Genomic DNA, 72,089 nt, shown 5'->3' with positions numbered 1-72,089 from the left:
ATTTTGTTTTTGCCTTTTGGATCAACAGCAAAAAACAGGTGTGAGGAAGGCTGAACTTGATGGACGCAAGTCTCTTTTCATCTATCTAACTATGTAACTATGTATGTTTTGTTTATTTATTTTGACTGGATTATCTATATAAACCATTCTACGTGCAAATAGGGGCCAATTTTCTTCCTACGGTTTCCCTTTAACCGAGGTTAATCCTACCCTTCATCTCGTTCAGAAAAAGTTCCATAAATACCATAAAAAAAAACTCTTAAAACTGAATTGTTACTTCTAGAGAAGTGACAGTTCTTTGTTATCCCTCCACGGTGAGTGTTTTATTCATTACCTGGATAAAGAATGCAGCAGAATTAATAAAAACAAGCCTACTTTACATCAGCTGTACTCTAACTATGTGTGCGACACTGTTATGTCATAATGTCTTAGGTGCACTCAGAACGCTTCGGCATCTATGGACAAATTCTGTGTGACCACATACCAGGTTGTCATATTCTTCAGCAGCCACATGCGTGAGCATATGTCGTTTTGGGTGTAGATGATTAAAATAGTACAAAAACTTTTCAATTACCGGTACTAACTCTTAGTTGGCTATTTGCTTGTGCAAAAATGTCACCATTGCCAGTGAATCTTCATGGCCTATGAGGGACACTCCACTGCCCAAGTACCAAAAAAACTAAAAAATATATATACACAAAAATATACAAATCACTGTTTAGTAGATATACCCCCATTGAAAACATGCATGCGTTTATTTATGCATTTTTTTAATTGGGGGCATAGTTTGCAGAAGCTGCAGATCCCTTGTCTGCAGCCTTTGCAAGCCAGGACTGCTTGTCGGACTGACAGCTCTGGGCGTAGCAAGGTTAAATTATAAAAGTGCCAATTTCTTTTGAAACCTGCACATTTTTAGTAAAATAAAAAAAAAAGAAGAGGACACATTCTTTACATATAAAGCACTTCAGCAAGCTAAAATGCTTTAGGGGTCTGGAGTGTTCCTTTAAGTGATTTTCAAGATTTTAAAGGGACACTATAGTCACCTGAACAACTTTAGCTTAATGAAGCAGTTTTGGTGTATAGAACATGCCCCTGAAGCCTCACTGCTCAATCCTCTGCCATTTAGGAGTTAAATCCCTTTGTTTGTTTGATTTAAATGTGGGATTATATGGTGTTTTAGTTCAATAAGAAAACGTAGTCCAACTGGCGACACTCGAGAACCTCCCAATCGTGATAAGAGTTGAAGTTGTCTCCAATAGGACAGATATTTTTGGTTTCTATCTATAACAAGTCTTCTTGAGATAGGTGTCTTGCCCAAGGACCCTTACTGGTGAGGTAGTCTAACCAAGATTAAAATATTAATATTTGTCTGGACATTGACTTGTAATTCTTTTTTTTTCCTTCACAGAAAATGAAAAATTTAAGTTATTTTCCAAGGAGTGTGGTTACCTTAAAGACTGTGATAAGACGTCCCGTATGACTTTCAATCAGACCTTTTATTTTAAGTCCAGCAAGTGCTGCAATACAAATGAATGCAAACAAGACCCCATAACTTGTGAGTATTGTTCCATGAAAACCATACATCGCTATATTGCACATACAGTATATTGCTTCCCATGTTAAAGGGATTCTATAGTGCCAGGAAAACAAAGCCGTTTTCCTGGCACTATAGGTTTCTAAGGTGCCCCCCTCCCTCACACACACCCCTGCCTCCCGCTGAGCTAAAAGAGTTAAAACTCATCCAGTCACTTACCTGAATCCATGTCCCTCGGTGCTGGGTCAGGCTCTGCCCAATGCGCTCGCATTAAGATTTCCCCATAGGAAAGCTTCCATCAATCAATGCTTTCCGATGAGGAAAAATCTGACGCTGGAGGTCCTCATGCAGAGCGTGAGAATGTCCAGTGTCAGATACCGGACCAAAGATCCGTTTTGATACAGGAAGCGCCCCCTAGTGGCTGTCTGATGGACAGCCATTGTGGGCAGACTTAGAGCTGCAATGTAAACATTGCTGTTTCTCTGGAACTGCAATGTTTTACATTGCAGCACTAAGTACGAAAAGGGCACTGCACCCAGACTACTTCAATGAGCTGAAGTGGTTACGGTGCCTATAGTGTCCCTTTAATACCATTTGGTAAACTTGAGAACTTTGTACTTTGGGCAGACTAGATAGGCCGATCGGTTCTTATCTGTCGTCACATTCTATGTTTCTATGCTTCTATGTAAGCTATGTGGCTTGAGTCCCCAGCTCCCTCCCTACTACTTTTTGACTAGAAACCTTTACAGGTGTATTCACTAATGTCCGAAATTCACTGTGAATTGTCACTTTAGTGAATAACCTGGAAATGTTAAACAATTTTCAATTTTAAATCTTTCTAATTTACTTTCTATAATTTTTTTTTTTTATTTACAAGCTTTGCTGTATCTAAATGAGTATACACATTAATGGCGCTCCTGGGGATAATGCCGAGTTCACTTGCAATTTCCACACGTGCAGCAATTCTCCATTAGTTGCCCGAGACATAATGGTCTGATCAAGTTGCTGAAGTGCAACTATGGAGGTAAGTTTTGAACTTACCTCCGCTGCAATATTCACCCCTTCCTCCCCTCCTCTCCAAAACCTCTGCAAGAGTGTGAATTCCTCTTGAAGACGAACAAAGCATGATGGTGGTAGAGCTACAAAAGCTGGGGGTCTTCCTTTTGGGCAACCCCTGACCAGACAGACCAGCTGGATCTCTGTGCCTCCAGCGGCGATGTTTCTGTGTATAGTTCAGGACACTTGCCCTGCTATGTGCCTAATTTCTAAGAATCTTGCTGTTCTCATTCTCTTACTAGTTCCAGACAAGAGAGAAAAACTATCACTGACCTGTTCCTACTGTAATGAAAAAGCTGACAAATGCAAGAGCAGTGAGCAGCTGCAGTGTATGGGAGACGAGACCAAATGTCTAACCTACGTCTACACCAAGATGGAAAGTGAGTGTTGCAACATGGGATAATTTTTTTTTATTAAAAAAAAAAATATATATATATATATATATATATATATTATTACAACAACATCAAGACCCCAGAAAGGTACCTGAAACCCGGAGAAAGCTAAATATACATTTCCTGATTAACTACTTAAATGTTATTATGAGTATCTGTAAAAAAGGTGGATAACAAAGGTCCCCTTCAGGTAATTATTAAAGAGACGCTTTAGGCACTGTAACCGCTTCATCTCATTGAAATGTTTGTAGAGTTTGGAGTCCCTTCGTGCATTCGAACGTTAAACGAGAGTCCTCGCAACCCACCGTGAGGAATCATTAGCCTGATCAGCAATGGGTGGCAAGGATTGGCTGAGTGTCAGCTGGCGTTTTTTAGCCACTCACAGTTGCCCATTGCTGGTATAAATTGGTATGGCCAACTAAGAGTCTAATCTGTGCCATTGTCAAACTCCCAGTGGGCAACCGACAAGTTTAATTTAGTAAATAACCTTTTCAACGATGCTTTAGCCCATGCTCCGTGATGGAGCACCCGTACCTTGCCTTGATTCTCTTTTTTTATTCTATTCAGCAGTTTATTTTAATAAACAAAAAATATAAATAATTTACAGCTAATTGGGCACATGCTGGACACAAAGTATCATAAGAGAATGAAACCATATTTTCCTACACAGTGTCAAGCTTGAGGTTTCTCTGCAGATCACAGTTTCTGATTGGCTGATGACATCACATGATCTCCGCAGCCTTGCTTTTTTTTTTTTTTTTTTATCAGTCACTGTCATCCACAGTTTGACAAATGTGATGTTATTCCAAAATGGCCACCGCCATACTTAACACAGACAGGTGTTAAAGTGATCATTTTGGCTAAACTGGCTAAATCTTGGTTAGATGACAATAATATGAATCTATTAGCATTCTTGTTTCACACTAATTTGGGAAAATACGTGTTAAGATGACAATGTCCCTTTAAAATGTAATTTATAAATTATTGTGACAAAATCACCAGCAGATTTAAAACATATATTTTTGACCCAAATGTTTGCGTCTTCCTCTAGAAAATGTTAGTTTTGCATCTATGCTAAATTTCAGACCATGTCATCTTCAGATCTCCATGAACTGCAACTACTAAACAAAATTCCTGTATATTTGATATTTATGACTTATCTATGCATTAGGGATTTTTAACTTTGATTTGTTTGATTTGCTTGATCGTTTCATTTCCCGTAAAGTGACAGGAAGGCAGTCTATTTACTCCCCTGCAACCCAACTAATTTCTCTCACATCAATTTTCAGATAACAAGAATGTCACCCACTCGATGGCTGGTTGTGCAAATGAGAATATGTGTGCGTCAAAGAAGGCAGTCTCTCACCACGGAGATCAAGGAGCTATAACCATGAAGTTTGAATGCAACCGTGCCTCCTCGATTCTTTCCAATCTTCTCCTCCCAGCAGTGTCTGGCCTCCTGTTCCTCAAACTCTTGTCTTAAGAGCTTACCGTGGAGGCTGTGTGGATTGAGGCAATCCTTCCAAGGCTTGGGGATGGGGGGATTTTGGAGAGCATTGCAAAGCAAGGTGTACCCATATACAGTATACGAGCAAGGCAATGCATGTTTATACTCTGAATATTTGCAGACCCACTTAGATCTATATAACTGTGCAAACCCATTTACATTCTCGTTATGTATGTGCCGAACAATGTATACCTATCTACACAAGACAAGCAGAAAAAAAATATATGTATATCTCATTTACAACACAGGAAAATCATATCAAATATACAGTATATGTTCCAAGCAATGCATGGCTAATAGTGGTACAATGTTAACGTTATGCTTACAACATGTCAAGAACTGTCAAGGCTTTCAGCAAAAAAGCAGCATTGCTATAAGCTATGGTAGGAAAAGGTCAAAGGTTATACAAAAACAACCTTACCTAGAATTATCCTGATCGGCAACTTGTACGTCAGCACATTTGCCCCTTTTCTCTTAACGATATAAAGACCCCCCCGAGTGCGGACATTAACCGGGTCTAAAAAAAAAAAAAATCTGCAGCATTAGCGCCAAAGTCTGTATTTACTTCATTCTCTATCATGGAATCAGGCATGGATGAGATTTATTAAAATGAGATGAAATCTACGTTGTGTTGGATTTGGCAGAAAGCTTTACCTTAGTGCTTAGTTCAATTTTGGAAAATGATCCTATACTCTATATACATGTAATCTTTCCATTGTTCCTATGAACGTGCGTGTGAGTGAGTGTGTGCGTGGTGGGTGCGGTTTCACCCGCTGTTGGGAAGCAAAACTTTAAATTAATAAATTAAAGAAAAATTTTTAAAGAAAAAAAAAAAAGACGTGTTTGGCATTTTTTGGGGTTGTGTCTGCAAGCAGCAAGGAGGTGCCTGAGCCTGTGTGTGTTTGGGTTGTTTAGCTGGCTTTTCCACTGTAACTGTAATGTGTGTGAATAATATTTACAAAGGTAAGAGAAGGAATCGATATGGTTCTATAAAATATTCACTTTTTAAAGCGCAGGACAGACAAAGCAATATAAAGAGGGGTGCTCAATGAAGTGATATGGAGCACGGGAAAGAGGCAGAGAGAACTGTGGGGAAAAGAGGGTTAGAATGGGAAAGATACAGAGAGAGACACTGGGAGAGAAAGGGAGAGTGCAATGGGAGATATGGAGAGAGACACTGGGAGAGAAAGGGAGAGTGCAATAGGAGATATGGAGAGAGACACTGGGAGAGAAAGGGAGAGTACAATGGGAGATACAGAGAGACACTGGGAGAGAAAGGGGGAGTGCAATGGGAGATACAGAGACACTGGGAGAGAAAGGGAGAGTGCAATGGGAGATACAGCGATAGACACTGGGAGAGAAAGGGAGAGTGCAATGGAAGATACAGAGAGACACTGGGAGAGAAAGGGAGAGTGCAATGGAAGATACAGAGAGACACTGGGAGAGAAAGGGGGAGTGCAATGGGAGATACAGAGACACTGGGAGAGAAAGGGAGAGTGCAATGGGAGATACAGAGAAAGACACTGGGATAGAAAGGGGGAGTGCAATGGGAGATACAGAGAAAGACACTGGGATAGAAAGGGGGAGTACAATGGAAGATACAGAGAGACACTGGGATAGATAGGGAGAGTGCAATGGAAGATACAGAGAAAGACACTGGGATAGAAAGGGGGAGTGCAATGGAAGATACAGAGAGACACTGGGAGAGAAAGGTAGAGTCCAATGGGAGATACAGAGAGAGACACTGGGATAGATAGGGAGAGTGCAATGGGAGATATATAGAGAGACACTGGGAGAGATAGGGAGAGTGCAATGGGAGATAGAGAGAGACACTGGGAGAGAAAGGGAGAGTGCAATGGAAGATATGGAGAGAGAGACACTGGGATAGATAGTAAGAGTGCAATGGGAGATATGGGGAGACACTGGGATAGATATGGAGAGTACAATGGAAGATACAGAGAGACACTGGGATAGATAGGGAGAGTGCAATGGGAGATACAGCGCTAGACACTGGGAGAGAAAGGGAGAGTGCAATGGAAGATAGAGAGAGACACTGGAAGAGAAAGGGAGAGTGCAATGGGAGATACAGAGAGAGACACTGGGAGAGAAAGGGGGAGTGCAATGGAAGATATGGAGAGACACTGGGATAGATAGGGGGAGTGCAATGGAAGATATGGAGAGAGAGACACTGGGATAGATAGGGAGAGTGCAATTGGAGATACAGAGATATACACTGGGAGAGATAGTAAGAGTGCAATGGGAGATATGGAGAGACACTGGGATAGATAGGGAGCGTACAATGGAAGATAGAGAGAGAGAGACACTGGAAGAGAGGGAGAGTGCAATGTGAGATATGGAGAGACACTGGGATAGATAGGGAGAGTACAATGGAAGATATGGAGAGACACTGGGATAGGTAGGGAGAGTGCAATGCGAGACAGAGAGACACAGGGAAAGAGCAATGGGAGATACAGAGAGAGACACTGGGATAGATAGGGAGAGTGCAATGGAAGATATGGAGAGACACTGGGATAGATAGGGAGAGTGCAATGGAAGATACAGAGAGACACTGGGAAAGATAGGGAAAGTGCAATTGGAGATACAGATATATACACTGGGAGAGATAGTAAGAGTGCAATGGGAGATATGGAGAGACACTGGGATAGATAGGGAGAGTACAATGGAAGATATGGAGAGACACTGGGATAGGTAGGGAGAGTGCAATGCGAGACAGAGAGACACAGGGAAAGAGCAATGGGAGATACAGAGAGAGACACTGGGATAGATAGGGAGAGTGCAATGGAAGATATGGAGAGACACTGGGATAGATAGGGAGAGTGCAATGGAAGATACAGAGAGACACTGGGAAACATAGGGAAAGTGCAATGGGAGATACAGAGAGAGACACTGGGATAGATAGGGAGAGTGCAATGGAAGATATGGAGAGACACTGGGATAGATAGGGAGAGTGCAATGGAAGATACAGAGAGACACTGGGAAAGATAGGGAAAGTGCAATGCGAGATACAGAGAGAGACACTGGGATAGATAGGGAGAGTGCAATGGAAGATATGGAGAGACACTGGGATAGATAGGGAGAGTGCAATGGAAGATACAGAGAGACACTGGGAAAGATAGGGAAAGTGCAATGCGAGATACAGAGAGAGACATTGGGAGAGATAGGGAGAGTGCAATGGAAGATATTGAGAGACACTGGGATAGATAGGGAGAGTGCAATGGAAGATACAGAGAGACACTGGGAGAGATAGGGAGAGTGCAATGCGAGATACAGAGAGAGACATTGGGAGAGCTAGGGAGAGTGCAATGGAAGATACAGAGATACACTGGGAGAGATAGGGAAAGTTTGATTGGAGATATAAAGAGAGAGACACTGCGAGAGATAGGAAGAGTGCAATGGGAGACTACATTGAGACAGTACAAAGGAAACAGTAGAGCATAATGAGAATGGGGACACAAAAGAAAGATAGTGAACATGGGAGAAACGCACAGACAGAATGGAGGAGAAGGTCTTCAAGATGGCGGTCTCAGCGGACTCAGATACACGCGGCATGCGAATGCTGCAGCCTGAAGTGACTAGCCCCGAACTCAATACTAGAGACTCACTCAACGCTATTTTCGATAGCTTCTGGGCTCGGCTCATGGCCCGCACGCAACCAGGGGTGTCTGAGCAAACACCACTTACAGATCAAGCCTACAGCACAGGGAGGCCTGGGAAACCTCGGAAAGGCATGACGCTGCACCTCACACCTGCACCTCGCATGAGACGCCCGCCTGGGCTGAGGGCACTACGGGTCCAGACCCACAGGTACAGGCCACACAAGCGGAGGGCCGCAAAGAAAACGCGACGACACACACCTGACCCACAGAAGGCCCGACGCACCACCCCAACAGGGGAGACCCTGGACCCTACAGGACTCCAGGCTCGTGGTCAGACAGTACCAGCCCTCATACAGCACCAGGACCGAAGGGGCATTCCATCTTCCAGACGCTGCATAGACTCCAAACGAGCAGCCAGACGAAACCCACAGCTTGACCTGCCACAGAGACACACCCAGAAGAGATCGGGATCCTCCAGGGACGGTATGGCTCTGCCGAGCCGAGGCATTGGCTGACCGTGCCAGGTGTCCTCGAGCGAGGTACCCATGCCCCCCTCAGGACTTACAGCCATACCCAGCTGGCCGGAATATTAGCTGAGGTGAATGTTTAGACGACTCTCCCCACTACCAAGCTACCTACAACCCAAGGCTCGGACATGCAAGTACCTTTAACCCCAAGCAAAAGCACTGCAGAAATAAGCACTGCTATGAGACCTAGGGGTCACTTCACCTTCACTTTACCATATATGTATTTGATCGATAAATGTACCACAGGCGATAACAGCACAACCATACTTAGATATAGAAAAATATGCGACCATGCAAACCACTGTCATACTCCTTATCTATGTTGATATATGTTAATATACGCTGCTGTGGGGTGTGTGAAAACGTTGCTGTTTTATTTTATGTTATTTTATTCGAGTTAAACATATTTCGACGACATAACCAATTAGTCATACATGATATACAACAAAAAATGTGCGAATTTCTATGCCGCTACGTAACTACTGCTAATCTTGAGATACGCTAATGCGGCGTCTGTTAATACTAAGGCTAAACGATAAATGTACCACAGGCGATAACAGCATAACCATACTTCTATATAGAAAAATGTGCGAACATGCAAACCACTGTCATACTCCTTATCTATGTTGATATATGTTAATATACGCTGTTGTGGTGTTTGTGAAAACATTGCTGTTTTATTTTATTTTATTCTATTCGAGTTAAACATATTTCGACGACATACCTGTTTAGTCATACATGATATATAACAAAAAAATGTGCGAATTTCTATGCCACTACGTAACTACTGTTAATCTTGAAATACGCTGTTGTGGCGTCTGTTAATAACCTGTAACCACATGCACAACCAAAATAAAGAATAACAAAAAAAAAAACATGGGAGAAACGTTTGGAAAACAAGGACTGATGAAAACAGGGGGTAGGTGAATTTAAGAAGCCTTTGTAAAGACAATACTGGGTGTAAAAAAACTGTGGACTGTAAAACATGAAAAGGCTTTCAAGGGGGGCAGGGCCTGAGCTCTATGGCAGCTGGACCTTCTTTATGTAAGCTCCTGGCTTGATCTCCCAAATTGCTGCCACAAACGACTTCCAGCCAGCTCAAACGATACACCTTGCAACTTACCTGGAGCCAACCAAGGTACCCTGCTACACAGCTGGCAAGCTCATATCTACAACCCTTATATAACTCCTAAAGGCACCACCCACTAGGAACATCTGGGTAGGCCTCTGCTTATTTGCAAACAATAGCTAATTAATCAACAATAGCAAGCACCTAGCTAATCAAATGAAATGCCTTGTAATTACCAACAGGAAATCAAACCTTGTGCAATCAGTAACCTTTGATATTAATGCTTTGATAATTGATAATTGCTTTGATATATTTTTGGGGGTTCATTGAGAACATGGTTGTTGTTCAATAATAAAATGAATCCTCAAAAATACAACTTGCCTAATAATTCTGCACTCCCTGTATAAGTGTCAGTCCACCCATCTATCACTAGTGACGGCTCTGTCTATGGAGGATTCGCAGTCTTGCAGGACCCTCCATAGACCTCAATGCTGTACTCTCGCTCATGTTGAAGGGCTGAAGAGGACTCACCGGGAGAAGATGGCAGCACTCACAAGGGACAGGTTCAGGTAAGTAGAACTCACCTTTCCTTGCCCCCCCCCCGGTGGCAATGTCACATTCTGCAAAGCCCCAGACAATGAAAGTGCCACTTTACTATATTTTTTGCCATATAATGCATTAAAAATGCAGGTCAAGTTCAACCAGAAGTGTCATTTTAATTCCACCAAGAATGCATGAATGTTGATGTGCTACCAACAGAGGCGGCTCTCTAATTAGGCGGTTTAGGCGGCCGCCTAAGGCCTCGCACTGGCTGGGGCCTCGCGGCCGCCTAAGCCGTCTGTGGGCAGAGTGTGTCAGGTACTCGGTCAGTGACCGAGGACCTGACACAGGAGGGGGCCCGGCGGCTTGCCCGGTATGTCGCCGGGTGCGAGGCCCCTCCTGGTTGCCCGGCCGGCCACCGCAGACACCGGTCTGCAGCTCCGCAGTGAGCAGAGCTGCAGACCATGTGTCTCGTGAAAACCGACCAATCAGAGCGTTGCCCCGGGTTACCACAGTAACGCTCTGATGGTCTGGTGAGATTACATGGTCTGCAGCTCTGCGGAGCTGCAGACCGGGAGCAGTGGCCACCGGACCACCAGGGAGCCCACTGGACCACCAGGGAAATTAAGGTAGGCTCACCATCACCCCCACATCACTCAGCCTCACCCCCCCTTCACCCTCAGCATCCCCCACCACCCTCAGCCTCACCATCCCCCATCACCCCCCACAACCCTCACCCCCACCAACATCACCCCAACACCCTCAGCCTCACCCCCACCACCCTCACCCCCCACCACCCTCACCATCACCCCCATTACCCTCAGACTCACCCCCTTCACCCTCAGCATCACCCCCCACCACCCTCAGCCTCACCATCCCCCATCACCCCACCACCCTCAGCCTCACCATCCACCTTCACCCCCCACCACCCTCAGCCTCACCCCCCACCACCCTCACCATCACCCCACCACCCTCAGCCTCTCCCCCCACCACCCCCACCACCCTCAGCCTCACCCCCACCACCCTCACCATCACCCCCACCACCCTCAGCCTCACCCCCCACCCCCCTCACCATCACCCCCCACCACCCTCAGCATCAGCCCCTCAGCCTCACCCCCACCCCCCTCAGCCTCACCCCCCACCACCTTCAGCATCACCACCCTCAGCATCACCCCCCCCCTCATCACCCCCATCACCACCCTCAGCATCACCCCCCCACCACCCTCAGCCTCACCCCCCCACCACCCTCAGCCTCACCCCCACCACCTTCAGCATCACCCCCCTCACCACCCTCAGCATCACCCCTCACCACCCTCCGCATCACCCCCCACCACCCTCAGCACCACCACCCTCAGCATAACCCCCCACCACCCTCAGCATAACCCTTCGTCACCACCCTCAGCCTCACCCCACTCACCATCACCCCCTCCTTCTCACATCACCCCCTCCTTCTCACATTACCCCCCCCTCACTCTCACATTACCCCCCCTCACTCTCACATTACCCCCCTCACTCTCACATTACCCCAATCTCACATTACCCTCACTCTCACATTACCCCCTCTCACTCTCACATTACCCCCCTCTCACTCTCACATTACCCCCCCTCTACTCCTCACATTACCATCACCCCCCTCTCCCTCTCACCATCACACCCCCTCTCCCTCTCACCATCACCCCCCCTCTCACTCTCACCATCACCCCCCCTCTCACTCTCACCATCTCCCCCCTCTCCCTCTCACCATCACCCTCCCCTCTCCCTCTCACCATCACCCCCACACCATCACTCCCTCTCACCATCACCCCCACACCATCACACCCCCTCTCCCTCTCACCATCACCCCCCTCTCACCATCACCCCCTCTCACTCTCACCATCTCCCCCCTCTCACTCTCACCATCACCCCCCCTCTCCCTCTCACCATCACCCCCCTCTCACCATCACCCTCCCCTCTCCCTCTCACCATCACCCCCACACCATCACTCCCTCTCACCATCACCCCCCTCTCCCTCTCACCCTCTCACCATCACTCCCCCTCTCCCTCTCACCCTCACACTCCCTCTCACCATCACCCCCCTCTCACCATCACCCCCACACCATCACCCCCTTCTCACCATCACCCGCCTCTCCCTCTCACCATCACCCCCCTCTCCCTCTCACCATCACCCCCACACCATCACTCCCTCTCACCATCACCCCAACACCATCACCCCCCTCTCCCTCTCACCATCACACCCCCTCTCACCATCACCCCCCCTCTCACCATCACCCCCACACCATCACCCCCTTCTCACCATCACCCGCCTCTCCCTCTCACCATCACCCCCCTCTCCCTCTCACCATCACCCCCCTCTCCCTCTCACCATCACCCCCACACCATCACTCCCCACACCATCACCCCCCTCTCACCATCACCCGCCTCTCCCTCTCACCATCACCGCCCCCCCATACACACAACACACTTCAAGCAGCTACCCCATACACATAGGGTCTCAGACAAAAACGCAAACATGCTCACAGAGACATACATTCACACACACAAGGATACTCTCTGTCAGACACACTCTCAGGCACATACACAGGTAGACAGTGCATCAATGTGTATATGTGACACTTTTTTGTTAGTGGGGCCTCATGTTTGCGTTTCGCCTCATAAAGTCTAGAGCCGCCTCTGGCTACCAAAATATAATAATATAACAATAGAATTTGACTGAAACAGGTTAAAAAAAAAAAGCTTCACCACCTTCAACAACATTCAAATATGTCTAACTAAATTCTTCTCTAAGCTACCAAAAGCAATGGATTATTCGTTTTAATAACCCGACATTTTTTGTGACAACAACACAAGATCGACGATTACTTATAGAGATACTGAACGAGGTCAATGCATCATTGAGCCTGTCATAAGTAATTAAAGACAAACATTTAGAAGGTCTTATAGCAATGGTCAGCAATGGTCAGTTAGCATCCCCTTCAGCTGAATTGATTACTATGCTTTTTGTTTTGTTTCTTGAATTCTTGATTTTTGCATGCAGAATAAAACAAACATTTAGGCTATGACATTTTACCAAGCGTTCATGTGATAATAAAGATGGAAGGTTAGCCACTACCCACAGATGGCGAGACATTGTCATGAGGGAGCTGTATTCCAGTAGAGATGGCCCTGCCGGGCCCACATCACTAGGCACTGCATTATGAGGCTCTCCAGCTTTAAACCACATCTGATGGCCATGGGCTGTGTTAGCCAACCTCCAGTCCCTTACGACCAGCCTCGCTTGTCAGGGAACCTTTGCCTCAGTGGGCCAGGTTGGTTGCGCTGTCCACGGGAGCAGGTATGTGACATGTACCTTTGGCGTTTAAGTGCCAGCCGCTTGTGTCTTCGCCTCCACGATGTAGTGTGGGGGATGCTTGGGGGAAGCCCAGCTCTGTGTCCTTTGTCATCTGAGCGGATCAGGAGAGCCTTTGCTCGGCATGTAGGAGTAGTAGGTAAGGCAGGTGCCCGTGCGGATAGCTTCTCCCAGAATCGGACAAATAGGCAGTCTTGGGCCTGAAGTAGTGGGTCCACGTGTGTCGGATGAGGCTGAGGGAATACATCAGACCTCAGCGTGGCAGCCATCTTAAGAGGTAGGCCACAACCCTCCAGCTCCTCAGTAGTGTTGGTTATTTGTAGAGTGAGCCACAAGAGTGACCCAGTGGGGACTGGGATGTCCCCCACCGGTCCAAAGGGGGGAATACGAAGCTCCGATGTTCCGTGGTGAAAAGAGCCTGGGCAACCTCGGACGGAAAAATCGGCCGTTTCTCCCACCGAGAGCCCACAGGCCGCAATCATGATCTGCTTAGGTGGCGAGACACGGAATTCGCTCCAAAGTCACCCAGTGAGTACCAAATGTGGTCCCAGTACAGGTATGTCTGGAAAAAGGGTTTTATCACCCTTAACCCCTTAAGGACCAAGCTTCTGGAATAAAAGGGAATCATGACGTGTCAGGCACGTCATGTGTCCTTAAGGGGTTAAAGTTGCGTTAACAGCCATTTCTGGCTAGAGCTCCACTGATCTGCGACCATCCAGTATGGCTTCCAAGCCCCGCTCCCCGCTTTTTGTTTTTTAAGTCCAAGTTTTAATTTTAATGTGCATAATAACTTCAGTTTTTTAGACTAAAGACTTGTGTGTATAACTGTGTCATTGTGTGTGTCTAACGTGTCTGTGTGTGTCAGTATGTGTATCTGTGTCAGTGTGTGTAACTGTGTGTGTATCTGTGTTTCTGTTTATTTGCATGCTTGTCAGTGTGTGTGTCTGTGCATCTGTATCAGTGTCTGTGGAAGTGTATAGACTAAATACAAATGCACGCCTGCATTCAGACACCAACATTCACATACATACTCAATACAAATACATGCTTACATTCAAGCTGTGGGGATATTTATGGGATAATAATAGTAAACAGAGATAATTACCCACTAATTTAATTCTCAGATCCCAAAGAACGTATCGTTATAAGTGAAATGTATATCATATAATAAATCACAATTGTTATAAATATAGATAGTTTATTTTTATATTCAAATAATAATAATAATAAGTAACATGCGTGATAATAATCAATGAATATTCTGTATAAAACAATATGCAATACAATGTGGCAATTTACGCTTCCCCTGGTTAACATAGCATTTGTCAAGAAGATTTATGATGGGCTTCACAGAGAAGGAATGTGAGACTCACACACAGAGCTGCAGTGTAGAGCAATAAAGCAATAAAAACTTTCAGCTGGCAGTTAGAAATAACCCTTGCAATGCTGGCTAGACCTCTTCTAGGGATTTAAGATCTACTCCTATGTAATTTTAAATAAAATAATATTTAAACAGTCAGTAACCACTTCCTTCAATCCATCCAATGAGAAGAAATCTATATGTTTTATAAGCTGATATTTAATTAATTTGTCTAACAGATATTTTATCTTATTTTAGAGCAAATCAATACAGCTGGATAAATGTCACGATATGCTAACATGTGATATTAATCACACAAATACATTAATGGCTATATTAATCCCAGCTGCAGATGGGATGCTATAACCATATATATATTCTTTAGTAATTAAGATTTCTAAATATTGAAATCTAATCGTGATTTATTCAGTCATATATCATGCTATTAATTTTTTATTTTATTTTATTTATATTAATTAATGAATTCAGTATAATTACCAGTAAATAGATATTCTCAGGTAGCTAAGTGTCAAGGAATGTTTCTCTCTTGCTCTGCATGGAGTGTCTTGCCCCCGACTGCTTCAATCTTTGAATCCTCCTCTTAGCCTTGATCGAACTCCCTATGCCTGGATCTCTTAACTTTTTAAGGGGAAATTTCTCTAGGTGATAACCAATCACAATACTGTGGGTGTGGTTCCCTTCTAGGTAACCATTTTAGTATTTGGACTCTAGATGGCAGTCTCATCCCACTAAACATACCTATCCAGGAAAGAGTTAACTTTTCCTGGTGGCTATTTTGACGTCATTTTGGCTTATCTCTATGTTTGCCCTAACTCAAATCTTCTGTCAGATCACACAGTTTTCTTGAATTTTCTTCAGACTATGTGTCTGCATATTCTGCTATAATTTCTAATATGACAGTTTGTGATACTACAAATGACCCCTAATACAATGGGACTTTGTACATATAGAAAGTAAAATGTAATTATTTAAAGGACCACTCTAGGCACCCAGACCACTTCAGCTTAATGAGGTGGTCTGGGTGCCAGGTCCTTCTAGGGTTAACCCATTTTTTCATAAACATAGCAGTTTCAGAGAAACTGCTATGTTTATGAATGGGTTAAGCCTTCCCCCTATGTCCTCTAGTGGCTGTCTCATTGACAGCCGCTAGAGGCGCTTGCGTGCTTCTCACTGTGATTTTCACAGTGAGAGCACGCCAGCGTCCATAGGAAAGCATTATGAATGCTTTCCTATGTGACCGGCTGAATGCGCGCGCAGCTCTTGCCGCGCGTGCGCATTCAGCCGACGGGGAGGAGAAGAGGAGGATCGGAGGAGGAGAGCAGAAGGAGATCTCTCCGCCCAGCGCTGGAAAAAGGTAAGTTTTTACCCCTTTCCCCTTTCCAGAGCCGGGCGGGAGGGGGTCCCTGAGGGTGGGGGCACCCTCAGGGCACTCTAGTGCCAGGAAAACGAGTATGCTTTCCTGGCACTAGAGTGGTCCTTTAACCCCTTAAGGACACATGACATGTGTGACATGTCATGATTCCCTTTTATTCCAGAAGTTTGGTCCTTAAGGGGTTAAACTTCTCTGTCACCTATGTCTGGGTTTAGAATTTATTCTATTCCATTAGCACCTAGACAGTCTATCCATCCCCAGTTCTCATTTCTTTATCTGTTTGGTTTGTTTATACTACACATTCCATTCAGCTCGGGCAAAGCGGTCAGTTTTAGAGAAAGGATAGACATTCTGTGTCTCTTTGTTAACTTGAAACTTGAAAATAACAAAATGGAGTCTGGTCTGTTCAATAATGACTTCAGAATATATACTTTGTATTTCTATCATAGCACAAAATGTCTGCCGATATAAATACCCTGACAAAGCACACATTGTGCATCCACTACACAAACACACACTGCATCCTCAACACACACACACACACACACTGGATCCACTACACATACACTAACACACAGTGTCCAAGGTACACACACAATACATCCATATTGCATACACTGCATCCAATACACACACACACTACATCAGCAACACACATACTCTGTATACACTTGTGGATGGACTTGGATGTGTGCCTTGTGGGTGCACTTGGAAGCGGGCCCTGAACGTGGGCTTGGAGGCGAGCCCCTGGGGGCCCAGACCTTGAGCTGTGTGAGGGACCACAACATTTCTGATGGCAGCCTTGCTCTCTTGGCTTGACAAAGACCTAGGAAGGCTGCAACTTTCGCCAGGTCATCTCTTGGTGACTGAATAAAGGGCAAAAAATACTCAATTCTGGCTTTGGAATCAGTTTTATTACTGATTATTACATACCTCCCAAATGTCCCTCTTCTCTAGAAACTCCATGTTGTTGTGCCTGATTGTATAACAGAACTCCACAGCAATAACACTCAGAGTAATGTGTCTTTAAACTACAATAAATGTGTTTAGAAACCAGTCTGTGTAAATAAGACACTTTCTTCTAAATTACATTTTAGCTGCATAAACTATTAGTAAGTCACCTAAAATTTCTCAGAACAGCCCAACCCCTGGTCACATCTCCAGTCACACCCCTAAAATTAAAGTGTCCCTTTTTGTCCATTTGAAATGTTGGGAGGTATGATTACAGCAAGCATGTAAAACACACAGCCAGCAGGCCGCATGCGGCCCACAATGGACATCTTTGCTGCCCCGCAAGCCGCGAGTTTGCCATGATCACTAAGGCAGAGTAGGCACCTGCTCGCCCCACATTGCAGGTGCCTACTCTGCTCAAATGTACTCGGTACTGGCCGAAGGAGAGGTCCTTGGCGGCAGCGAGGGAGCTCAGTCTTCCTGCTCCTCACTGCTACCTCGCGCGCGCCGTCTGTAGTAATACCGGGTGCCAGAACATGACATTATTCCGGCACCCGGCATCACTAAACTGCGCGCGTAAGGGAGCAATGAGGAGCAGGTAGACTGAGCTCCCGAGAGAGAAGGCCCCACACCAGCTCCCAAAGGTAGGGAGCAATAAATCAAATGATGTTGGTGTGTGCAAGAATGTGGAAATGTGTGTGTGTCTGTCAGTTTGTGTGTGTCTGTCAGTATGTGCCTATCTGTCAGAGAGTGTGTGTGTCTAACAGAGAGTGTGTGTGTGTGTGTGTGTGTGTGTGTGTGTGTGTGAGAGAGAGTCTGTCAGAGTGTGTGTGTGTGAGTCTGTCAGAGAGTGAGTGTGTGTCTCTGTCAGAGAGTGTGTGTGTTTGTCTGTCATAGAGTGTCTGTCAGAGAGTGAGTGTGTGTCTGTCAGCGTGTCTGTATGTGTTGATCAGTGTTGCGATAGCTGCGGCTGGACAGTGGAGGACCTGAAGGGGCACGGAGGCACGCCATGCCACGTCACATTCCGACGTGACATCAACGTTCTCCACCTTCACAGGTTTTCAAGGAGTAGCGGAAGGATCCACTTTGGCACAGGGTGCTGACAGCGCCTTTTGGGGTATACCAGAGGCTGGACTCCAGAGTTGCATACTGGCAGCAGCAATGCGAGTGGAGTCTGCTTGTTCGCTGATATTGTTTTTTTGTTTTTTTAAAACAAGGGCCAGGGTTTAGTAGAGGCGGTGATGGGATTTAGTAGAGGGGTGGGGGCTGAGATTTAGTATAGAGATGGGTAATGGGATTTAGTATAGAGGGGGGACTGGGAATTAGTACAGAGGGGGGGACTGGAATTTAGTATAGAGGGGGGGGACTGGGATTTAGTATAGAGGGGAGAACTGGGAATTAGTACAGAGGGAGAACGGGGATTTAGTACAACCTTGTTTATGTGGCCCGTGCTAGCCTTTGAGTTTAACATGCTTGATTTACAGTATGGCCGCTGATGGAATTTTTTTTTTTTACCTTTTGATAAAACCATGTATAGGCGATAGTCCCAATCTTTGTTTTATGCATTACTAATTGGCTGTAATATTTCGTGGACATTCGTATTTTCTGTTTTTTTCCCCAACAAATTAATTTTTGGCTCCGCAGCAAATTACTGAGAAATCATGAGCTTTGAACAGACATAAAATAATGACAGTTAGGGGATGATTGGCTGAATTCATGGCCCGCAAGATGTAGTGCTTTGAAAATGTGTTAACTCTTGATTGGCACAAAGTTACATCACGCCTCTAGACATGAATACAGTTTACTATGTTGTTACGCATTTAAATATTAAGGTAGTGGGGTGGAGACGAGCAGCCGGCGGCTAGCCCAGACGGCACATACCACACGGTACCTGCTGTGATACCTGCTATGATTGCTCAAAAGCCAGAGACTCACCAAATGTGACTTTAACTTTAACTCATACTGAATGCCTCCCAAGCGATTAATCTAGTTACACAGCTGACCTAGATGTGCATCTGCAATACGGCGAACTAGACATCAGTGGCCTACAACATTACCTAACTTAGCCCATAGCCACACCAAGTCTAAAGAGATATAAGTACTGGACAGTCATGCATTATCGACATTGGCTATTGCAATAATGTTTTCTTTAACACGTAAAGCAGAATTTATTCATCCGAGTCATGTTTAATGCTTAATATTCCTGTCTTACCTAACCTACTTACATTATTACCTATACTAAGTCTACGCAGGTTAAACTGTTATGTACACACGTGATTGACAGCCTCATATATAACAAAAAACTCTGTGCATGTACCTTTGAACACCCCACTGTGATAAGTGATGAAACTCTGCGAGAAGAATGCCGTTGGGGTACCTCATGCGTGATGTTATGTTTCTATGCACTACAAAAATAAAAAATGTAAATATTAAGGTAGTTCTTTACACATGTGTGTTCATTGTTCATTGAGGGCTCCTCCAGTGGGGGTTCAGGTTAAAGCAGTTCATGACTCTCTGGTTTATCGTATAGGAGGATCTTCACTACTGAAAGTAATTTTCTTACAGCTGCTACTGGTTTGTAATACAGTTCCAATCATATTATGTGTAGCGGACCCCGGGTAAGCCGACTGGTCATCTCCGCTAATTCCTTCCTTCAGCCACTCAGAAACCACTTATAATGATAAAAGACCCATTCCCCCCAGTAACTGGACGACACCGAGTTCTGGAGGTACAACACAATTTTATTGGCCACAGTCGGCTTTTATGCATAACCCCGTACAAGGGGTCTACCACACAACAATACAGGAACACATCCCTGGATCCTCCCTCTCCCTGGGGTCCAAGTGTGGGAAGGGACTCCGTTCCCTTTGTCCCCAAAGCCCGCCACTGAAACCACAGGGTTTCCCACACCAACCGTCCTCTTCCTAGAAGCCTCTGTGCCTGGGAGTCCAGGCGTGGGAAAAAGAGACCATCCCTTTGTCTCCCAGGCACAGAAAAGCCTGCCCGTGGGAAAAAGCTGGTCTCTTTGTCCCTGCAGGTACGGAAAAGCCTGCCAACCTAGCTAGTGTCCCAGAAGTGTCCACACAAACCTCAGGGACCCTCACAGCGGGGCGTTCCTCGACCAGTCTCCGCTTGCGAGGTGCCTGTGTGAAACCCTGCAAGGGAAGCGTCTCCTTTCGGGATACAAATGCTCCCCTTGGACGGCGTTCATCTATACGAAATGGTGGCCACCCAGGAGCGCATTCATTAATTACTTCCCTTGCGGTTTCACACTTATGTTGCGAGTGTGAACGTTCTGATTGATTGGTGTTAATGTTCTAATGGGGCATTGGGGAGGTCCTCGTTCAGAGACAAACGAGTCAGGAAACAATCCACAAATGCTCCCCCCTGTGGCTTTTCATCTGTACGAATAGCGTCCACCCAGGGAAGCACTCATTAATTGCTTCCCTTGCGGTTTGACACTTATGATGCGAAGTGAGAACGTTCTAACCCAGTGTTCTAAATGGGGTATTGGGGTGGTCCCCTTTCGGAAGGCAAACTGATCCTTCGCGGCAGCCCTCCCGAATGGGGAGCGGGTACAAACACGAAAATACAAGGGAAACACATACAAACAAACAGGGAAATTGACAAACAGGCAGCGGTTTAGCCACATTATGTGATAACACGAACTGTGGGTGGGGATAAAGTACTCAACATATAAACCCTCTGCTGGAGAGGGATTTATGGTATAGGACAGTCCCCATGGATCAGAACAAGATGCTACTGGTTGGAGAAACTGACCCTAAGCAGTGCACCAAGGGACTATTTCAAGGTATGTCACTTTTTTAAATTTATTTTGAGAGTTACCGCTTTAGCGTATCTCTGCAGACCAGAATGGCCACAGGCGGACACAGCCAGGTGGGATACACTTTGTAAATTGACTGACAATTTATTATGGAACAACTGGCACCATAACCACTGCAGTGCACTGTCTGTGAAGTGGGATTGGACCACAGACTGCCAGGGATCCCAGGTAACAGCCGTACTGCTCAAAAACAATAGCCAGCCCTTTATAGCTATGTGCAGTGCATGAAAAGTGCTGGCCTTGCAGCATGTCACAATAATCTGCTGTAAGAAATAATTAAGCTAATCATAGGGGAAGCAGAATGTGAATGCTATATACTGCAGGGTGTGAAGACATGATGTGTCCAGGAAAACAAGATGGCTGAGTATCTGAGAGATAGTGCCCAATGCCCAGTAATGCAAACACCATGGGTGTACAAAGATGGCCGCCACTACCCCCTCTAGCGCGCTCTACAAAGATGGTGCTCCAGCCAGCTCTCACGTAGCACGCGCGGTGTACAAACATGGCGGACTCCGCCTATAGTGCTAGCCTTCTGGGTGTACCAAGATGGAGGCTACAACTTCCGAGTGTAAGGTAACGGAAGTGCTGCTGCCAAGAATCGAGTCCCAGCCTGCCTGTGAGGGGATCACTTCCGGGGCGGGAGGTTCGTGCGCGGCATCTCCACTGAAACAGTGTGTGAATCACCGGCGGAGCAGCACAGTGAGTTCACACTCCCAGGGGCTGCACTCACACTCACACACTGAGTGTATACACCCAGCACCCCCACTCCCACACTGAGTGTATGCACCCAGCACCCCCCCACTCCCACACTGAGTGTATACACCCAGCACCCCCCCACTCCCACACTGAGTGTGTACACCCAGCACCCCCCCACTCACACACTGAGTGTGTACACCCAGCACCCCCCCCACTCACACACTGAGTGTGTACACCCAGCACCCCCCCACTCACACACTGAGTGTATACACCCAGCACCCCCCCACTCACACACTGAGTGTATACACCCAGCACCCCCCCACTCACACACTGAGTGTATACACCCAGCAACCCCCACTCCCACACTGAGTGTGTACACCCAGCACCCCCCCCACTCACACACTGAGTGTGTACACCCAGCACCCCCCCCACTCACACACTGAGTGTGTACACCCAGCACCCCCCCCACTCACACACTGAGTGTGTACACCCAGCACCCCCCCACTCACACACTGAGTGTGTACACCCAGCACCCCCCCACTCACACACTGAGTGTATACACCCAGCACCCCCCCACTCACACACTGAGTGTATACACCCAGCACCCCCCCCCACTCACACACTGAGTGTATACACCCAGCACCCCCCCACTCACACACTGAGTGTATACACCCAGCACCCCCCCCACTCACACACTGAGTGTATACACCCAGCACCCCCCCCCACTCACACACTGAGTGTATACACCCAGCACCCCCCCCACTCACACACTGAGTGTATACACCCAGCACCCCCCCCACTCACACACTGAGTGTATACACCCAGCACCCCCCCCACTCACACACTGAGTGTATACACCCAGCACCCCCCCCACTCACACACTGAGTGTATACACCCAGCACCCCCCCCACTCACACACTGAGTGTATACACCCAGCACCCCCCCCACTCACACACTGAGTGTATACACCCAGCACCCCCCCCACTCACACACTGAGTGTATACACCCAGCACCCCCCCCACTCACACACTGAGTGTATACACCCAGCACCCCCCCCACTCACACACTGAGTGTATACACCCAGCACCCCCCCCACTCACACACTGAGTGTATACACCCAGCACCCCCCCACTCACACACTGAGTGTATACACCCAGCACCCCCCCACTCACACACTGAGTGTATACACCCAGCACCCCCCCACTCACACACTGAGTGTATACACCCAGCACCCCCCACTCACACACTGAGTGTATACACCCAGCACCCCCCACTCACACACTGAGTGTATACACCCAGCACCCCCCACTCACACACTGAGTGTATACACCCAGCACCCCCCCACTCACACACTGAGTGTATACACCCAGCACCCCCCCACTCACACACTGAGTGTATACACCCAGCACCCCCCCCACTCACACACTGAGTGTATACACCCAGCACCCCCCCACTCACACACTGAGTGTATACACCCAGCACCCCCCCACTCACACACTGAGTGTATACACCCAGCACCCCCCCACTCACACACTGAGTGTATACACCCAGCACCCCCCCACTCACACACTGAGTGTATACACCCAGCACCCCCCCACTCACACACTGAGTGTATACACCCAGCACCCCCCCACTCACACACTGAGTGTATACACCCAGCACCCCCCCACTCACACACTGAGTGTATACACCCAGCACCCCCCCACTCACACACTGAGTGTATACACCCAGCACCCCCCCACTCACACACTGAGTGTATACACCCAGCACCCCCCCACTCACACACTGAGTGTATACACCCAGCACCCCCCCACTCACACACTGAGTGTATACACCCAGCACCCCCCCACTCACACACTGAGTGTATACACCCAGCACCCCCCCACTCACACACTGAGTGTATACACCCAGCACCCCCCCACTCACACACTGAGTGTATACACCCAGCACCCCCCCACTCACACACTGAGTGTATACACCCAGCACCCCCCCACTCACACACTGAGTGTATACACCCAGCACCCCCCCACTCACACACTGAGTGTATACACCCAGCACCCCCCCACTCACACACTGAGTGTATACACCCAGCACCCCCCCACTCACACACTGAGTGTATACACCCAGCACCCCCCCACTCACACACTGAGTGTATACACCCAGCACCCCCCCACTCACACACTGAGTGTATACACCCAGCACCCCCCCACTCACACACTGAGTGTATACACCCAGCACCCCCCCACTCACACACTGAGTGTATACACCCAGCACCCCCCCACTCACACACTGAGTGTATACACCCAGCACCCCCCCACTCACACACTGAGTGTATACACCCAGCACCCCCCCACTCACACACTGAGTGTATACACCCAGCACCCCCCCCCCCCCCACTCACACACTGAGTGTATACACCCAGCACCCCCCCCCCCCCCACTCACATACACTGTGCGTGAACTCTGCATGTAGATAGCCCTGTATAGTCTCTGCGCACCCTGCCTGGAGGTAGCCCTGTATACGCAGGGTGCGCGCACACCCTGCCTGGAGATAGCCCTGTATACATGATGTGTGGTGGTCATGGTGCCTGGAGTCTGTATGTGCTGGATTTCACCCTTTTGGTACTGGGCTCCATCTCTAGCAGTTTCATTGGAGCATCACTAGCCAGCCTGGAGTAAATGTTTTGGGCTCGCTAATGTCAGTCTTGTAAAAGCCACAGCATCTCAATATCAGGGTATCTGTGAGGTATAGAGATAGAAAGATGCGACTGTCACAGACAGTCCTGAAATGATGAATGAAAACATGTCATGAGCAGCAATTGCAGTCTTCAAGAGATCCCTAACCTGTATGTTGAATTCCACAGTTATTGTAATTATAGCGGAGAAACACTCTGTAGCATGTAACTACCACGTGTCTGGATTGCAGCCAGTGACAATACTAAGATTACATGCAGTAGGCATTTTAAAAATATCTGTAAATCTGCACATTTAATGTTCATGTAGCTTGTAAACAGCTAGATTGTTGCTATTTGAATACCCTTACATTTTATAAAATCTATTAGAATCCTGAGATTGATTTAAAGTGTTTTTCTCCTCCTCAGCACCCATACACAAAGCATTTCCTTATTTTACCTATTCTGCTAGTCTGTATGATATTTCTCTTTAATTGATCTTTTTTTAATATGTATTTATTTTAATGTCACGGTTATGCTTTTGTCTCGTCCTAGATACATGAAGTGGAAGATTGCGGCAGTGTTCCTATATCTGAAGTAGAAAAGCGCGTATTGAACTCCTAGCTGAGAGCCAGTGTTTGAAAACAATGCCTGAAATCAAATTGAAGCATGTGGTTTCCTGCAGCAGTGCAGATAACGTGAGTAACATACAGTCTAAAGAATACAGGTTGTTGTATTCAGATCCAGGTATCACTTCGTGGTTCTTTTTACCTGTTGGCTAGCATTTATTTCTGGTTCAGGATTATGCTCATTGTCTGAGTGTTTAACTGACGCTCTCAGGCAATGAGGACAGTGCTACATGCCTTGGAGCTCAATGGATTTTCCTGCTGGGGAAGACTGGAAGCGAAGGCTGCAGACATCCAGCAAGACCCAAGCAGGTTTTCAGACCATACTGTAACGGTTTAGCTTTTTACAATATGACCACACCAGGATCAGGGTGGTTATGGTGCTTTGAGGGTTCCTCTAGTTTGTCCACTTGTATAGTACTTACGTCTATCTTCTGTCCGTACTCCCACCTCTGATGCTCGCCTTCAAGATTTCTTGAGGGCTGCACCGTTCCTGTGGAACTTGCTTCCCTCCTCCGTTAGATGCTCACCCAGTCTCCACTCCTTCAAAAAAATCGTTAAAAACCCACTTCTTCATAAAAGCGTATCAATTAAACTGTTTTATAGCTCATGACTGATTCCTCTTCTGCAACTGTCACTAGTCTAATACTATCCTTACCTTTTTGTGTCATTTTACCCTACTCCCTCTAGCATGTAAGCTCATTGAGCAGGGTCCTCAACCCCTCTGTTCCTGTGTGTCCAACTTGTCTGGTTACAACTACATGTCTGTTTGTCCACCCATTGTAAAGTGCTGCGGAATTTGATGGCGCTACGTAAATAACATAATAATAATTTGCAGCACTGTGCAGTGTAGCTATCAGGACCTAAAATGTCAATTCCTGCACTACTAACAGGCCTTAAGATATTTGTCTATTGGAAAGTCCATTGCATACTCACCTGGGGTGAATTTGCTATGGCTCCATTTTTGCCTTGCTAGTGGAAACTTTGAGCACCAGTGGAGATATATTAAACCACAGGTGCTGCAGGATATACAAACATTTCTTTGGGATATAGGTTAGAGAGGTTTTCTATCTCTGAGGTGGATGTTGCATTTGTTTCACGAACACGTCTGTTTTCCTCCCAGACTCACACAGCGGAGAACTTGCTGAGAAGTGATACATTTCACAAATGGAGATCCAGGCTAGTTGGCGAGAAGCAGGTCTCTGTGATTTTGCAGGTATGAATCTAAGGGAACGAAAGAGGGAGACTTCAAATCGTTTAAAATGAGGAATTTATAAGAAAAACTTATTTAGATTCTTTCTTATGCAATCTATTGGCTCATGCTTGTATTTGTTGTCACTGCACCACAATGGTTGCACTTTAACCCCTTAAGGACCAAACTTCTGGAATAAAAGGGAATCATGACATGTCACACATGTCATGTGTCCTTAAGGGGTTAAAGAGATACTGCTCTGTAGAGACTGTTAAAAGGCTTGCATGCTACAATCGTGACAACTTGGGAAACCAGCATTTATTTAAAAACATGTCTAGGTCAAAGCAAAAAGCACACAGAATTATTGTGTAAAATTGTAATGGGTAAATAGTGCATCATTTCTGTAATAGTATTCCACTGAGGCTGTTTGTTTTTTGGTTCAGTTTGAGAAGGAGGAGCAGATTCACAGCATTGACATCGGTAATGAGTGCTCAGCCTTCGTGGAGGTGCTGGTGGGACACTCCACCTCTGCCAGTGAGCAGGAGTATGAGGTGAGAATTTATACCTTTAAATTTGCTGGAGAGAGATCACTTTGATAGTTAATGATGAAGTCATTGGTGCAGGAACATTAAACCTTAAAAAGATTTTTAAACATTTTGTGTGTTGTCATGATCTCTGATAATTAAATTAAGCTGTGTTCTCGAATCCATCTGCATACGTTTCTTTGCTTTTTAAAGTTAATCAGTCTGGTTAATTTAAAGGTTGTCCTTGCCTCCCCTTCCCCATCCAAAAACAAACTTTTTCCCTCACGTTTTAAATGCTGGATCCCATAAGAAATATGCAGCGTTGTTGATACATCGTACTGAGACCACAGACATACTGCAAAGTTTTCTTTCTGTTTTGTATTTCTGATCCTATCACAAAAGCAGTCCATGAAACCCAGGCAGTAATTCAACTGAGGGTAGCTTAGTAGAGAAACCTTTATTTCATAGTGTTTCCATTTTTATTTAATAAAACCACCACTAAAACTCGTCCTGGGAGAGCTTGCATTCACAAAGTATCTTTTTGGTGCACTTCTCTGAGGTGATATAAATTAGCCCCCTTATTACCTCTGTTATAATATTTTACTCATAGGGCCTATGCTGTTTTGAAAGAGAGCCATCTGCCTAAATTAGATCAGCGAGCTGGTGGGTGACAAAATCAGTTTCAGGTGATAAAAAAAACTATTGGAGATTTGTTCTGGTGTGAGATTGACCAGTCCGCAGGGTTATTTACTTATGGGAGAGTTGTTAAAAATTGAAAGTGAATTTAAAATGTTAGACCAAAATAATTGAAGTAAGCTGACAGTGAGAATTTTTCCAATTCAGTTATTTTGGCCTTAAATATGAAATTCAAGGTAAATACCCAACAATTCCCACTTCAGTGAGTAACTCTGCCAGTGTATTCGGTATGTCCTTTGAATAGAGTACGGGATTTGTTTGAGATCACTGAGGCATGCCATGTTTTCTCTTTGAATATTCCTCTAGAGTGGAGAGAAAAAACATTAACTAATGTTCCCTCTGTGTCAGGTGATTTTGGCCACATCGTCGTTCATGTCTCCTAGTGAGAGCAAGAGCGAGAAAAACCGTAACCGACTCCGGATGTTTGGATCAGACAAGCTGGTGAAGGCCACAGCAGAGAAGAAATGGGACAGGGCAAAGATAGTGTGCACTCAACCCTACAATAAAGTAAGTGAGGTGTCTGCAATCTAACGGAGTGTTTCTGTGTTACTGCTTGAGAAATGGATCAAACACTGAATTACTATTGTTTTTTTTTAAAGGCTGGGTAATTTGTTCTATTTAATTATTCTAGAATCTCTGCTCATGTCAGAAACTGTTGTTGTTTATTTCTTTCTTTAGAATATGGCCTATGGACTGTCATTTATACGTTTCAACTCCCCACCAGAGAAAGATGACCCCTCACCCAGCGATGTTTCTTCGGTATGTGATATGAAGGTTTGATCGGTCAGTTTCTAGTCCTTTTACCCTGGGGGCTAGTTTAATCACTCTATGGAAATATTCTCAGCTCGGGGTTATTCACTTAACTGAGAATTAAAAGTGAGTTCAAAAAGAATTTTAACATTTAAGGCCAAAGTAGCCAAACTGGCAAAATTCTCTGTCAGCTTTCAGTAAAGTTTCTCTGACCCTCAATTTGGAATTCACTTTGAAATCTCACTTTAGCCAGTTAAACATAATATAGAGCAGGGGAGCCCAAAAGGTAGATCCCCAGATGTTGTTGTAAAACTACAACTCCCTTTAAAATGAAACAACTTCAGGGGGCACCCCTTCTCTACATAATAATAATAACAAAGTATTTAACCAGGAAAGGTACATTCAGATTACTCTGGTTTCCAAGTACGTCCTGGGGATGTTACCATAGCCCAACATCCAGGGGTTGTAACTATCCCAATTTAATGGTACTCATTGTATCTACCTCGGAAGGATGAAGGGCTGAGCCTGCGACCCAAGGGTTAGAACAGATTCTGCTGATGCATTAGCCCACTGAGCTATTTCACCGGCCTACTGAGCTATTTCACCGGCCTAAAATCATGGTTAACTGGCAACGTGTAAGAATTGGGACTAATCTGTTCACTAAACTAGGGTCTTATAACTGAACTAGGCACTAGATAATTTACAAGAGATTTTCGAAGTTAAGGCACAAATAGTACAAGTTGAGAAAAAAATATCCAACTTTGCATTTTTTCCTGCTTGGTTATTTTTGTCGGAAGTTTTCAATTCCTTCTCCACAATTCCCCTTATAGTTTAAACCCTAAGTGAACGGGAGATACAGTGGTGAAATATTCATCCCACCGGTACATACATCAGTGGAAGCAGTTTTCACAATTAAAAAAATAATAATTTTTTGCACTCTTGTATAGCTATCCACATGATATTTGCCAACAGGACAGTTTACTAGCATTGTGCCAAAGAGTATGACAACTTAGGCTTTATTTCGTCATTTGTTTTTATTTGTTCTGGTTTTCTACAATGAGATTCAGTATAATAAAGATAACTCTGGTTTTTAAGTTAATTAAAGCACAATGATTTCTACTGTGCAGAGAGTCACCAAGTTGGGCCAGTTTAAGGTGAAGGAAGATGATGATGAAGACTCGCCTTCTATGCAACCAGGCAGCCTCTTTTTCAGCCGCACCAGCAAACCGCAAGACATTCCATCAAAAGGTATGTATAGTGTAAGTGCTTATTGTGCCATGGTTACATGACTATTGAAATAAACCATTACCTGTGTGCCTTGGCAGAGATATTGGTGCTGCAGGCACTGTCCTTGTCATTTTCAAGCAGTTTGACTGAAAGCCGTAGAACACAACCTTCCCCCTCTCCCTGGACTGCTAATGTTTCGCTCTTACATTAACAATATCAGTTTTGCCTTTATTTGAATGGCTATGATGGGCTAAACATGTCAGTTGATGCTCTTAACCAATAAGTTTGGAAGAAATTAATATTACTGATGCGAAAATGGAACTATAACCACTACAATAACATGTAATGGTTATGGTGCCTTAAATAAGCAAAGTGTAAAATACATTTACATTTTAATATTACAAATATAGTATTCTATTGAAAATGTAAATTCATGCAAAAATGAAGTATATACAAACTTCAAAGCTTACTTGATACTTTTCATTGCATTCTTTCTGAGCCCCTACATCTCATGTCACTGATCATTTCTCCTGATCTATTTGCTCATTTTGTGTATGTTAAAACTTTTTCGATTTTTTTTTTTCTTCTCATTTTAAAACAAAAATGTTTTTTTAATTTATTGCTTTTTAAAAAAAAAAAAAAAATTGTTTTTATAGCTCCACAAACCACACTGAGTTATGCATCGGCAGCCTTGCAGGGCAGCAGCTCTACAGAGACCAGTTGCAACAGTGAAAAACAAACGGTTAAAACGCCCCCCAGCAGCACCACTCAAAAGGTACAGCATACACTGATATTCTCACTGGATCGGTCATAATTAGGAAATGTATCTCAGCAACATGCGCATCAATTTGGAGACACAGCGGCATTATTTCAGGGGTCAGAATACAGTAATTAAATACAGTACATGTAATCAAAGTATGGTCAGCGCAGCCACTGGAGGATTCTCATTCACTTGAACTAGAAGCGCTGGTGTATGTCTCTCATTTACTGAGACAAAAATCCCATTACACCAGCGAAATGGGGTCAGAGAAACAAAAATACTTAACTAGTCACAGCTCATCTAGTACAGAAGAACGAGGGACAACTCTTTTTTTTTTCACCTGTGCATTAAAACTTATTCTATACATGCAGGACCATAGGTGCCCAGGTATCACTAGCAAATACATAAAAATCAAGTGCATTTTATGAAATCAAAAACTGTCATTATGGTGAGGTTTGGAAAGTCCCCCAAAGTAATAGCTGTTTAAGTCCAGCACAATACACGTTTCATTCTACTCCTAGTATACTTGAATTTCCATGTCTGTGGCAATAGAAACACACAAACAATTTGGGCAGCAGGGAAAATTAGTTTTTAGGCAAAAGTTTTCATTATTTTTTTTTTTTTTTTAAATTGGTTCTTTCACATAGTAGTAGTTTAAATAAAACCCGTCCACAAACCTTTATTTCAAGGTAGACATAGATAGATGTATCTGTGCGAATGCCCACCCATTTTTCCTGTAAATCCATGGAAGCATTAATTCCTTAAATTGATGTATTTAGGATCCGTCTTCTGGCAAGCGAAAGTTTGAGTTTAACAAGGAATCTACAAGCCATGCTCCTGCCAAGAAAACGGACATCAAGGAGTCACCATCTCGTCCAAAAGAGAGCACCTCCCAGCCAGCCACTAAAAAGATGAAAGGTAATCACTGATTGGTCTCTCCTCTCAGGATTGATCTAAAATTAAAAAAAACAGTGAGTTATTTACAGTGCACGCAAACCATTTTACTGGCTCAGAGCAACCAACTGTTAATTAACAAATCTTCCATGATTCTTGCACAGCCGGTATGCTCTGCAGTAGACAGAGAGAGCACCACACAATTTATAGACCTGCAACAAGCAGAGCTCAACCAACTGGCTATCCCTAATTTGGAAATTTTGTATGTAACGCAAATATAATTTTATGTTTGCGTTGTGGTATATTGACAATGGGGCCACTCTACTACTGTAGTAATGTCTGAATAGTGTTATAGTTTGTGTAGCAATGTCTGTATAGTGTTATAGTTTGTGTAGCAATGTCTGTATACTATCAAAGGTTTTATATAGTAACGTAGAATACAGGTTTCATCTAGGTTGATACGTACATGTGACATTAAAGGGATCCTATAGTGCCAGGAAAACCAGTTTTTCTTGGCACTATAGGGTTAATAGCCCCCCTCCTTCAGGTAAGTGGCTGAAGGGGTTTTAACCCCATAAGCCCAGTGGCTGATGGGGTTAAAACCCCTTCAGCCACTTACTTTAATTCAGCGCCGGGCTCCCTCTGCACTGGTGACCTCTCCTCCCCTGCCGACAACGGCTTCCAAGTGGACCCGCATGCGCGGCAAGAAGCGTGCGCATTCAAACCTGCCCATAGGAAAGCATTACTCCATGCTTTCCTATGGGGATCTTATTTGATGCTGTACTCTGTGAGGACATCCAGCGTCAAATAAGTGCGATTTACTCACTGAGAATCGCGAAAGCGGCCTCTAGTGGCTGTCAGTGAGACAGGCAATAGAGGCTGGATTAACCCTGCAATGTAAACATAGCAGTTTCTCTGAAACTACTGTTTTCAGCTGCAGGGTTAAAACTAGGGGGACCTGGCACCCAGACCACTTCATTAAGCTGAAGTGATCTGAGTGCCTATAGTGGTCCTTTAAGAAACTGAGACTAATGGTCAGGAAGTGCACACCATCTTTTTTCAAACATTTTGTTTTTTCAGTTCTAGTTAAAATGATGCACTGCCTCTTCCAACAGGGATTAAGTCCATAAATGCACTAATTATACAACCAATGATCCCAGCACACACTGTCTTTGATCTCCCATCTAGTTTATCTGTAATGAAGGCAGTGAGAGCACACAGTGGCTCTAGTCCAGCTGCTCTCTCATGGCTACTGGTTTTGCTCCTGCTAAAGACAACCCAACACTTAATCTTTAAGAATCCCCAGTGTGTACTTGGAAACTGGAAAAAAAGCTAAACGTACCTTTCCTGGTTACATGCTATTATTATTACTGGGATGATCTCTATTCTCAAATATAGACATAACTGCTAATTCTGGCAGTTTATTATAAAATAAACTTCACACAAATGTGGTGCTCTTGCATTCATCCTTGGTCTGTGTTTTTTAGAATGTAACTATTCTACCAGACTGTAAAAACCGTTGTGGCATTCTGTTACTCTTTACGTAAAGACTTCTCAGTGAGTGTTTAAAGGAACACTCTAAGCACCCAAGACCAATTTCAATGAAGGGGTCAGGGTGCATTGCCCTATGGTTTAGCTAAACACTGTAAATCGTTGCAGTTTTGGGCAATTTTTAATTTGAAGGGCTATACACTCCTCTAGTGGCTGTTACACCAGCAGCCACTAGATGGTGCTCAAACAGTGAGAACCTCACACATTATTATTTCTAAAGCGCCAACATTGAGAGAGAGGCTGCAGTGAGAAGATCTTTGCACTCTAACCATTGATACCATTCCATTTACAGATGAAGTGGTTATGGTGGTTAATTAACCCTTAAAAAAATTTTGTTTCATATACATTTTTGAAAATCCACAAGTCCCAAGATCCCAAAGCAAATATCTGGAGTCTCATTTGCATTATGGAAAACTTGGTTTCATGGGGGATGGGGGGTTGGCACAGTTAGCCGTTACTCTTGTTCTTTTGTGGGTTCAGGTCTTCATGTTCCTCAGTTACTTGCAAAATCCACCTTATTCTGTGATTCTGTTTCAGTTGAACCTTCTACTGCACCTGCAGCAAAGAAATCTTCACCCCCGGAGAAGCCATCTCACAAAAAATCCCCCTCTGCCTCACAGCCTGTGGAGATGGGGCGCATTTTGCAAGGGACAGTGTTTGTGCTCAGTGGGTTCCAGAACCCTTTCAGATCTGATCTACGGGACAAAGCGCTGGAGATGGGTGCCAAGTACAGACCAGACTGGACACCAGACAGTACTCACCTCATGTATGTTCTGGGATGAAATCATGTAAAATGTTTCCGTTTTATTGAAAAGTTCAGATGTAGTTTACAGGAGGACTGTGAGATAACACAAGCATTCTACACACAACAATTAAGAGGGTTATTTGATGAAGTCCCAATTTGCTTCTGTATTGTTTCATTTAAAACTAATAGCAGATTTGACATTAAATATTTTATTTCTGGAAAAAAAGGCAATTTGAAGCATGTTCATTGATGAGATCCAACGCATAAATTGGATTCAGGCTAGCTTAGATTTGACAAACAAAATGTCCAGAATGTTAAATTCAATACAAAGGATAGGAATCTGGACATTTTAAAACCCAAATTGCCTGCAGATTCGTCAATTCTGGAATATAAATGGATTGAAAACCCAAAGTCCCAAATAATAATTTGTTGCAATATTTTAAAATTAAAAAAAGGAACAACAAAATACTGAAATGGTGACTACGAACTCTTTCCTACTAATCCTCTGTGCTTTTCCCAAATAATAGAATTTCAAGGAGATGGCTTGCACCCCTGGCAGCTTTGGTCAAATTGCTGCCCCCTATAAAATGGAATCTAATCTCTGCCTGTTTATTTTTCCAGATGTGCATTTGCCAACACCCCCAAATACAGTCAAGTGAAAGCAGCAGGAGGCACCATCGTGCGCAAAGAGTGGGTCTTGGACTGTTACAAGAAGCAGCAGCGTTTGCCAAGTAAAAAGTAAGAGCGTCTTGCTCATCCATGCCATGCAGCCATGTGAAGGCAATGAAGCGGCTTATAGAGTAGAAGAGGGAGTGCTCTGTTTTCATTTGTGGCATACGTTGACTAGTTGCCGATGTATGATAATTGTAGAGTTAGAGGGAATGGTTACAGAATGGATATTGTTTAATGCGTTTTAAAAAGAGCACACAATATGCATTTATTATAAATTATTAAATTCCTTCTTAACTGCCTAAAATCCTACTTGCTCTTAGCTGCAGAACGTGCCTCTGCATCTAAGCTGACCTATGGGGCACCCGTTTTGTTCTTCACAAATTTCCGTGTTTGTGATGGACAGCGCTTAATCAAAAGCTTTGTAGATACATGGAGATTTACAATACCACATCTTTAACACTTACTCAACTAACGGTTTATTAAATATATTAATATATATATAACAGCTCTAAAGACATACCTGTAAATAGACCTTAAAGGACCACTATAGGCACCCAGACCACTTCAGCTCAATGAAGTGGTCTGGGTGCCAGGTCCATCTAGGGTTAACCCTGCCTGCTGTAAACATAGCAGTTTCAGAGAAACTGTTATGTTTACGTTAGGGTTAATCCAGCCTCTAGTAGCTGTCTCATTGACTGCTGTTAGAGGCGCTTCAGTGCTTCTCACTGTGATTTTCACAGAACGGGTAAGCCTTTAACCCCTTTCTCCCCCTAGAGTCCGGCGGGAGGAGGCCATGAGGGTGGGGGGGACCTATTAACACTATAGTGCCAGGAAAACAAGTTTGTTTTCCTGGCACTATGGTGGTCCTTTAATTAAAATATATATTTATCCATCATAGCTAAATACTGGATCTTTTACAAATTATATGGCAAAACAGTGTGCTATTATGTGATACAAAATTGATATGCATTTTCAGGAAGTTTATAGTGAGGCTGTGTGATTGACAGCCAATTTAGGTGTGGCTAGGGCTGCAGATATAAATGTATTTAACATATAATCAGCAGAGAGTTGAGCAGTGACATTGCAGGGGCATGCTCTATACATGTAAACCACATCAGTAAGCTAAAGTGATTTTGCTACTTAAACTGACCCTTCAAAATGGTAAATACCAAGTGTACATTATTTGTTGTTTCACTGATGACTGGGAGTGTTTTTATCTCAGATATTTGATGGCCACGGCTGACTCCAGCAGTGAGAGTGAGGATGATGGTAATGACAGTGAGGAAGATTTGCCTCCCAGACCAAAAGCCCCAGCCCACAGAACGGTAAATATTCTCTGGAGTGTGTGCAGGTCATGGTATACTCCTACTAAATATTCATGTGCACTTGTCATAGTTTAGTTCTACCTTTCCATAGGCACATATCTTGAATACCTTCTCTTATAGATTTCTGTTGATCGTTTAATTCTACATTTCCATGTATACCATGAGAATGATGTGTAATCACAGGGACTGGCACATATCTTAAATACCTTCTCCTATAGACTTCTGTGGATGTGTTTACTCCAGCCTGTTAAATCAGAGAAGTGTCGAAATGCCTATCCTTTGTAAAAATGGTGGCTTTATTCTTCACTGCAGAATTAGGACAGCCAGCGTGTAGCACACCAGCAATAGTAAGCCATTACCATTGTTCAAACACCACTTAAGTTTTAGAGATACAGTTACAGTTCAGCACCTTTAACCCCTTAAGGACACATGACATGTCATGATTCCCTTTTATTCTAGAAGTTTGGTCCTTAAGGGGTTAATCTCCTAGCCAAAAGATGATGACCCACGATAATATGCAGGATTCCTCCAGTAGTTGCAGCAATCCTATCATCCATCGATATTTCACTTTTTGCAACATGAAAGATTTTTTACAGAAAGAATATCGATACGGACATTATTTTAGTAGGGCAGATTTGTATAATTTGTGATTATTGTATAAATATTAAAGGAGTTTATTCAGGACGATACTGGATTGTAATTTTGAAATCAAGAAGTCCGTGTTGGAATTTGCGTCATTGCAAATCATTTCTATAATTTTGGATCAAGAGCATTAGCAAGGATGTCAGAAAGATTCAGCTTCATAGACCTGGGTTTCTTTTCACCTATCTTGGACAAGGGAACTTTGCTCTCGGTCTTACTTGACACCCCAGATGTCTCATTTCAGAATACAGATTCTGGCCGAACAAACCACAAAAATCAAGGGTCCAGCCCCCCCAAAGCAAAGCCATCTAAAGTCCCTGTAAAAGATGAAGACCATGAAGACGAAAAACCCAAACCTTTAGTGACCAAACAGGAGGATGAATTTGGTGCAAGTACAGATGAGGAAAAAGCAGGTAGATAGGTGATGGGAAGTTAGCTTTAAAAAGCACTGCTACATCTTACATGTATTGTGAATTAATAATCTCATTTTCAGGAGTTGAAAGAAAGCAAGCGGACGGCTCAGGAAGTGACACGGAGGATGATCTAGTAGGGTATGTACATTGTTCTGTACTGGTGTGTGTATTAACACTGTCCATGACATTTCTTACTCTGTAAATAAAACACATGTAGAAAAGCTGTGTTGACAGCCAGCGACTCTTTCCTGGCCTCTCATGCTGGAATAATGCTAAAGAAAAACACGGGTGTCTTTACACGTTACATTGACTATTCACGGTTACAGTTGTTGAGCTCTGTTCTTTGCGCAATTCTCGTATAAGAGTTCTGAATGTGTTTTTGTTTTTTTCTACTTTTTCTTCTTGTAAGCTTGTTTGGGAAGACCTCTAAATATCCTCTCAGTATAATTGTGAGGTGTTGTGCATTATTTTGGCACGGTATAAATGCTAATAATAATGCGTTAAACTCAAAACTTCAATATAAAAAAAAATAATTTATTTCCTGCTTGGCTTGAGATTTTTTAATTTTTTTTTGCCTTGGCTTGTTTAGTATGCCAGCATGTACATCAAAGAATCTTACAGTATTACACTGTTATCCTGATCACAGTCTCTTTCCAGTGTATGGTGGTTAGGACTGACAGAAAGCACCACTACATGTTTGGTATTGGTTGATGGACTGATAAGAAAGCTTGTGTTGGCAGCCTTGCTAGGTTAAGCGATGAGAGGATAATTTGAGTCTTTTACCGTCTGCTTTGGGATTCAGGATCAGTGCTGCTTGTAAGATTTTTGAGGGAGCTTTAGTATTTCATATCTCCTTTCTCGATTTTAGGCCAAATGCTGGGAAACCTGTAAAGAAGGAGCCCATGTCAATAGATGACCCCTACGCAGGCTCAACAGACGAGAACACAGATGTGGAAGAAGAAGCCGAGGTTGATCTTCCCATTCCTGAACTACCAGGTGCGTTTGTTATATATCAGACCTTAAAAACGAAGAAGAAAATTACTTGAACACTATCCCAAATCCCTATGCACATTTAAGTAACTGGAGGTATTTGTAATATCACTCCAATGGCCATTACAGTGTAAGCTCACCTTCCACGTCAGGGCAAAACCTCTCGGTGAGTCCTACACCATGACTCTTGCTGAACTACAACTCCCATGATTCTCTGATTATTTAATCCAAAGCATAATGAGTTGTAGTTCAGCAACATTTGGAGAACCCTGTCGACACTAACCATTTACTTTGCTGCTATTAGTTCAAAGGCAAAATCTCTTAACGGGACAGAAAACTTCCTCACTGCAGCAGTCAAATTTTGGTATAAGAGTGGCCACCGCAGCCCATTAGGCTTTCCTAATTTTACCGATGCTGAATGTCCTCATGCAAAACGTATTGACGTCCAGCATCTGTTAGGCGACCAAACGTCTCACAGTCTTAGTCCTGCAATGTAGTTTTTGCAGTTTCTCGGAAATGGCAATAATTAACATTGTGGGGTTAAGGAGACAGTCACTGCACCCAGACCACTTTAGTAAGCTATAGTGTCCCTTTACCCATGCAATCATAATTTCTACAACACTGCAATGTTTACATTGCAGTGTTAAAGCTAAAGGACCACTGCACCTGTGCCACTTCAATGAGATCTAATGGTCTGGGTAACTGTTAGTGGTCCTTTAACCTGGAGAGGTACGTTTAGCTTTTTGCTACTTTGTAAGTGTTCTGGGGTCTAGATGATTTTATTACATAACATAATGGGTGCTCAAGTCTTGACTTTGGATGGATGGATGGATGGATGAAAGCTTGAGATGGACTTGCCAGGAATCGAACCTGTGGTTGTGACAGCTCGATCCAGTGAGCGATCACAATGGCTAAATCACAACAAGGCAACATTTTTAAACTCTGAGGCCCAAGTTCCATAAAACAAGAAAAATAACAGATTGTTAATGTTGTATTGTATGCAATACCTGTAAGGTTTTTATATTTTCAGGTCACATGAACCTCACATTTAATTTTATTCTTATTGTTTCAATAGCACCAAACAGTTGTTTTTTTTGTGTATACTTAAGTATATAATCTTTTCCTTCATTTCTTTACAGATTTGTTCTCTGGTAAACGCTTCTTTTTGTATGGAGAGTTCCCTGCCACAGAGCGCAAGACGTTACAGAGATATATAACCGCCTTTAACGGGTGAGTAGGAAGACTCAATGTGTCGTTTTGTAGAGGGAATGCATGCTACCGAAAGGGCTGTTACCTGGATGTTTCAGTCTTTTCTGATTAACCTGGAATCACTACTCGACACCTTCACTAGTGAGAGAGCCACCGTCAGCAAATCATGACTGCTGTGAGTTCAGAAAGAATGGAGTTTGGGGCTTTGGGTATGTTCTTGAATGAGAGCAGGAACCAGCTGAGGTGTCTTAAAAGAATTGAGAGCAGGAACTGGCTGTGTTATCTGAGGGAATCCGATCCCTGCTTATTGGGATTTATTTTGTGTCTGCAGGGAACTGGAAGAATACATGAGTGAAAAGGTGCAGTTTGTAATCACCTCACAGGACTGGGATGACAGCTTTGAGGAGGTAAAGTTTATTCATTTTTTTTTTTTTTATCTTATCAAGGTATGATGGTTTGTGAACTATATAATTAAAGGGTTATTCCAAGCATCTTAACACCCCGCTGTAGTGGTTATGGTGCTTGGAGTACCCTGGCCCGGTAATGGGGCAAACTGTTAAGCAATGGTTTGGCCCCTAACCTTGGTCTACACCAGGCCCTGACGGTCCCTGTTGGTCTGGTGATGTTTTACGGCTTCTGAAGAGCTGCAGAAGCCTGAAGTCACCAACATTCATTGTCGGTGAGCGTCAGCTGACTGACATTCTCTGCAGAAAAACTGTACTTCTGGGTTGGCTGATGACACCCATATAATGCTGCCAGACGTCCTTCACGGCATCATTCTTTCAGTATAGCTGATCTCTGACAATGCAGCTGTGTAAACCTAAAGCTGTGCATCATGGTAAATTGGGAACTGTGTAAAACAAGTGCAATGCCAGATACTTATTATTTTTCGGTGATCTTATTGTCCTTCTTTTTTTTTCCATTTTCTTTCTTCATGAGTGCTGTAATGTCTTCATAGGAAGAACAATCTTACCTTCATCTCAAACGGCTGTTAACGCTACTTCACCTGAACAAGCATGCGTTTTTTTTCATGCAATATTAGATGATCATGAAAACATCATACGTAACACCATTTATTAATTGACTTTTTGTTGTCTCTACTTTTATATTTCAATTGCCTTAACGCAGGCTCTGAATGAAAATGGCAACTTATCCTTTGTCCGTCCACGCTGGATCTACAATTGCAATGAGAGGCAGAAGTGCATCCCTCACCAGCCGTACGTGGTGGTCCCACAAGAGTAGGTCGAAGCACGAGAATTCTTCCTTTGGAGGATGAAAGAGAAACGCTGTTAAGCAGGAGTCCTATCAGATGATCCAGCCCCAGGATGTGTAGCAATTGCAGGTTAATAGGACAAAAGCCACTTCCTGTCTATAGGAATGCCAAGATGAGTTCTCCGTTAACCAACCCTTCAACTCTGGTCTGAGTGACTGATATGTGGCTTTAATGTTAAGAGTTCTAGGTATTTTGACTTTTCCTTCTCCGATACCATTTTTAAAAAGGTCACTCTTATGTGATGTATATATTGTAAAGAAAAGTCTTTTCTTAAATGTTTGTGGCACTACCATAGCCAAATGTTTTTTTTTTTTTTATGTGACATTTTTACTCTCCGGGCCATAAAATAAGATAAATTGGACAAGGCAGACAAGGCATTCATGTTTGGTTTTATTGAAAAGCAATACTTGGACAGTCGGTATCCTTTAAAATAGGCGGTATAGATCACAGGTATTCTTTCTAAGATTGAGCACAGGTTAACAGAGCTTAGCCCCGTAAACAGACACCTAAACCTAAATAAGCTATATGTATAGGTCAGGAACCAAATTTAGACCCAAGACCAACAGTGTAATCCTGACCCACAGAATACCAAAGTAGTTTACATCAAACTTGCCATAGTACATTATCTGTGAATCTGGTAATGGTGGGTGCTGTTTAATTATGGGTAAGATTTGTTAAAGCAATTAACTCCTATAGACCAGAATAGTCAAACTGAAAGCACAGCTGAATTGGAGATTGTATTTCTAAATTGTCTATATTTGCCTAAAATTAGAAATGTACACACTTTAATGAATTGCCCGGTTTCTTTCCGTGTATAATTGTTGTTTTTTCTTCTTGTTTTTGTTTCCAAATAGTAAAGTTGTGTGTAAGGAATTATGTTGCACACTTTACAATCTGAGTACTAGGTGTGTTTGAGCGACAGGAAAATCATTGTTTTTTTTTTTTTTCTGTAAAAGTAAAATCTCTTTTGTATAACACGTATGTAACTTTCTCTGGGATCTATTTAGAGAAACTCCTTCAGATGATTGTTAGTATGCAGAGCCCTACATCACTAAAAATCCAAACCTTGTATATTGTTGGTGTGTTATGGTAGATTTGCACTATTAGATGTTGGTGTGAAATTAGGAGAAACTGCCATGTCTCTGCTAACCGGTTGATGTAATTGTAAACTTCTTTCTTACACAATTCCTTTGTCTATATAAAGGGAGAGGCAGCTCTGTGTTCTAACCACTGATCATTTTGTATAAAGTGATCCTGTTTCTGAGGACCCATTTATCAACTGGATCCTAAAAAATAGTTACCTGTCCATGATCACTTTCATCAGCTTTAAAAGTTTATTTTACAGTAAGATAATAAAATATGGTAAAAATAGGCAACACACAAACTGTATGGCCATTCGAGAAAGGGCTTTTCAAGCAAGGATCACTATAAACCGTAACTTACTGTCATTTGGAATAGGTCAGACTTTCTTTTGTGATTGGACATTTGGGCACACATCATTTTTAGCCAACATCAGAATGTGCTCAGCTTTAGAACAGTTCTAGCACAATGCAGATATTTTTTTTTTGATAATCTAAAAGGTGCTGTTATTCAGATGCTTATTTCTTATCCCCTATATTTAACAAATGTTTGACATCTAGAAAATAAAATTAAATGAAGACATGTACATGGATGTATCCTAGAACTGAGCTCATCCTCTGTCAATCATGGTCCTTAATGGTATAATGATTGTTTTGTCTAGACAGAACAACATTGTTACTGGTAATTGCATTGGTTTACAAGTTCATTCTTCAAATGCGAAATTCAGAAATGTCAAGAAACAAAAAAAAAGACTGAAATGGCCAGTCAGCAAACTGTAAAGAACACTTTGTTTTTTAAATTTAGATATGTTTGCCAAAAATGTGTGTAAATGTCTGGTCTAGTGAAGAAGGTAAAGTATTTCACCATAGCCTGGCTCCATTGTATTTGCCTTTGGTGTAGGTGCTGCTGTAAAACATAAGGCAGCTTGTTCCCTGTGTTTATTGCAAGACACAATGTTGTTATACAACTATTATCACCAAACACATTCACTGATGTATAAAAGAGAAACTAATTTTGAACTCTAAAGACTCCAGGACCACTTAGGGGGCCTATTAAATGAGCAGCAGGTTTTACAAGATTGTTCCTAGGACTGTGTGACTGAATTACTATTCTTTACTACTGACGCTTCCATCAAATGTAATCTTAGACTTACTCATGGGTTGAAGTGAATAATCAGGTATAAATATGGAAAAAAACACTACCAAGATAAGTTTATAATTTAATGTCTCCATATCTCCAACTACTGAATTATCAGAGACGTATATTCTTTATTATCCCAGATTTTAGACACTTGATAACTAAAATGTGCAAGGCATTGAAGATGAGGTCTCAACGCTATTGAGAGGGGGAACTCAAACTTGGATTCAGCAGTTGTGTTTACCGGACGCTAGTTGCAAGAACTCTTAGCTAAACCTGGTGGTGCATGCAATCCTTATACATAGTTCCTACATTATATTCCTTTCAAATCCTTGCATCTAGTACAGTTTTGTGACACTGGGGCACACTTGCCGATTTGCTAAAAATAACATTTAACACTTAAAATGCAGTAGCTTCATCTGTGACAGCTTTTCATATACAAGAGAGACATGTTCAGAATGGACTTATACAAACGTATTTATTTTCTCTTGCTAATGCATTGTTAGTAATATCACATGGAGAATTAACTTAACAAAAGCATCCTACGGAAGGCATAACAAAACAGCCTAGTAAAGAGTTGCAGAAGAGAGCGTACATTTGGAAGGTTTTCTGAAGGGTCGATGAGTTGGGAAAGTCTCTCATCCATTACCAGAACAGTATTCTTACCAGCATCAGAAGGAGTTTGGTGGAAGGAAAACCGTATATGTGTATTGCAGATCCTCTTTCACCACAATGATCCTTTGGAGAAGCAGTTCTGGGCTCACTGGAAGGCTATTCTTGGGTTGTCTGACCATCAAACTGCCCAGAAGTCAGTCTTGCCCTTTGTATCTCAGTCCACTCAATACAAGAGCAATTTGCTCTCCAAAATGATACTCCTGGCATATATGCCTCGCTGAGAGGGTAAAACAGTAAATTTAAGGTAACAGCCTTAACTATTTTTGTGAATTCATATATATATTATTTATTGAGGTCCTCATCCTCTAAAACGTCTTTGTGTATTGTAAAGCCACTGATGAGCAGCTTGAGATAATGGTCTATATTAAGCAGATATTATGGTTCCTCTGTCAATATGTTAATCCTCAGGTCCCAAGTGGAGTCAATTAAAGTTTATTAACCTTGGCTAAAATAATGGCAATATGGTTTGTCACCAAATGTAACAGTTTAACAGGCAGTGGGTAGCAGGAAGAGAGTATGTCGATGTGGTATTCTTGACCAGACAGGAGGAACTTAAAAACAAAGTCTAACATCCAGAGAGATAAGTCTGTTGGCTTATTCAGAGAGGAAACTTTCAAACATTAGTTTTTTTTTAAATTTATTTTAATAGCTATCGGTTGTCTCAGTCTTACATCTAGAGATAAACAGACCTTGGAGTATAACGATCTGTGAGGGTGGTCGGTTCTTGTAGTCGGGATTCCTAGACGCAGAGCATGGTTTCTGTGAATTACAGTCCCATCACGGAAAAGGAACGTGTTGCTAATTCTATAGGTTCAAAATTCGGTCAATGGAAGACAAAAGAAGTATTTAAATTAATATATAACAATCCATCACTAATGGTAAATATGCACAGTTGAAAATCTTGTGTTCTATCTATCTATATATAATATATATTTATTTTTATATACACAATTATCTTCCTTTATAGTTCAAAAACCTAACTTTATTGTGAATGTCTGCACTTTTCAGACAGCAAATAGCTGCTTTGATACACGCTGACACATTATTGCAAAAGACAGAATTTGGTCAGTCTGTTCCAGAGCAGAAAAATACAACAGCTATCATGGCATTATTATTATTATTTTTTTTAATTATAGCGAGGAGTGTGGTTTACTGCTGTGACCTTTTAGCAACGGGACAATAAGGCAACAAGGTACCTTACTGCAGAGGTAAAAGTAACCATGAACATATTACCCACAGCCTGGTTTACAACATCAAATAGGTGTCACACACGTTCTAAACGGATTAGCTTCTTCAAAAACTGTCCAACACCAACCACATGGCTATGGAAGTCTTTACCATGACAATATGAATGCTTCCAGTGGCTCACATATTTAATAAGCAAACAATGTCTTTTTTTTCCCCTTCTCTGATTTCTTACTAGTTTAAGTATGGTCAAAAGGAATGGGGGGAAAAAAGGCAGTCTTACGTTATGGTCAAGCATGACTCCTTTCTCTTACACCATTCTAATGCCTCGTTAGTCAGTGTCTGAGACCGACGCTCAATTATCATCACACTTCTTATTCTCATTCAAGTGTTAAAAGAAATGCCATCAAATGACTTTGATCCCAGTTGAACGGTTAATGTATATTTAAAAGGGAGAGAGCATGCATTCAACTGGTAGTAATGGCGACAGTTTCCTGACTATATCTACAGAAAGAGACCATATGAGACTCTGGCATATATCTGTGCTGTACCTAGTGCTTGCAATACTTTCTCAAGTATTAAAATTAGGGTGCACCCATGTACCTTCCTTAGAAGAATAGGATCTACAAAGTATATCAACCTAGAGTTTTCACCAGTAATTAGGTAATCTCCTAAAATGAATAACAGCAGATAAAAGAATACATTTCGAAAGTCTGAAATATGTATTCAGTATCATATACATCAAGGAGTAGAACTGCTGCCTTCAATCACCTATTGACTAAACTCTAATAAAGCTTGTAAACATCTTCCAAGTGGAATTTCTCAATCCATGCTACAGGGAAACCAGTTAGATGTTATGTAAATGTTTTTTTATGAGCCAATAGGAAACATTACTGCTGCTTTATAAAACAAATTATAAATCCCAGAATACTGGGAAGTGGTTTTATCAGAGTCCATGCAGATGTTCAAACAGCTACTAGATGCATACTTGCAAAAACAGAATATTCAAGGATATAATCTTTCAATCTAGGATAATAACTGCTTGATCCAAGGATAAATCTGACTGCCATTCTGGGGTCAAGAAGGATTTTTTTTCCTAGCTTGTTGCAAAATTGGAAGTGCTTCAAACTGGGTTTTTTTTTTTGCCTTCTTTTGGATCAACAGCAAAAAACAAATGTGAGGAAGGCTGAACTTGATGGACGCAAGTCTCTTTTCAGCTATGTAACTATGTAACTATGTTAGTCATAGCACTTCATGTCTGTCGCATTGTCTGCTCTTTAAATATCTAATCTGGTTGCCCTTCTCACACAGCAGCTAACCTATGAGGCAAATAGCATGTGATGTGACACACAGCATGTTCTAAGGCTACCAAATGCATTTTGTGGTTTGGCAAGCTAAACGTTTATCAGATATAGAGTATAACTTAAAACATAATACTGTACTATAACTTATACAACTGGGTTTATTGTAACAAAATTAAACTGAAGTTATTTTATAGTACACCGCTCTGAGGCACAATAAGATCAATCTTACTTTCTTTGGTCAAGATATAAGCGCTTTCAAATATAGTTAAAGGAACACTCTAGGGCTAGGCTCTCATTAAAGTGGTCTGAGTGCCACGTGACCCCCCTTTTTAACCCTGCAGGAACGGCAATGTTTACATTACAGGGTTAGCCTGCCCCTACTGGCTGTCTATATGAGCGATTTCTTAAAATAGCAGAGTAAAACTCTGCTATTTTAGTCAGATGGTCTCAGGAAACCATCTAATTGGCACAGCGCTTCCTATGGAAAAGCATTGGATTGGCTGAGATCATCAACACTGCTGATCTCGGCCAAAAAGGCAGAGCAACACAAGAGTGCGGCGAGAGCTGAAAAGTAAGTAAATCGCTTTTTTTTTTTTTTTAAAACCCTGGCAGAGTTGGCTCGGTAGGGCACTATAGCGTTAGGAATACATATTTGTACTCCTAACCTTATAGTGTTCCTTTAAATTTAAATCTTTCTTAGAAATGGATTCCAGCCTAACACGAACTGAAATGTAATAATAGGTGGTTCTATTAATAAAAGGGCTACTTTTTTTTACATGAATTTAGAGAATGTATAATGTACATCCCATGTTACCAACGTTTGCTATGTGAGCAGTGTCAATCTGGCATGTATCTGGTGCTGATACCAGCCCAACGGTGACCAAAGTTCAACCAACTGGTTGTCAGACATAACATTGACTGCCAGCTTTGTATTGCTATAAAGTCAGGACCACGGACCTACTTATGGTTCCTCAAAAGATCGTGTAGGAGACACTAAGTTTATCTACTAAACAGTAAATAATAAAATGTGGTCAGCAAGTTCTGATTTGGAAAAATATCTCCAATTTTCAACAAAGCTTGGCTATTTTTTTTTTAGCCTACATTTTACAGTTTAGTTTAATTGATTTAATAACCCACTAAGTCTCTCACAGCAGGTAGCAGTGGGTGACTACATGCTTCACACTGCAAGGTGTTAGCTGTGTACTAATTCAAATAATGACCATTTCTGGGAGGAATTGAATACAGTGGGATCTGTCCAGTAGGGCAAGTTTGACAGACAAAACTTGGATTCCTGTAGATTTTACAGGAAGGATCACAATGATCATTATGGAATGAGAATCCACTGTTCTCAATCTTATTTGTTTTTTGAATGAAAGTGTTAAACAACGATATTCATTTTAAATCCTTGACAGGACTTCTGCATTTAGAACGTCGGTGTGCAAAAAGCATTCTTTGGCAGGCCTCTATGCAATCAAATATGTCACGAATAGAGTTACAACGTTCTAAATGTGTTCTAAGAAAAGAACAAATTAGGAGACATAATTCCTCTTTAGCTATATTCCTACAAGCACATTTTTCATTGAACTATCTCCAACATGATATATACGCTAAATGTGTCAGACAGCAACAAAATATAACAAAATCATATGCAGCCCCCAAGGAATTGTAGCTATATTAAAGAATGATGGCATGTACCCTATTGAACTTAACATACAGAAACCAAAATGTTTGATTCAAAAGTATATATGTGCAAGGTTCTTCAAATTCCTACGATAATCTACAAAGATGAGCCCAACTGATGGAAATGTTGAGTATTTTCTGCAATCGAAGTTACTTAGAACTCCAAACGAACGGTCACACGATGGACTTTGCATGGTACTGCTCAGAATCCGATACAGAATAACTTTCAACCACCCAAGGAATGATCTGGGTAACTACAGATTTTTTTTATATCACTCAGAACCTCCAACTACATTATGGAAACTGATGAGTGATCCACAAAATATATTCGCAAATTGTACAAATATGGCCTTCAACGGGACCAAGGTAAAATGCTGCTTTGAAAAGGTCTTAAATATTTAATTTTGTACAATACCTGGATTCTATACTTGCTGTAATACTGTGTCAACTAGAATGCCTGATCCACATTTCCATATATTCAAAGACAACTTTAATCCATATTCTACGAATCTCTGCTTTCCAACTCTGTAGCTAGCATTTGAGCAATGATAAATCCCTTAAACACCCATATTAACTGCAACACATTCTGATCCACAGACCTTTTTGGAAACCACATCTTGGGTTCACCGAAAGGGGCAAAACAGCACAGATTGATTTTTTTACTTGGCTATTTTGACTGAAATTGTGCATTCTACATCAATTCTCCAAAGATCTCTGTTAAGAGAATAACCCCATTTGAGTCTCACCACAAATTTCTACATGGACACACGACCTTGGACAACAATACAATATAAACAGAAGAAACATTGGGGAAATTACTGTCAGTCATTAAAGTGCTATCAATGTGTCTACGCCACACAGAATAGGTCTCTTTATTAGGCGAAATATGACATTGATCCCCACAGGGGCCAAGGGAAATGTTGCCAAATTAAAAATGGCAATGAAATGTCTCAATGGAATTAACAAAATTCCCTACAATACTGTAATGAACATTTGAATTTTATCTGATAATTAAGTGCTTTCAAATCTGTGTAATAGGACTTATCCTTGATGTCATACTATGTTGATGCCTAAATACATGCTATCCCTCACTGCGGAGGCTGTAGCCATGCTAACAGGCTTTTATATTATATGTATTGTGTGGATATTAACTACAATCCATATGAAAAGAAATAAAAAAATATTTGTGCTAGATGGGTGTACAACGCAACTGGATTTATTCACCAAAACAGAAAATGTTGAGAATGGTCAAGGAAATTGCACATTTCTTTTAAAAATAGCCAAATTGTAAAATGTCTACAACTCCACTATAATGGCATAAAAGTCACAATCCCTTGTTAATTCTCCACAATTCCTCATCCCGTACATAACCTCAGAAGAGTTGAAATTCCTCCTACCTCCATTTTTCAGGAGAAATAATTTAAATATAGAGCTACACTATTGAGTCACCACGTTTTAGCCGCCGCTTCTGCGAAATTCTGCAGATTTGTACAGCTTTCGGCAGACTTCTCACAGACTCTGAGATTCTGCCAAGTTCTATGGTGTTGGCGTCAAGTGGACTTTGGTCAATTGTTGGACAATGACCAAGTCAGAAGTATATTTGGCACAACGCAGAGTTTATTGACCAGTCCCTTAAGAATTTTACAGCATCTTGGAGATGCAGCACTGCCAATTAACTGTTGGATATTGCAAAGGAACTTCACAGGCACCCCCACATATCCTCACCCCCAGACTTTTCTTCCTATGATAATTATAATATTGCTTTTCTTCTTAGGGTCACCTTGCTTGAGTCTAACATCTACTCTGTGCCCTATTTTCAGACATGTGCCACAGGATCCCTGTCTATTTCTCGTGCTGTATGTACACAGCTCCTCTCTCCTCTTCTCTACCTGAACTTCTGATGTCCATCATCTCCTGGCTCGGCTTCCAGCAATACTGGGCCCCAAGTTGGGGAGTGTCCCGCTTGGCGTGGAGTTTTTTGTGGACGGTGAGGTAACTCTGCTGAAGGAAACTCTCGCCACATTCTGAGCAACTGTACAGAGGCTGTTGATCGTGCGATCTCTGATGAGTGACTAAATTAGACATGAGGTTATAACGCCTTGGACACTCTGTGCACTTGTAGGTACGCTTGCCCCTAGGCATTAAACTTTTGTCCCTATTCCCCTCACTAGACTCACTTTTCCGTGGCCTGCCTCTTGCCTTGGGAGCTGCATAATCTGAACTTGGAATAGAATCCATAATACTGCCCTGCTCTGCGTGGCTCTTCAAGTGGTATAGTAAGTTTGATTGCTGTCTGAATCTCTTACCGCAGCACTGGCAGGCGTATGGCATCTCACCAGTGTGAGTGCGCAAATGGATCATCAGGCTAGTGCGTTGACTGAACTGACGGTTGCATTCATGGCAACGGTATGCCCGCTCTCCAGAATGGATCCGTTGATGAACCAGCAAATTGGATTGGTGAGTAAATACTTTGTCACATTCAGGACAGTGAAACTCCACTTTTGTATTCTCATTTGGAGGGGCAGGAGACATTTGGCTTTTTGAGTTTGAGTCCAAATGCATCCAAATAGGTGCATGCCCGGGTGTGGACTCCATATCAGATCCAATGCTGTTTTCCCCTCCAGACTCTATTCCTGAAAGTGTTGGAGAGTTTGGTAAGTGTTCTGTGGTGCACTTGAGGAGGCCTTGCACCGTATTGGTCTTAATGTGATAAAGCAGGTTGGACTGTTGACGGAAACGTCTCCTGCACTGCAAGCATGAATAGGGCATCTCCCCAGTATGGGTTCTTAGATGAACCATCAGACTTGTGCGTTGACTGAATTGCTTTCCACACTCTTGGCAGCGGTAGGTCTTGTCGCCTGAGTGTATACGCTCGTGGACTAAGAGATTCGATTTGTGATTAAATGTCTTAAAACAGCTTCTGCATTTGAAAGATCTGTCAGCTGATGGAGGAATGGCATCGGTCCCTGAATTGACACACGGAGTGGCAGGGGAAATTTCAGTCAGATTTACAGTCTGTGGAGGGTCAAACAGCTGCCCACTGTGGTTGATTTGGCTCCCATCTGTGAATGGAAAAAATGTCCAACGAGCTTGGCCAACAGTGGATGGTTGAAGCATCATCATGTCTGGCTGATTCTTGCCATTCTCCTGTTCTTTGTTTGTCTCTTTTCTCGGTTCTGGGGAAAGGTCATCTCGGAAAAGTTCCTGATGATTCCTGAGATGTTGGATCAAGTTTGACTGCTGTCTGAATCTTTTCTCACATTTCCAACACTGGTAAGGACGTTCACCAGTGTGAATACGCAAGTGGACGATCAGGTTTGACTTATTATTAAAACGTCTTGGGCACTTCCAACACTTGTGAATAGCTTTGCCCGTTAAAAGAGCCATCATAGGACCTTGTCCTTGACCTACCAAAGGGTTTTTTCTTGGCCTTCCTCTTCCCCTAATCTGGAAAGGACCCTTTGCAGGTACCTTCTCTGCAGTAATGCCTCCTATTCTTTGAAATCCAGTGCTATTTCCTGGCTGAGGAACGACATTTGACTCAGAGCCATTTGGAATGACTGGGACACTATTTCCCTCAGTACGTGGAGGGAACTTAAAGAGGGGCTGTGGAAACCCTTCAAGCTCATGTCGAGAAGACAGCATGTTCTCAGTGTATGTATGTGGAGGACCCCTATTGATGGGGTATTGGACCTGAATTTCTCTGCACTGCATTATACTATTTGGTTGTTCCATGTGAAGCTTTTGGTGAAGTAGGAGGCTGGAGGTAGTGGGAAACCATTTTGAGCACTGGTTACATTGGTAGGCCCTCACCTGGCCATCTTCTCCTCTCACTCCTCCAACACTGCCAATGTTTAAAAGTTGTGGATATTCTCCTCTGTCCACATACTGGCCCGATGGCCCAATCAGCTGACCAGACAGCTTCACTGTTTGCTTATTAGCACTGCCAGAGGGGACTTCTGCTTTCAAGTCAATTAGTCCTGCATGACTCTTCATGTGGTAGAGAAGATTGGATTGCTGACGGAAACTCTTTCCGCACTGCTGACAGGAGTATGGCATTTCTCCTGTGTGGCCACGCAGGTGAACCATCAAGCTGGTTCTTCTACTGAAATGTTTTCCACATTCTTGACATCTGTATGATCGATCCCCTGTGTGAATACGCTGATGAACCATGAGATTGGACTGATGGGTAAAGCGTTTGTAACAGTGGCCACATACATAGGGTCTTTTACAAGATGCAGGTTCTTCTTCTTTGCCACCTTTAAGAACAGTACCTTTTGTACCCCAAACCTCACTAGTGGATTCATTCCCTTCTGATATGAGATACATCAAAGGAAGTCCTGGAGCCCTGTTCTCTTCACTCCACTCTATTCCATCGAGCTCTTCTATTCTCTGGTGGCTCTTCATGTGATGGGTGAGATTGGATTGTTGTCGGAAGCTCTTGCTACACTTGTTGCAGCGGAATGGTGCCTCTCCTGTGTGAGTTCGAAGATGGACAGTGAGGCTTGTACGTTGGTTAAATTTTCTTCGACATACATGACATGAGAAAGGCTTCTCACCTGTATGTATACGCAGATGAGTAACCAGAGACGATTGTTTGCAGAAGATTTTGTCACACACGATGCATCGGTATCTACGCCATTCACATGCAGTCTCATCTTGCTGATCTGACTGCACCAGCTCATGTCCTATTCCTTGGAACTTATCTTGGTTGTGAGTTTCTTGATGCTGTAAAAGCTCAGAGAGATCCTGGAAAACAAAATTGCAGAATGAGCATTGGAACAGACCCCAATATCGTGGACCTGGTTGCTCTGAAGTGCCAATTTCTTTTCTTTTGTTTTCATCTATATTCCTTGATTGTGTGTCAACATTAGTCCAACCCTGAGGTCTAGTGAGCATCCCACTTTCTTTGTCTACTTTACCAAAACTTGTTGGCATTGGTGTTGCACCGTGCAAAACAGGTTGTGTATTGGAGTCTTCAGATATTCTTACTACGCGTGGTTCTGCAACACTCTGTTCCACAGTACTTGGTTCTGTGGTTCTTGGCTTCTCCAAAAGTGTTAAGGATGCTGGAGAGCTTTGACCAGCAGGGTATCCATATTGCACAGGTGCAGGACCAGGCTGGCAAACTGTTTCGGCTTCCAGCAATCGGTGTCCTGGTTTATCTCTCCAGCGGTTCTGGTGTTCATCAATGCTACTTAACATGAGTGGGGACTGTGAAGGTGTCTGACCTTCTGGCATCTTGCCAAGAAGAGGAACAAATGGTCTCACTTCGTCTGTCCTTATACCAGTCCAACATTCTGAAACTAAGCAGACAAAACAAATCCAGTGTAAGTGCCAATTTGATCTTTCAGGGAGATTTTCTATTTCTTTTTTGTAGGTTTTGTCTATAAAGAAATGCAAATCTGCTTTGTATCTACAGAGTTGTGAGATGTTGGGTAAATGTACAAAGGTTTCACAGCTACTGAGGTGATGGAAAGTGTTGAGTCTTTGGAAATGGTCTTATGGCTATATATTTCATGACGTGTGAAATGCTGGATCTATGAGAATTGTCTCACAGCTAGTATGTTTAGAGATGTTCCACTGCTCAATGTATTAGGAGATTTTGCATGATTGGAATGGGTCTACAAAACAGTTTTAAATCACTAAATCTGAAGAAATGTGTATTGTTGAGTCTATTGGAATAGTTCCACAGACAAATATTGAAAGACTGATAGATGTGGCATCTATGAGAATGGACTGTTCTCCTTAACAAGCTGAATAAATGTGGCAAGATATATCTTTTGAAAGGGTTTTGCAACTAAATATCTGATCAAATGTGGCAAATGTGAATCTATTCCAATCAAGATGTTTCATGATGATTACATCTGAACAGATTTGGAACATTGGGTCTACAACAGTTTGCAACTGAAAATATCTAAGAAGATGTGGATTATAAAGTTTATTATGTCTGATGGAATGTGGAATTTATCTTAAATCATATCTGAAGTGATTCATTATTAAATATCTCAGAAGATAGACCCTAGAGTCCACATTAATATTTTACAAATACATTTTTTTATTAGAAAGATATGATGTATACTACATTAGAATACTATACTGTAAAAGCTCAATATGGTTTGTACAATGGGTAAAACACTTTATTATTATTGTAATTAAGAGTTATTCCAATTTATCTCCTGGGATGTTTCGTTTAGGTCCATTTCTCGGTAGACATGCAGGAAGCTAGGAGAATTGTAGAAGTATCTCATAGCATAAGGATATACTGCTCATGGCAAAAATATGACTATGAGCCAGATATATAAAAGAGGTACAACCACCACTCACAGGGAGTAAAATGGACGAGTCATGTTTATAAATGGCCCTTCTTCGAGGTAAAAAGTATCTACCAAGTTCTGAAAGGAATGGAGACTGCTTTGGGTGACAAGGTCCCAAGCTTATTCAAACAGCATCGGACCAATTTTTTCCAACTCCATGTAGGCTATTGGTGTACGTCTTGTAAGACAGGCATAGGAAGATTCCACAGGAGGAAGAAATGGCAAGAGTCAGGTAACCGTGATGGAAAAAAGTCTTTAGGGTTTATTATATGTGAGCAGGTGTGGATTCTAGGTTCTATTATATCCAAAGAGATGTGGTTTCCAGGGGTAAATTATATCTGATGAAATGTAAATACTAGGGTCCTATTACATCCAAGAAGATGTGGATTATAGATTATTTTATAATGACGAGATGTAGATTCTAGGATCTATTATTACTGAAGTGATGTGGATTCTCGGTTCTATTATATCCAAGGATATGTGGTTTCCAGGATAAATTATATTTGAAGAATACTAGGGTCCTATTACCTCCAAGGATATGTGGGTTCTAGGTTCTATTATATCTGAGGAAATGTAGATTCTACGTTCTATTATAATTGACAAGATGTGGGTTCATGGTTCTATTATATCTGAGGAGGTGTGGATTCCAGTGTAACTTATATACGAGAAGATTTGGATTCTAGGTTCTATTATACCTGAGGAGATATGAATTCTACTGTTAGTATTATATCTGAGCAGATGTGGATGCTTGGTTCCATTATATCTGAGGAGATGTGGATTCTAGGTTCTATGATATCTGAGATGTGGATGCTAGGTTTGATTATATCTGAGGAAATGTGTATTCTATGCTCTATTTTATCTGATGAGATGTGAATTCAAAATTCTACTATTTATGAGGATACGTGAATTTGAGGTTCTATTCTACATGAGATGAGAATTTTACTGTAAGTAAAGTAATATTATATCTGAAGAGATGTGGATTCTAGGTTCTATTATATCTGAAAAGATGTTCTATTTTATCTGAGGAAATGTTGATTCAAGGCTCCATTTTATCTGTGGAGATGTGGATTCCACTGTCAGTAGTATTTTGTCTGAGGAGAAGTGCATTCCACTGTCAGTAGTATTATGTATGAAGAGAAGTGGATTCCACTGTCAGTAGTATTATGTCTGAGGAGATGTGGATTCTAGGTTCTATTTTATATGAGTAGATGTGGACTCCAGGTTCTATATTACATGGGAAGATAAATTCTAGGTTATATATTATATGAGGAGATGTGGATTCTAGATTCTATGATATTGGAGGAGATGTTGATTCTAGGTTCTATCTAGTCTATCTGAGGAGATGTGAATTCTACTGTAGGTAGTATTATATCTGAGGAGAAGTTTGATTATATCCGAGGAGATGTGGAATATAGAGTCTATTATATCTGAGTAGATATTTTAGGGTCTACTAGAGCATGCACTCTGATCCATGCTATGTTTATATTCTATATGATAATTGTATTTAGAAACACTTATTTAAACATCATGTGGCAGTTATTGTCAGTGTTTTAGTTTTTGTTTTGCATGTTTTAAAATGTCACATTAATCCTTACTCTCACTGCGGCTAGTCGTTGCTCGATTACCCTCCTGAACGTATGTCTCTTCACCATTCTCCATCATTGTCAGAAATGCTGGGGATGAAATAAAATTGAGAATGTGCTAATTTACCATGGTAACAAAAAGCTGGATGGGGAAAAACAAAATTCAGTATAGTAATTACACCACATAAAAATAAACAAACACAAATCAAGAAACGACTTAATTATTAAGAATAAGACAGAAAAAAAAAAAAAAAAAACATTGACATATCACCAAAAATAAAGGAATTTATTTCAAGATTGCTTTCCATGCAGTGTATCTACTATTTTGCTGTTGTTATTTACTTTATCATTAGATGCAAATATTTTGATGTGCTATGGTTTATCTTCTGACAATAATGTACATCTATGTTATTTGTACCGGATACACAACTTGCTAATTTACTTTTTATTGCACTGTTTGGATAACTGTTTTTTTTTATTTATGCAATTTCTTCTGCTCTGCTACTTCTTTTATAAAGAAAAAAAAAAAAACATAATAAAAAAAAAAGTAATAATAAAAAGTAGATAAAATTCAACAACAATGATGAGGGAGAATTCTATAGCGTATTACAGCAATAAAACCAATTTGAAAGACTGAACACGTCAGTGACTGAGGTTTTTCCCATGATGCTGTGTGTTTGTGAATGAAGCCAATCTGGCAATTTTGCTAGATGTCTTTCCTACACTTAATTATTTCATTCAATTATTTCACCCCCTCGGTACAGCAAACCCTCATTGGCATGTTGGCAGATTTTGACGGAAGTTAACTGATCAAATTAAATCTCTGCTAACTTAAGAATTCAGACATTCAGTTTTGACATCGTTTTTTACTGGGCTAAAGTCACAATTGAGGCTCAAGAGCACCCATAATTTCCAAGTTCCCCATCATGGCATTCCATCAAGAGAATAAGGCAATCTAGTTTTTTTTTTTACAAAACATTTTGGATTTTATTCATGTAATTTTATTACAAATTTTGGATGAATTTAGCAGCATTTACACAACATGGTGAATTTCACGGGCTTGCTCTCTCCTAATATCGTAAAGGTTTAGATTTTGATTCTTCCTCCGAGTATAAGAATACCTACCATGTACGCCATAACCAGGTTTATCGTAAGTAATAGGGTCTAATTATAGACATTAAAAAAAGCAGGCCCCAAGTTAAAATTCTCTCATCATGGTAATTCCACATTGGAGTGCTGCATAGGTGAAAAAACAAATTATTTAGATTATTTAAGTTTTTCTTAAATTGGGGCCTTGGTGACGTAGGACAGTAATTTTGGTAGATAAGGCTCTCCTAAAGTTGCTGTTCTTGTTCACTTTAAAGAGTTTAATGGGACCGAGAGCAGGGATCCATTTCCTTCAACAACTAATTTCTTCAATATCAATCTTGACAAGTAATTGGCTTATGGCCTTAACTTGGTGCAAGGGATACCCAACATTTTAAAGCGGTATTGGATGCAAAATGTTTCCTCAAATTTAAGAAGCACAGACTTGTGTTTTTTTTTTTTTTAAATAGCTCAACTGGGAATGAAAACATCAGGCCAGACCACTATAACTCCAACGCAAAAACGCTATGTGGTCAGGCATGTACTCTGGGCATCCACCACATCTCGAGTCACTCGTTGTCAATGAAAGATGTTCACAGATGAGGCTTGACCCACCTCTCTAGGAAACACATTTCCACTGATCTAGAGTCCAACTGCAACAGTTCTTGCACGGTATTCAAAGACCTATGTATGGCAGCTCGGCTGCGGCTCCTTAAAAACCAATTCTTGCTGACAGTGATTCCAGAGGAAATTACGACTTACGCAATTTCTCTTACAGCAGATGATTTTCGTGTTTCAACTTTTAAAAGTCCCACTCTGTAAGCTTAGGTGAAAAACTGCTTAGCGGTTTACTATTTTTCTCGAATATGTTTTCATTTAAAAAGAATGTCATTTAGAATTGAGTAGGGTAGCTGACTTAATGGATAAGGAACGAATAATACTGACAATCTCTATATGTAATGTTTGCTTATGGAGAGTGCACATATGTGATTGTTAGGCTACACCCATCAACAGTGGAAGTAGCTGAAATAGCTGAATACAACTATTAGAAAGGCATATTAATGGGCTGCATGGTAGCGCCTGCATTTCTTGTATGTGGCATCAGAGATCTGTATACAGACATCACATGTACATTTTGCTGGCATTTTAGGAAACCCACATTCCCAAAAATCCTCATGAGAAGGATATAGTAACATTTATATTTCTATTAGCGTGTTACCAGATTAATGTGAGCCTATTCCAATTTTTTATGCAGGAAGGAATGCAAGAAAAGGTACTGAATTAGATCCTAATTAGTTCTACGAAATGAATACAATTTAATTAAAAATATTCTTCTTAAGTATCTAGTGTTACTAGACAAAAATCTACTGTTTTATTTTCTATTGCTAGATAAGCATCCCACATTTCAAATAAATATTGAGTTTTGTTTTAAGTATGTAATTATTTTTTGGGGGAAAGAAGTCACCAGTATATCTATTATTATTAAACATTATTACAGTGCTCTGATTGCCGTATGATCAACACTCCATAAATAGTTGTTACACTTGGACTCAATGGGGATTATTTTAAAAAGTAATTTCAGTGAAAAGTAGAGCAATTATTGTACAAACCAGAATGTGCAGGTGGATTAGGCTTCACGTTTAGACACTCAAAGGGACACTCCAGGCACCCAGACCACTTCTGCCCATTGGAGTGGTCTGGGTGCCAACTCCCACTACTCTTAACCCTGCAAGTGTAATTATTGCAGTTTTCTATAAACTGCAATAATTACCTTGCAGGGTTAACTCCCTCTAGTGGCTGTCTACTAGACAGCCACTAAAGGTCACTTCCTCCTTCATAGCACAGGAAGCCTGTGCTAGAGCGTCGCTGGACGTCCTCACGCTGTGTGAGGACCTCCAGCGTCGTTTATTTCCCCATAGGAAAGCATTGAAATTATTTTTCAATGCTTTCCTATGGGGAGACGTAATGCGCATGCGCGGCATTGCCGCGCATGCACATTAGGTCTTCTCAGCCGGTGGGCGGGATCAGTCTCGCCCACCGTCCGACGCAATACAGAGGAGGAGCGGCGCGGAGGAGGAGACAGCGGCGAGGGACATCACCGCTGCCTCAGGTAAGTGACTGAAGGGGTTTTCACCCCTTCAGTAACTGGGGATTGGGGGGTGGGAGGGAGAGGGACCCTCCAGTGCCAGGAAAACGGATCGTTTTCCTGGCACTGGAGTTTCCCTTTAAATACATCTCCCCTGTAAGTGTTCAAAACCACAAAATACATCAATTACAGCCAATCTTACCTTTTATTTTTGAGTAGGAATAGGGTATTTGTCCTGCAATGGATCACGGCCTTTATAGGATGATCTTTCTTCAGGTTGCCCAGTGAGCTGGTCTGGACACTATCAAACTATCTTCTGGAGTTATCGCATGCACCTGGTGGGACACCACTTGAGCTGAATCAGTGCAGAAGCAACACACTCTCTGAGGTCGTCATGCCTCCTAAAACAAATGAAAAAGCAAGAATGTTATAATGTACAATGTACAAATAAGCATGGAGACCAATGGGAAACACACAGCTGTAGTTTGAATTATACTGCCAGCCTATTCAATTTAAATGGACACTATAGTCACCACAATAACTGCAGCCCAATGTAGTTGCTCTGGTTTCCACAGCCTGTCTTTGCAGGCTTTTTAACGTAAACACAGCTTTTTCAGAGAAATAGCAGTGTTTACTTTACTGCCTGGGAACACCTCCAGTGGCAGTCACTCAGACGGCCACTAGAGATGCTCCCTGGCTAAGTGCTGCACAGTGTGCAGCACTGGCATTCAGCGTCTCCATGCAGAGCTTCCCATAGAGATTCATGATTCAATTCATCTCTATGAGGAGATGGTGATTGGTGTAGTGCAGTTTTTCTGCGCATGCACAAGAGCCTTCCAATGCTTTCCTATGGGGAAGCATTGAATTGGCTGAGATGATCAAATTTGATGATCTTAGCCAAGGAGGCGAAATGTGGCAGGGCCAGCTGCGGTAAGTGGCTGCATTTATCAAATATTGCTGCCACATTAGTTATTAAGTTATTCATATCCTCAGTTCAACATGTTCCACTTAGGAATTTCTGTGATTGCAGAGTAAAGAGATAAACGTCCAGCCCCACTCCCGATGTCATGCCATTGTGAATTCTCATGAAAAGCATTCCCTACTTAAGGTCTCACCAAGGGCAGTAGTTCTCTGAATGCAGCCAGTCGATAAACTCACGTTGTCTGTCTCTTTTCACCAGCTATGTCCACATCTGGACTTATACATGAAGAGTAACATCATTAAGAGATTCTGGAAGAGTACAGAGAGAAAAATGGAAAGAATGTAATGTCATCTATATCCGCCAGGTGGAAATATGGTCCCCCAACACCTGCAGTGCCGTGGTTAGCCAGCCACATATTTGGCAGCACTTTGTTTACAAAATATAAATTTGTTTGCCTCCGTGGAAGCTTGTCTTGTTACTTTTGTGTACAATGGTCTACTCTAAACCTCTAAAACTGACATTCTAAGCATCAACATGTCCGCACCTTAATGTAGTGGTTATGGTGCATATATGCTGTCCCTTTATGATGGCAATAAAATATCTGTATAACCTATGTGCGCAGGTTTAAGGTGTTTAAAGTTACGCTTTAAGTTTTGCAAAGTATCGTGGAAGTTGTAGTCTGACGACGGCTGAAATTCTAGTTTTGAGCCACCTCATTTTAAGATCTCTCTGACAACGCAGAGAACTCTTTTAAGAAACTATGGTTTATCCCTACGTTCTAGAGAGTGGGTTTTCAAGCCTCCACCCCAACTCTGCATAAAGAAAAATACATTCTCTAGCCTCAGGTAATTATTATGAGGAAGTGGTTGTATTTGTATACACGCAAAAAAGAAACGGGGATCTCCAAGACTAAAAAAACATTTTTTTCAAAATTCATTTAAATAATGAAAGAAAAAAGGCATAATTAAATTCAACCTGAAATTTAAAATAAAAAGTAATTAAGAAAATACTGCAATCTGTTTTATTTTTCTAGGTACATTTCAGATTAGTGCTATCCGCAGTAGAAATTTATTTAAAAAAATAATGAGTATATATAATGAAAATAAACAAAAAAATGTATTGTTTTCTTTAAAAATAGAAGAAAAAAAAAGGAATGTTAACAGAGCTGCGACAGCTAGCAGGCGGAGGCTGCGGCCCAACCCTTGAAAATGGAATCTAAGGCTCAGAAAGGGATATTTACAGCCACAATGTAAAAATAAAATACACACCACCAGCCCTCGCAAAACCACATAAACTGTGCCCTGTGGCAATTAACCTCTTCCCTTCCATAACATTCCCGCCTGCTGTAATTCATTTCCCTCGGTTTAATCATTAAAGCAGACTTTGTTTTTTTTAATATCAGCCTCAAAGCTGTGAATAAATTGGAACAAGAAAACCCAACTCTGAATGGCTGGGGCTGATAGGAATTGAAGTCTAGAAACACCAGAAGGGAGCTCAGATAACCAGCTCTAACATACTCCGTGCCTAGAGCTAGGAGTTAAAATTGCAAGAGTCCCAGCAATCAAAATGGAGCCCTACTCAGCGACCATTCCAGTCTTAATGTTACTATGGCAACGTCAGACACAAGAGGCTAAGAAAACAATCATTTTTCATTCAAATATTAATAAAAGAAAAACAGACAGCTTGCGGAAATCCACAGAGGGGATATTACAAGTTTAGCAGACAGAATAAAATAATGTAGACGACATGAAAGCTTTTATTTAGATTTTTTCACGTTCGCAGGCTGCATAGTTTGCCCACAGCTACAAAATAACTCTAAGCTCACCGATCTGTTTCCTTAACTACAACTTCTAGCATCCTAAAATAAAAATGGAGGGCCTTGTGCTGAACAACTCCTGCCTTCTGAGTGTGTCATCTTTGTAAATAGCACACACGAATTGCACATTTGCTACCAAAATAGCTGGACTAGAACCTTTTTTTTTCTTTCAAATCTCATATTTTTGTAAAATGAATATATCAACTACAAAATGTATTTTACAATGAATTTTGCAAATCTTGCCCAGAGATTCCTCAGCACATCACACCATATAAATAGATAAAAATCTCTGGGCACGAGATTCGAAGTGGATAAACAGCTGAATCGGAGTACTACTGTCTATTTTTTTTAGCGTAGAATTTGCTATTTTTTTTCAAGTATTATTATTATGTCCTTTCATATAGCGCCAACAGATTCCGTAGCGCTTAAAGGAAAACTCCAGTGCCAGGAAAACAATCAGTTTTCCTGGCACTGGAGGTTCCCTCTCCCTCCCACCGCCCAATCCCCAGTTGCTGAAGGGGTGAAAACCCCTTCAGTCACTTACCTGAGGCAGCAACGATGTCCCTCGTCGCTGTCCCCTCCTCCGCGCTGCTCCTCCTACTGTCTCCTTCGGCCGGTGGGCGAGACTGATCCTGCCCACCGGCCGAGGAGACAGAATGCGCATGCGCATTAGCGCTCCCCATAGGAAAGCATTGAAAAAGATTTTCAATGCTTTCCTATGAGGAAATGAGCGACGCTGGAGGTCCTCACACAGCATGAGGACGTCCAGCAACGCTCTAGCACAGATAACCTGGGCTTTGAGTCAGGAAGTGACCTCTAGTGGCTGTCTAGTAGAGGTGGAGTTAACCCTGCAAGGTAATTATTGCAGTTTATAAAAAAAAAATGCAATAATTACAGTTGCAGGGTTAAGAGTAGTGGGAGTTGGCACCCAGACCACTCCAATGGGCAGAAGTGGTCTGGGTGCCTGGAGTGTCCCTTTAACAATATTACGAGAGGGGGGATTTAACTATAAATAGGACAATTACAAATATACTAACAGGAACGATAGGTTGAAGAGGACCCTGCTCAAATGAGCTTACAGTCTATAGAATGTGGGGTATAAAACACATTAGAACAGAAATTCACTAGTGATAATCAATTGACTTTAATGAGCATAAAACGGAGCAGCAAAATAAGGCCAATATAGTTAATATTCAATCTTAAAGGGACACTATAGTCACCAGAAAAATTACAGCTTCGTGTAGATGTTCTGGTGAGTATAAACATTGCATTCAAGCATTTTCATGCAAACACTGTCTTTTTAGAGAAAAAGCAGTGTTTATATTGCCCCTAGGGACACCTCCAAGTGGCCATTCCTTAGATGACCACCGGAGGTGTTTCCTGGCTCAGTGCTGCACAGTAGGCAGCCCTGCCGCTCAACATCCCCACCCTCTGCATGGAGACGCAGAATTTTCCTCCTAGAGATGCACTGATTCAGTGCATCTCTATGAGGAGGTGCTGATTGGCCAAAATGGCTTTTGTCCTCCCCCACCCTGCCAATTTAAGTCACTCCAATGCTTTCCTCATGGGAATGCATTGGATTGGCAAAAAAAAATCAGCAATTCTGAGATGTCACAAAGGGGGTGGTGCCAGCACCGGCGGGCCCACGTGGCGCTTGAAATAATGTGAGTTTTAATTCCTTTTAAGGGGGCTAAAATGGGGGCAAGCCACCTAAATGGAGAGTTTAGCTCTATACGATCAGGAATACATGTGTGTGTGTTCATGACCCTATAGTGTTCCTTTAACAAACTCACAGTTTAGCTATTTTAGTTTAAATTTAGCAATTTGATTTCAATTCACAGATTATCTCAATACTGCTATCTCAATGCTGCTGGAATGTTGCAAGGTCTACCCAGAATGCACTGGAAGGAATAACAGTAATAACATAGCAGTATAATCCTTTAAGCGTGTGAGATTCTCTGCGGTGTGTCTCCAGAACGTCTTTTTATCTTTATTGCACCTCCATATGTAAAAGAATATTACAAGATGAATTTAAAATTTTAGGAAAAATATAGTCGCTAGAAAAATTCTCCAAGTCGGGTATATTTTCCTTTCCGACACGTTGGTCTGTAGTTAATTCTCTAAACAATAAATTGTACTGAAATGAAAGCCAAATTGTATCATTTCAGCAAATGGATTTTTACTTCTTTATGATTCGATGTTTAGTAAATAATTATCTTTGAATTCCCAGTCACACTGTAGCGACTAACTTTGCAAAGTGTGTTTTGATATATAGTCTAATAAAAATGGGATACAATTATCCTTAGGGACAATAGTCAATTTCTATTGCCCCACAATATAATAGAGTACAATGAAATAAAAAACAGACTGCAAAATGTTTAGCAAAACAGACAACGTAAGAAAATATTCTAACTTTGTAGACACAGCTTGGCTGATTTAGACTACATTTTTTAAGTTCAGTTTTTAAATCACCACAATTCTTTGTGTAGTAAATATATCCCGGGGTTAATTGCTACTAACAGCAGTGCCAACAGTCCTGATTTTGCAAGGACAGTCCCACATTTTTGGGTCATGTCCACGAGACCTCCCCTCACATTCTAGAACCTGCCATGCGCTTTAATGTTCTAGCAGATTTCAGGATGCAGGGGGGGGGGGGGGGGGGGGGGGAGAGGCAGTCCTGCTCACTTCATTTGTGCCCTAATCACCATTTCTGAATTTATGCCAGTTTTTTGGAAACTTTATCAATCTTTCCATCACTTCCTGACAGAAAAAAAGTGTTCTGCTTCCCTACTCTTTTGTTTAGCCATTGTAAATTCTGCATTCTTTTTAAAAATTGACTTGCGGAAAAAGTGTCAGAATTTAGGCAGAGAAAATTCAACACTTTTTAGACCATTTTCTAGAACATAAATAAATACAAAAATAAAAATAAAGGATACTTTTATGAATACTTTGATTAATATCCCCAAATACTTCTGTTTCTCCACCTCCGATTCAAGGTATGCCCTTGCTGGGTTCGGGTTGTGATGTCAATTGTGAAATTTTTAACATATATTCAAGAAAATGTTGGATCACATGGAAAAACAAAACAAAATGTTTTTCATAAATCATCATAAATGATGCTTAAAGTAACTCTCCTTAATGTTACAGACACATAAATTTTCTACAAAATCTTACACGGAATTGTTTGTATAATTTCTCTGTCTTATCTGTCGTGACTTGTTGGGGAACATTGGTGGCTCAGGAGAGTAAAGTATCACTATGGAAATGGCATGCCTACCACGCGATGGTTGGATTTGGGTAGTTAAAGAAAATATGGTTGGAAATGGGACGAGATGCATTTTACTCTGCTTTCTGAAAAGAATGTGCTATTCAAGAGTCCCAAAATAATCTGGGACACGTAGATCATATGGGGAAAAAATTATAAAAATGATGTTGGCAAATCTGGAAACATACTTGACTCTCAAGGCGCTGTCACCCTCCTCAAATTGGCAGAACTACTACCCTTTTATTGTGATCACCAGTCATATCTAGACCGGTACTGCCACATATTAGCAGTTTCCGGTCACCTCTACCCCTATCCCTATATGAACAGGAAAATGGAGATTTATTTGCCAATGGGCTGATCATGCTTTTAAATAGAGACAGTGGCTACATTCACAGCTTTTTCTCTTTGCCAGGTATATGAATGTCGTATGTAAGGCATATACACACGTAGAGACTGAATATAACGTCCTCCTCCGAGGCTAAATGGCCAGACTCAGAGCTGCAGTCTACAAAATCCCTCTCATTCCAAGCAAATGTATTCAGGGGGACAGGGCAGGGGACAGGATAGCTTCTCTACTGAATTTGCTGCATGAAAAACAAACATTCAACTTTTCAGATAAAAATGTTTTACATGAAACTTTGTTTTGAACTCGACTTGTAGTGGTTATGATGTCAGGAGAGCCCTTGTGCCCACTTCATTGTAAGCAGTAAAACCACTTCTGAATTGGGGTCTTCTGGACACTCGTCACCACCTCCACTATAAAGATGGAATTGTTAGTATATATCCTAACAATTTCCATAGCACATAGTACATGTCGAATCGCATTCTCTATGTATTTATTTAATTAGAGGTGCACTTATAGAGAATACTCTCTCGTAAATGCAATTGTGTTGGCGTTCCGTGATGCTAGAAATCGTCTTTCCCTTGGCAAAGTCGAAATGAGTGATAAAGAGGTCCTGTCACACTGGAGAACTTTACATTAATCAACAGAGTATGACTGCACTAATGTTGTGTTAACATTTTATTTTACATGGCTCAGCCGTTAAGAAGTTGTTTATAATAATGAATTTGTACCCACATCTTGTGCTTAGAACATTTTATTTCCCAGAATGTATTTCACTTTCTCTCTATAACTTGCTACAGATTTTCTATCTTTATAAATCAGCAGTATGCACAAACTTGAGAAACCTCACTGCAGCCAATTCAAACCCTACAGCGAAACTTTAAAGGGACACTATAGTCACCAGAACAACTACAGCTTATTGAATTTGTTCTGGTGAGTAGAATCATTACCTTCAGGCTTTTTGCTGTAAACACTGTGACGTGGTGCCAATACCACCGAGAGGCAGGGAGTGGTGCATGGCCTACCCCAGGTAAGTAGTCAATCCATTGTAGTGTTACTCCAGGCACCATAGACACTACAGCACACTGAAGTGGTTATGGTGTTTAAATTGTTAATTTATCACAATAATTCATATATTTTGTTTACTATGTAACTTTTAAAAGTGATGGAATTAAAAAAAATAAATCAAAAACAAGTGGAAGATATGAATAAAGAGGAGACTTAATATCTGTATAATAAATTGCCTGGTGGTAATTTATTTTAAAGTGATGTGGTTTTGGTAGATAGACTATGTCCCCTTTCATTGGTAATGTGAAACAGCGATGTTTACATTTGCCAGAGCATATGCCTGTAGCCTAGTTGCGGTCACACAAACAGTCACTAGGTGGCACTTCTCATGAAGACATTGTACAATTTGATGATGCAGAACGCATCAAATGCTTCTCGCAGAGAAGTACCAGATTCATTGCTTCTCTATGACACACATCAGATGGGCAAAGAGTGAAGATTAATAAATACGCAGCACAGCTCTCAAATTTATCTCTATGAAAGGCTCAGTCGTGATTGATCTCAGGAGAAGCAGAGCGGCCGCTGATAAGAGCTCCAGCACTGGATTTACTTTCAACCTTAGAACCTCTTCATTTAATGACTGGTGCAGAAATAAAAGGAGCAGAGGCCGGAATACCGCCATTGCATAATGAGTTACTTAGCAACAAATGTGAAATCTATTATTGGATGTACCTTAAAATCTGCTGATTTATTGCAAAAATACGTTTAAACATACAGGCATATTTGATGCTTAATTGATTACTGCAAATACGCATACCATGATATGATAGAATTTGTCTAAGGGTTAAAATTCTAATTATTCATTAAACAGACAAAAGGGTTAAATGACCAAACACAGAATTGCAAAATGTAGGGTAATAGCTTCCTACATTTCCTTGTCCAATGATAAATCTGACTGCAATTCTGGGGTAAAGATTTTTTCCCCTAGTTTGTTGCAAAATTGAAAGTGCTTCAAACTGTTTTTTTTTGCCTTCTTTTTATGTAACTAGAAACAGTTAATCTGTGATTATAGATGAATTAAGAGAATGTTTCTAATTGAGCTATTTTATATTAACCCCTTAAGGACACACGACATGTGAGACATGTCATGATTCCCTTTTATTCCAGAAGTTTGGTCCTTAAGGGGGTTAAAGAGATACTGTAATGCCCGGAACATAAAGCTGTATTCCTGGCACTAGTGATCCCTCTGCCCCCCCTCCCACCTGGTAAATAAAGGGTTAAACACCGGCGCTGGGACGAACTTCTGCCGTCCCGCAACAATGCTGCCCTCTGCGTGGCAATGCTTTCCTTTGGGAAACATCTGACACTGGAGGTTCTCATGCAGAGCATGAAGACGTCCAGCATCAGATAACAGATCAAAAGTCTGTTACGATTCTGGAAGCGCCCCACACAGGGCAGACTTAGAGGTGCAATGTAAACATTGTAGTCCTCTGGAAAAGGGATGCTGCCCCCAGACAACTTAAATTAGCTGAAGTGGTCTGGGTGCCTACAGTGTCCCTTTAATGTTTGCGATTCTGCTTTCAATACAGAACAATTTGATATTTGGAGAATATAATTCATATATACACATTCCGTTTATATTTAACTATTATTTTATTCATGTAGTAGTCAAAAGTTTAATAAAAAGTTAATCAAATAACATAGTTGTTTTCTTTTTATTCCCCCTCCATTTTAAATGCATTTACGAGAGAAAAAAAAATAAAGAATTCAAAGTGAATTTCACATTTAAGACCAAAATAGCAAAACTGGAAAAAAAAAATCTCTCTCAGTTTGGCTACTTTGGCCTTAAATGTAAAATTCTCTTTGAGTTCATGGTGAAGTCTCACTATAGTGAATAACCCTGTAAATGGGCCATTTGCTATATAATAATACTTACAGAAATATTGCAAGATCATGTAAAAGAATTGTATGGTAATCTGAATAATAGGTTTTTTAAGCTAATTATATATATACAAATTAAAAACGGTATTAGTTTGAATTATCCAGTGATATATTTAGCATGGGGTGGCTTTCCCATAACATTACTGCTGTGTTCTCTAAAAGAAAGGGATTTTCCACTATAGCTTGAGTACCAATTGCACATTTAGAGACATACACAGAAATTTGGTTTAGTTTGGTTCAGTTTCTGTAGTACGCTGCGTAGAGAGAGTTCAAATATTGGTACTTGCTCGTATCTGACCACAGCTAGCAAACTCTGTATGTAAACAAAGGCCACATCACTAAGAAACAGGTTAAAGAATTCAAAAGGTGTACAGCAAAAACAAACAAACAAACTTTTACTCTCCAGAAAAGATACGCCTAACACATTTCATTTTACATAAAAAAAAAAAATACAACAAAAATACAAAAAGCCTCGGTGATATTAAAATGCTCCATTTTCCAAGACCAGAACAAAGAAAAGGGTCAGAGAGTGTAACTCTGTTGTGTGGGCCCTTAATAACAGCTACTTGTGAGCCATAGAAAATGGCAGAAAAATCTGATTTTAGTGCTGCTGCAGCCATCTTTGTTACTGGAAATAAAGTCAGGATGTGTTAATGGGAGAGTAAGTAATGTTAAACGGTTACTAAAGACAAAGTAAAAGGAGGATGAACACTAGAGAACAGCCCAATGATAGGCAGTGGGGAGTACCAGACAATCTGTTAAACTATAGCCTATATTATAATCTCTATAAAATATACTATATTAACAATCGAGTAGTGACTGTAATTTAATTTGTATTCAGGGCCGGCCCGAGGATAAAATGCTGCACCCCCCTCCACCAAATCACGCTCACCAAAACATGCCCATATCCATTCATTTATGCAGTGTGTATAGTGACTGCAGTGTCTGTGTTTGTGTATTGCATGCAGTGTTTGTAGTGAATGCTATGTTTGTGTATTGCATGCAGTGTGTGTAGTGAATGCAGTGTCTGTTTGTGTATTGTATACAGTGTGTGTATTGGATGCGGTGTCTGTGTTTGTGTAGTGGATGCAGTGTCTCTGTTTTCCGCGACCAGCCAATGAGGTGCCATGTCGCTTAACCTCACCCCCTCCCTGCTGTGAGCACTTTCATGAGGAACACAGCTCAAGGCAGGGTGGTGAGAGACTTTTCAAGGCAGACTTGGAGGATAGGCGGCGCCAGAATAAGAGTATGTTCTCCCAGCCACTACACTGGCTCCTAACTCAAAAAACGCGAACCAACTATTCCACCACCCTCCAGAAAACTGTCACTTGTCATCGGCAATTGCACTAAAAGGCAACCAATAATCAGTATCGGCTCTGGAAAAATGATATCAGTCGATCCCTAACTAGAACACTCCTCCACTGAAATCTTAAACGGTTCGACTTTATCACCAGTAATGTAGGTGGGTAGCGGTAAGAAGTGAAACGCATCTAAAACGCTTTGACTACTTGTAATGGGGGAGGGGAGTGTATTGCACTCCTGGCACCATCACTATTACAAGCTGTAGTGGTTATGGTGCTTGGAGTGTTAGTTTAATGAGTAGTACTTAGATGATGAATTAAAATTACACGTATTATAGCCTCTGTGTGCTATTTTGAAATGAATACATATAAGTAATACCTAATATCAGTGCACCTCCTGGCTTATCATTACTCTATGGTGGGTGCCATTTAAGTACACTTTTTATCTGACCAGAAATTGTGGTAATAATCAGAGCTAGTTTACAAACCCCGGCATAATGTGCACACACTGGGCATCTCAGAAAAGCACTCTCTTACGGTTTCAAACTTTCAAATTCCGCATGGTCTTAGTGATAAGTTGTGCTTCTAACCAAAAAAGAAAGATAACAGTCTCCACATAGCTTAGCGCAAGCCACAAAATTCACAAAAAAAGTGTTAACATATGTATTCATTACAAAATAATACATTACATGTAATCTTTTATTTTCATTAACATTTCTTCTACTATCACACAGATTACCACGGAGCCACTAATTATAGGGGTGTTAAGGGGAAGATGGGATTAAATGGACTTTGAATGTATCCTGGACACAGTGTACATGGCTAATATCTCAATAAGTCAAAAGAAGGGTCCACAGAGTTTATAAAATAAACGGCCTCATACAGAATTCTCTGGAACTTCAACAGTTTTCCATCAAAGACCTAGAATACAGAATGTGATAAACTAAAACAAGCTTCCAATTACATACATTATTCTAAAAAGAGAACCTTAAGGATACGTTCATTGACATGACATCATTTTTTTTACCATTATTTTTATCATTAATTAATTTCACCTCAGTGAAATATAACTAGGAAAATAGTTACTATAATTGTTACATAGGCTGAAAAGAGACTTGTGTCCATCAAGTTCAGCCTTGCCTTCCTCACATTTGTTTTTTGCTGTTGATCCAAAAGAAGGCAAAAAAAAAACAAAAAAAACCTCCGGTTTGAAGCACTTCAAATTTTGCAACAAACTAATTGCTACCAAAACAATGCTTAAATTCCAGCTTTGTTTTACAAACTAAAGTTTTGTTAAAAAAATAACACTTCTTTATTTATTGAACATTTCTATGCCATAGGGGAGTTTTCAGATCCCTGAAGTTGGCCGAGACAGGCCCATTTTTGCCATTATTTGGAAACCAACAGAATAGGGAATCGTAATTCATATTGGAATTTCCATCTAAATATTAATAAAATAAAGTATCAAACAATCGTATTAAACTGCATTCAAGCTAGAAATAGATTTATACATGAAAATAAAACAGTACAGCTGCAACATAATCACTCTGACATCTCAGGAAACATATTATACACAGTGTTTATGCTACTATAACAATAACAGTGATGAGATCCAGACTTTGCTAAAACAGAGATAGATACACAGGAATAACAATCATCTTTTACAGAAAGAAACACACTATAAGATGGAGAATAAAATACTGACTTTGAGAAAGACTTGATTTATACAGTTTAGCACAAATAGTAATGCATTTGATAAATATCATATCATGTTAGAAGTAATAATTAAAAATGATGAAAGTCTGCATTCTACAAAGAATAATTCCAGCAATCACAATGAAATCCGACATCTGATAAAGTCTATTGTTTGCAATAATGACAAAGAAATTGGATGAAAACTGTTAATAATTACAGTAATATTAATAATAAAGACGATGAGGATGGAATCCTGACCCAGACATATAAAGGCTATTAATAAATGGATACAATGTAGCCTGGCACAGCCCCCACTACTGATAATGGAATCCTGCTAATCACTGGGCAATGCTGGGGATGGAGCATCTTTAACCCTTCAGCTTCCACACACACAGGTGACCCCCCCCCCCCCAGGCAGGGGAAGGGTTAATGGGGTAATTATTTATATTATTTATATTGATACAGAGAGAGGGAGGGAAGGAAGGTGTGTGTGCTGCCCCCAGGCCTGGCCCTCCCCCCCTGGTACTCACCGTGTGATGGGGGAGGGGGTGCAAGGTTCCTGGGGTGCCCCGGGTTTGGGGGGTGTGGGGGGATCGGGCTGGACACACAGGATGCTTTGTGCAGGGGGAGGAGGAGGGAAGAACAGGAGAGGAGGGGGGGCTGCCGGAACTGCCGTACACTGACTGCTACGGAGTCCCAGCCGAGTCAAAATACCTCCAAATACAATGGGGGCCTTGCTTTCTGAGTGCACTGTAAGGGGGGCCTTGCTTTCTGACTGCACTGTAAGGGGGGGCCTTGCTTTCTGAGTGCACTGTAAGGGGGGCCTTGCTTTCTGACTGCACTGTAAGGGGGGGCATTGCTTTCTGACTGCACTGTAAGGGGGGCCTTGCTTTCTGAGTGCACTGTAAGGGGGGGGGGGGGTTGCTTTCTGAGTGCACTGTAAGGGGGGGCCTTGCTTTCTGACTGCACTGTAAGGGGGGCCTTGCTTTCTGAGTGCACTGTAAGGGGGGGGGGGGCTTGCTTTCTGAGTGCACTGTAAGGGGGGCCTTGCTTTCTGAGTGCACTGTAAGGGGGGGGCCTTGCTTTCTGAGTGCACTGTAAGGGGGGCCTTGCTTTCTGACTGCACTGTAAGGGGGGGCCTTGCTTTCTGACTGCACTGTAAGGGGGGCCTTGCTTTCTGACTGCACTGTAAGGGGGGCCTTGCTTTCTGAGTGCACTGTAAGGGGGGGGGGGCTTGCTTTCTGAGTGCACTGTAAGGGGGGGGCCTTGCTTTCTGACTGCACTGTAAGGGGGGGGGGGCTTGCTTTCTGAGTGCACTGTAAGGGGGGCCTTGCTTTCTGAGTGCACTGTAAGGGGGGGCCTTGCTTTCTGAGTGCACTGTAAGGGGGGCCTTGCTTTCTGACTGCACTGTAAGGGGGGGCCTTGCTTTCTGACTGCACTGTAAGGGGGGCCTTGCTTTCTGAGTGCACTGTAAGGGGGGGGGGCTTGCTTTCTGAGTGCACTGTAAGGGGGGGGCCTTGCTTTCTGACTGCACTGTAAGGGGGGCCTTGCTTTCTGAGTGCACTGTAAGGGGGGGGGGCTTGCTTTCTGAGTGCACTGTAAGGGGGGCCTTGCTTTCTGAGTGCACTGTAAGGGGGGGCCTTGCTTTCTGAGTGCACTGTAAGGGGGGG

The 72,089-nt window shown here is 42.0% G+C and overlaps 3 protein-coding genes across 5 annotated transcripts in view; 2 read left to right on the top strand and 1 right to left on the bottom strand.

The window, feature by feature from the left end:
* LOC134577966 (phospholipase A2 inhibitor and Ly6/PLAUR domain-containing protein-like) overlaps positions 1-5,301 on the top strand; it is a 21,056-nt gene extending 15,755 nt beyond the window's left edge. Inside the window, exons 3-5 of the mRNA XM_063436924.1 lie at positions 1,409-1,555; positions 2,833-2,970; positions 4,275-5,301. Coding sequence (XP_063292994.1) covers positions 1,409-1,555; positions 2,833-2,970; positions 4,275-4,468 — 479 coding nt within the window. The 3' untranslated portion in view covers positions 4,469-5,301. The remainder of the gene's footprint in view (positions 1-1,408; positions 1,556-2,832; positions 2,971-4,274) is intronic.
* A 16,452-nt stretch (positions 5,302-21,753) lies between these two features.
* XRCC1 (X-ray repair cross complementing 1) lies at positions 21,754-41,198 on the top strand. The gene is made up of 18 exons (XM_063435700.1): positions 21,754-21,838; positions 25,062-25,204; positions 26,256-26,348; positions 26,768-26,875; positions 27,893-28,051; positions 28,223-28,303; positions 29,422-29,542; positions 30,178-30,296; positions 31,061-31,199; positions 33,264-33,492; positions 34,093-34,209; positions 35,366-35,468; positions 36,355-36,523; positions 36,604-36,661; positions 37,392-37,519; positions 38,653-38,743; positions 39,054-39,129; positions 39,851-41,198. The coding sequence occupies exons 2-18, from the start codon at positions 25,154-25,156 to the stop codon at positions 39,962-39,964; spliced, it is 1,956 nt and encodes a 651-aa protein (XP_063291770.1). The 5' UTR covers positions 21,754-21,838; positions 25,062-25,153; the 3' UTR covers positions 39,965-41,198.
* Positions 41,199-42,664: 1,466 nt separating this feature from the next.
* On the bottom strand, positions 42,665-71,067 carry LOC134577626 (zinc finger protein 845-like). Of its 3 annotated transcripts, none has more exons than XM_063436473.1 (6): positions 70,950-71,067; positions 59,244-59,358; positions 58,331-58,529; positions 54,969-55,046; positions 48,946-52,362; positions 42,665-43,691 (listed from the first exon to the last, which is right to left on the bottom strand). In XM_063436473.1, exons 4-6 carry the CDS (start codon positions 55,033-55,035, stop codon positions 43,654-43,656), a joined length of 3,522 nt encoding a protein of 1,173 aa, XP_063292543.1. In that variant the 5' UTR covers positions 55,036-55,046; positions 58,331-58,529; positions 59,244-59,358; positions 70,950-71,067; the 3' UTR covers positions 42,665-43,653. The 3 variants fall into 3 exon arrangements, with proteins under 3 accessions (XP_063292543.1, XP_063292544.1, XP_063292542.1); XM_063436474.1 differs by having other exon boundaries at positions 49,363-52,362; XM_063436472.1 differs by lacking the exon at positions 42,665-43,691 and having other exon boundaries at positions 46,610-52,362.
* Between the last annotated feature and the right edge of the window lie 1,022 nt (positions 71,068-72,089).

Source organism: Pelobates fuscus, chromosome 11, assembly GCF_036172605.1.
Source record: "Pelobates fuscus isolate aPelFus1 chromosome 11, aPelFus1.pri, whole genome shotgun sequence".
NCBI lineage: Eukaryota > Metazoa > Chordata > Amphibia > Anura > Pelobatidae > Pelobates > Pelobates fuscus.
Note: the sequence above shows the minus strand (reverse complement) of the source record. Positions and strands in the feature narration are given on the sequence as shown.

What these genes read in the sequence shown, in the direction of transcription:
- XRCC1 (XM_063435700.1), top strand. Translation starts at nt 25,154, where the DNA reads ATGCCTGAAATCAAATTGAAGCATGTGGTTTCCTGCAGCAGTGCAGAT. An exon ending in GCACTCAACCCTACAATAAA is followed by an intron (nt 28,052 to 28,222) that starts GTAAGTGAGGTG and finishes TTCTTTCTTTAG; the next exon opens with AATATGGCCTATGGACTGTC. An exon ending in CCAGACAGTACTCACCTCAT is followed by an intron (nt 33,493 to 34,092) that starts GTATGTTCTGGG and finishes TTATTTTTCCAG; the next exon opens with ATGTGCATTTGCCAACACCC.
- LOC134577626 (XM_063436472.1), bottom strand. Translation starts at nt 55,035, where the DNA reads ATGATGGAGAATGGTGAAGAGACATACGTTCAGGAGGGTAATCGAGCA. An exon ending in AACGACTAGCCGCAGTGAGA is followed by an intron (nt 52,363 to 54,968) that starts GTAAGGATTAAT and finishes TTGTCTGCTTAG; the next exon opens with TTTCAGAATGTTGGACTGGT.